The sequence below is a fragment of the Arvicola amphibius genome, chromosome 5 (assembly GCF_903992535.2).
Source record: "Arvicola amphibius chromosome 5, mArvAmp1.2, whole genome shotgun sequence".
Classification (NCBI taxonomy): domain Eukaryota; kingdom Metazoa; phylum Chordata; class Mammalia; order Rodentia; family Cricetidae; genus Arvicola; species Arvicola amphibius.
The window spans coordinates 44,131,506-44,195,968 of NC_052051.1; the positions used below are offsets into that span (position 1 = coordinate 44,131,506).

General features: G+C 47.2%; 1 protein-coding gene across 1 annotated transcript; it reads left to right on the forward strand.

Moving 5' to 3' along the window:
- Positions 1-34,857: 34,857 nt before the first annotated feature.
- Positions 34,858-53,167, forward strand: Adra1d (adrenoceptor alpha 1D). The gene is made up of 2 exons (XM_038330991.1): positions 34,858-36,260; positions 52,032-53,167. Exons 1-2 carry the CDS (start codon positions 35,168-35,170, stop codon positions 52,625-52,627), a joined length of 1,689 nt encoding a protein of 562 aa, XP_038186919.1. The 5' UTR covers positions 34,858-35,167; the 3' UTR covers positions 52,628-53,167.
- The last annotated feature ends 11,296 nt before the right edge of the window (positions 53,168-64,463 follow it).

Sequence of the window (64,463 nt, forward strand, 5' to 3'; positions counted from 1 at the left end):
TAGACAGAAAAGGGTAGATGATATGGGATATCCCTCTGTATGCTCTGAATCTGTTTTATTATCATTGGTAAATAAAGAAGCTACTTTGGCCTGTGGCAGGGCAAAAGATAGCTAGGTGAGAAAGCCAAACTGAATACAGAGAGAAAGAAGATAGAGTCGAGGGAGATGCCAGCAGACAACCAGAGAAGCAAGATGTGACATAAAAATCTATGAGCCTTGTGGTATAATATAAACTAACAGAAATGTGTTCATTTAAGTTGTAAGAGCTAGTTAATAATAAGCCTGAGCTAATAGGCCAAGCAGTACTTAATTAATATCAAGCCTCTGAGTGATTATTTTAAAAGTGGCTGCAGGACCAGGTGGGATGAGAAATCACTAGTTATGTGAAAAACTAAAAATACAGAAAATTCATTTAACACCTTAAGAACAAAGTAACAGTTTATCCCTTCTGCAACTAAAAACATGGGAGGCAACACTATTACCAAGTCCAGCTTATTCTCTTTTAAACTGAGTCATATTTCACTGTGTGGCTCTACCCACACTTATTCTTTCTCTTATTGGTAGACTTGTTTCCATTATTGCAAATACTGCTGCTCTCAACATCTCTAGGACATAACATTTTTAAGTGGCTTTTTTTTTTACTTTTCTCTTTATTTTGTTGATTGGTTGTTTGGTTGGTTGTTGGGGGAGGCATTAGATGACTTTGAAATAGGGTCTTGATATGTAGCCCAAACTACACTCAAACTTATTATGCAATTCTAGTTTCCTTTCAACTTGTGGTCCTCCTACCTCTGCTCCTGAGTTCTGAGATCCCAACCAGTACATCTAACACCACCCTCTCTGCTACATGTTTTCTGAAGGCACAAGGCTTTCTTCCCAGTCCAAGGAATATAGCTCTTGCACCCTAAGATATGGACCTTTGCACATTTATTTGGACTAACAAATCCTGCCAGCAGTTCTTCACTACACTTACTTGTACAAAGTAGCCATGTGGTCCCCACAAGGGTTGCCTAAGGTCTGATTGCTTCATACCTTTGCCGATGCTACTATCTGTCACTTTCGTTTATTTTAGGTTTTCTCAAAGAATCTAAACAATGAATCAGAGCACGTCCATCTGTGGAATCTGCATCCTGGGAATTGTGAAGAGTTTTGCATCTAGATCCAGGGAGCTCCAACTGAGAAGAGATCTACACCACTAAGATCCAATTCCCTGGGTGCCAAGAGCCCTGGTTTTACCTGGGCCCTATCCTGTCAGGAGGAAAATCTCTTGGGATTTTAATAGGAAGTTTCTTGGAGTGGGATTGGTCCAGCAAAGGGGCTTTGGGAAGCCTCGGGGCTATTGGATAACTTAGTACAGGACAGAGGAAGCAAAGGTAGGCTATGGCTGGCCACCTGTCACCTGATCCCAGAGAATCTGGACGAGCCCCTGGAGGTTGTCTGGTATTTTCTGATTAACAGCCCCAGCCTGGTGAGAAGGAAATCCTTAGGGATCTTATAATCTAGGCCCCACCAGGAGTCTCCTCAGAACAGAGCCATCAAAATAGATTCAGGACAGACCCTTCTTTCCCCGGTTTTCTCCCCCATCCCACCTGTACTGCACTAGAGTCTCCATGGTAACATTGCCCTGTTTCCACACTACCTAGTGTCTTCGCACTGAGTGCCGGAAATGGCAAGACAAGCATGACTTACCCAGGCCTCGCGGGAAAGGCCACTCCTGAACCAGCTCACAAAGGCCCATTGGGGAAAGTATGTTCTTATCTTATTCCTTATTCAAAATACTGAAAGTATTAGAAGAAAAAAATGGTAAATATGTAAGTAATTCTAGAGTATAAAGCCTTCTCTGGATAAATTAAAAACACAAAAGCCACAAAGGAAATGATTCATGCATACAGCTGCATCAAAATAAAAATCACTTTAAGAATGAACAAAGCACATTAAGAAAACCAAAAAATAAACTACAGACAACATAGTAAAAATGTATGTCAAAGTCTCCAAATACACACACACACACACACACACCACACACACACACACACACCTGCAAACCCCACAGAATAAAATGGAAAATGAATAGGAACATTTATTATAAAAAAAAAGAATTGCAAATGCCTAATAAACATAAGAAAAAGTACCACTTGGACAATAAACAATTAAATGCGAATTTGAATGCTAAGGTGTCTTTGGACATTGATTGCATCGTCAGGAGCATGGAGTCTCTGCTGAGGAAACAGGCATTTGCACATTGCTAGTAGGTATGTGTTGACAGACTCCTCCTAAGGATGGTTTGGCAACCCCACCATGTGGTACAATTCATACAGTATCATGACATGCAGCTCCATGGCTGCCAGTTTAACTTTCAGATGTATCTGATTTTAATATTTGAGTTTCTTGTTGAGTTTTTTCTGTGGCGTAGTAAAACAAAACATTATGGTGGGTTGAATGAGAATGGCCCCCATGGGCTCATATGTTTGTATGCTTGGTCCCCAGTGGGTGGAACTGTTTGGGAGGGATTGAGAGGTGTGGCCTTGTGGGAGGAGGTGTGTCATTGGAGTGGGCTTTGAGGTTCCAAAAGCCCATACCATTCCCAGTTAGCGCTCTCTGCCTGATGGTTGTGTCTCGGGATGGTAGCTCACAGCTACCTCTCCAGTACCATGCCTGCCTACCTGCTGCTGTGCTCCCTGCTGTGAACACACGGACTAATCCTTCGTAACTACGAGCCCCGAAGTAAATGTTTCCTAAGTTACCTTTGTGCTTTGGCATAGTAATAAAAAAAGTAACTAAGACAACCACTAAAAGAAACCTCATCTTCAACCAGTATGGAAGTAGGCAGCAAACTGTGCTATGTCTACCATCACATTGTAATGCAATATGCTAGGTAGCAGTGAAGAACGAGGTAGACATTAGTTCCAGGGTATAAATAACCTCTAACACATACGAATCTAAAGCAAAGTAGTCAGTTCACTAACCAGGGAGTGAGCCTTAATGGCCAAATAACAAAAACATTTCCACCTGTAAACGCTGTGATGCCCAGGTAACAGTGGCTGAAGTAGTAGGGACTTAATGATTACATACAGCAGGAAAGTCACTGAAGACCTGACTTTCCACTTCTCCATCCTTGGCAGACACTTCCTGCTCTGGGCACCACATCCACATTCAAGACAAGAAGAAGATAGAGCAGTTGATGCCTACGAGACCGCTTCACAAGCTTGTCTCTTACATCTCATTAGCCAGACCATGTCACATGACCATCCATCTACTTGCAAGGATTTCTACAAAAAGCAACATTAACTATAACGTCTGGCTTGGCCAATCAGGGTCTACACATTGCCATGCTTAACAAACTTCCCAGCTGGAATTTTCAGGGTGCTCGCCCATATTTTGTTAGAATATCAGTAAATTAACTTAAGCCTGATTATAACAATGTTTTAGATGAAAGGATAAATGAGCCACACAACACAATGGAGGTATGGCCATCTGGCAGCTTTACTGAGAGCTAAATGGGGAAGGCAAATCAGGTTGGTAACTCCAGACAGGACAATTTAGAGAATCTGTCATGAGAGAAGATGGGGACAGTGTCTGCTTCAAGCTCCTAGATCATTCCCAAAGTAGAACAAGTGGGTCCAGAAATAATCAATAATATGATTTGGGTTTTTTATTTGTTTGTTTTTGTTTTTCTTAAGTTGGAGCAGGTCTCTTCGATGAAGGAGTGTGGGGAACATTCTCTAGGGCCCAGAGACATGAGTGTCCATCAGAGCCATCTCTCTGATAGGCTCAGGGGAATTCTGTTATGCCCAAGCTACTGACTGGCACCCAGAAAAATGTCCTGCCACACAAGGCTGGGTAAGCATGCCCTGAGTTCTTAGGGTCTCACACTTTCTGACCAGTCTCTGTGTTAGTGAAGCTGTTACAGTTTGGATCTGGAAAATTCCTGAAAGACTCTGTGTTACAGGCTTGGTTCCCAGCCCGTGACACTACTAGAAAATGGTTGAACCTTTACAAGGTGAGGTCTCATTAAAGATCTCAGGCTACTGGAGCAGTAGGATGGGACCGCACCATCTACACCCTTTCTGTAGTTCCTTACCACAAGCCCAGAGGCAGGACAAGCTGTCATGAACTAACACATCAAAACTGCAAGCCAAAGTAGTAAGTCTTTCTTCTTTTTTAAGTCAATCGTCTCTGGTATTGTTATAGCAATGGAAAACTCAAAAACACAGGGACCCAGTTCCCTTATTTAAAAGCCAGACAAGTGAACCCACAAATTAAAAACCTCTTTTAGCCCCCAACCAATTGCTCTCCTCAGCCGCTACATCTGTAGGATTCACTGTAGAGATTTTAGGGAACTGAACAACCTGGCTTCAAACCCCAGCATCCCCCCAGAAGGTCCCTGAAGGAGTTACTTAACCCTTTGGATGTGCTATCCACCCAACAAACAAAGCCCCTCTGCAGGAAGGGCAGTCACCTGCTTTCTCCTCCATGGCATCTGGTAGCCTCCTTGTCACCAAAATCAAAAGCGCTCCTTTGTCCTTGCCAGCCCTTAGTGGCTCCTGTCACATCCCTCCCTGCCCCCTCTTTTCTGGAAAGTTCCTCCATCCTTTTCAGCCCCATCAGCTCTGATTCTACACCCTCCAGTCCCTGCTTCTAATTGTCCATTGCAGAGTGCCAACCCCTCACCCTTCAAACGCCTACCTATGTGGACACACAGCCTCACTCAGAGCAAACGTGCTGTGGATTTTAAAGGATAAATGGTTTTCACTCATGAGGTTAACAAAGCAAGACTCTGGACAGCAGTGGGGAAGCAGTGCTCTCGTGCATAACAGGAGTGTATGCGAGTAAAAACCCCGTGAGGGTAAGAATGTTGAGCACAACCAAAATTCTAGGGACTTGATGCAGCAATTCCATTTATAAAACTTATTTTAGAAACAGAACCAACTAGACAGCTATCCAATGGGGGAAAAAAAACAGATTTTTTTTCCGGAAGCAATAAAAAAGAAAAAAAACAAAAAACAACTAAAGTCTTAGGCTTTGATGATTTAAATGAGGACAACCCCCATTGGCTCATAGATTTGATTTGGTCACCAGAGAGTGGCACTATTTGAAAGGATTAAAAGCGGTGGCCTTATTAGAGGAAGCGTGTCGCTTGGGGTGGATTTGGGGGTTTCAAAAGCTCTAACCAGGCCCAGTGTCTCCCAAATGTAGACCTATCATGTACTTCTCCAGCACCCTGTCTGCCTGCATGCTCCACACGTCCCACCACAATGGTAATGGATTAAGCCTCTGAAACCCCAAACCAGCCCCAATTAAATGCTTTCATTTATAAGAGTTGCTGTGGCCGTGGTGTCTCTTCAAAGCAACAGAACACTGACTAAGACAGTCACTCTAAGAAAATTTGTTTTTACAGCTTCCAAGGAAGCTTAAAAAGAGAGCAGGTTGAGGTGGTGAGGTACCCTTCTCTTCCTTGCGGCCACCTGCCCAGAGGATGACATGGTGTCTAGCTCTGGAGCAGCTACTTTGTGACCACAGAAATGGCGTGGAGAACTCACCGGGATTTCATTGAGCCACTAAACAAATGCCATCAGTTACCTACTCCAGATTTCTTGTTACATGAGAAGAACAAATCTATTTATTTTTAAATCCCTGCTGTTGGTATTTTCAATCACACGTAGCCAAAATTAGCCCCTAACTAAATTTATGGATGCAAGGATATCTGAGCAATATTGCTTACATAGAAACATACCTGAATTCCTGGTTAGAGGGAACTATTTAATTAAATTATGAGTTATGCATATGGAATTCTATTATAAATGTATAAAGGAGACAGATATTTAGTGCTAAGATGGAATGGTATCTAAGATACTTAGATAAATTTTAAAGAAAAGATACAGAAAAGCAAGCACAGTGTGCTAACATTTATATAAAGTTAGTTTTTTTAAAGATGTGTGTACGTGTGTGTGTGTGTGTGTGTGTGTGTGTGTGTGTGTGTGTGTGTGTGTGTGTGCAGGTGCCCACACAGGGCCAGCCCATCTGGAACTGGAATTACAGCGGATTGTAAGCCGCCTGACTTGGGTGCTGGAATTGAACCCAGGGCCTTTACAAGTATTCCTAACTACTGAGCCATCTCTCTAGGCGCCATAAAACTATCAGACAGACACCGAGCATGTAAGGATAAATGTGGAAGAATCTAGCTCAACACTGGGGACTGGGCAGGGTCGCTTGGGATCAGGAGTGGAGGGAAATACGCTAGTCACTGCATTCTCTTGTGTTGTTTGAATATTATGTGCACACATTTTTTCCCCAAAGACCTGGTGATTAGAACTGTGCAGTGCTTTAGCTGCAGAGAAGAGTGGGGGAGAATAAAGAAGTGAGACAGAAGGAAATGGGGAGAGGAAGAGAGGAGAGCCAACCATTTTCATGATTCATGCCATGGCTTCAACTGCTGTAGACAGGCTAAGAGAACTGAACCTGAACTTGAAGTCCAGAGCCGTGGGGTAGGAGCCACATTTTATTTTCTGGTCATTCACTACGGACATCACACATGGAGTTTTCTTATGGACCCTAAGTATTTTTTGCTTTGCTTCTTAGTCAAACTCCTTAAACACAACTTAGATACTCTAACTGGCCACCATACTAACCACTATGTGGTCACTAGTGGTCATAGTAACACTATGGGTGAGCATGAGCACATCAATGATTACCACAATGAACAATATGACAGAAATTGTCATGGTCCACCAGTTAATTATAAATGTTTGGCTGATGACTCAGGCTTATTAGCTAGCTCTTGCTTTTGAATTAATCCATGTTTCTTACCTATGTTTTGCCACGTGGTTCGTGGCTTGTTACCTCATTTTCTTCTCTTTTTTGGTGGGGTTCTTTCTTTTTTTTGGTTTTTTTGAGACAGGTTTTCTCTGTGGCTTTGGAGCCTGTCCTGAAACTAGCTCTTGCAGCCCAGGCTGGCCTCCAACTCACAGAGATCCGCCTGCCTCTGCCTCCCGAGTGCTGGGATTAAAGGTGTGCGCCACCACTGCCCAGCTGTTACCTCATTTTCTATATGTCTTGTTTCCTCAGTGTCTGACTTGGAGTTCCCAGACTCTGCCTTTCTTCTGTATCTCTGCTTGGATTTTTCACCTAGCTCTGCCCTGCCTTGCCATAGGCCAAGGCAGCTTTATTTACCATACAATGAGAACAGCACATACTTACAGTCTACAGAAAGACCAGCCCACAGCAACTGTTAGCTGTGGTTTCCGCTGTCATAGAGGTCACTATTGTGGTCAGTTGTGTTTACTGTGATATCAGTAATAGTGGTCACTATGGTAGTAATTTATATGGTCAGTCATAGTAGTCATTCTAGTGGCCACTTGGTGGTCAGCTATGATGTCCACTGTGGCCAGTCATGGTAGTCACTTTTTAGTGTCCTCTGTGTGGTTACTGTGCTGGCCATTGATGTTGCAACCCATAGTAATCTCTGTCATATTTACCTAATGGTCATTTGTGGTCACTGTGGTGGTCAGCCAGTGATCACTGTGGTTAGCTTTAGTGTCTACTGTGTGATTAGTCACAGTGGTCGCTATGATGGTCAGTTGTAGTGTTCACTATGGTTAGCTGTAGTGGTCCCTGGGTCCCTGTCATGGTCACTTTGAAGGTTACTTGTAGTGTTCACTCTGGTGGTCACTTGTAGTGTCATGGTCAGTCATAATGGCCACTGTGGTGACCAGATGTAGTGTCTCCTCTGATGTTCCGTCATAGTGGTCACTGCGGCGGTCACTAATGTGGTCAGTCATAGAGGTCACTTTCATGGTTATTGTGATGGTCAGTTGTAATATCTACCATGATGGCCATTTATAGTGTCCACTGTGGTGGCCAGTCATAATAGTTATTGTTGTGGCTATTGATATGTTCAGCTATAGTGGGCACTGTCATGGTTACTTTGGTGGCCAGTTGTAGTGTTCACTGTGATGCCAGCTCTATTGGTCACTGTAGTGGTCATTGATGTGGTCCCCCATAGTGGTCACTCTAAAGGTCACTTAGTGTTCACTGTGGCATTCTGTCACAGTGGTCACTGTGGTTGTCATTGATATGATCAATTGTAGTGGTCACTTGTTGTCACTGTAGTGGTCAGTCATAATGGTCACTGTGAAAGTCAGTCACAGTGGTCACTGGTGGTCATTGATGTGGTCATCCATAATGGTCACCCTAGTGGTCACCCTAAAGGTCACTTAGTGTTCACTGTGGCATTCTGTCTGTCATAGTGGTCACTGTGGTTGTCAGTCACAGTGGTCACTGTGATGGTCACTCTGGTGGTCATTGATGTCAACTGTAGTAGTCACTGACATGTTCGCTCTACTGTCACTTGTGTTGACTGTGGTGGTCAGTCATAGTGGTCGCTGTGGTGGTCAGGTGTAGTGTCACTGTTGTGATCTTCATAGTGGTCCCTGTGGTGGTCATTGATGGGGTCCACCATAATGATCACTCTGGTGGGTACTTGTAGTTTCCACTTTGACTGACTATTAAAAATGATCACTGTGGTGGTCATTAATGGGGTCAGCAATAGTTTTCATTGTCGCGCGTGCGGGGGGGAGTATGTGTGTCTTACTTAGAGTTTCTATTGCTGTGATAAAACACCATGACCCAAAAAGCAAGTTGGGGAGGAAAGGGTTTGTTTGGGTTATCCTTCCTTATCACTGTACATCCACAAAGGAAGTCAGGACAGGCGCACAAACAGGGCAGGAACCTGGAGGCAGGAACTGATACAGAGGCCATGGAAGGGTGCTGCTAACTGATTTGCTTCCTATGGCTTGCTCAGTCTGCTTTCTTATAGAACCCAGGACCACTTACCTAGGGAGGGCACCACCCACAATAGGCGGCCCCTCTCCCATAGATCACTAATTAAGAAAATGCTCTACAAATTGGCCTACAGCTGAATCTTACAGAGTTATTTTCTTAATTGAGGTTCCCTCCCCTCAGATGGCTTTAGCTTGTGTCAAGTTGACATAAAACTACCCAACACAACTTGTGTGCTTGTGTGTGTGTGCCTCTGTGGGTTTCTTTCTGTGTATATTTGTGTTTGTGTGTGTGCTCTTGTGCATTTGTGTGGTTTTGTGGAGTGTGTGTGTGTGTTTCTGGATGAGAACTCCAGGCTTGATTGGGATCAGTAGTAAATCAATGCCCATCCCTGGGCCTCTCCACCATCCGTTAGAACAAATAGAACCACAGTGCCTTCACTGCCATGGGGCATGCTAGAATGAAGCAAGACAAATGTAGAAAAAGTCCTTTGGAATTTTAACGCTATGAAGGCTTACTGTGATTATTACTCATGTCTGATTTTGCCGCCTCTGTGGAGCCCCAGCTCGAGTTTGTGCCTACGCAATGCCAAAACAACCAGTCAAATCCATCAAAAAGTCACTCAATTGAATGGGAAAAATGCAGAAAGCACTGTTTTATATTATCAGAAAATAAAGCCAAAGGCAAATCGCTGGCGTTTTTTGAGAACATGCAATGGGTTGTTTCAGGCACTGTTTTGACTTTTCCAAGGGCTTTCACCTCCTGTGAACCAGAAAACAGTAACAATGGAAAAAGTCAAGGCCCTCTCTGTTTCCCAGGAGCAAGTACCACCTCAAGACACCAGACTTAGGAGCAGGAATACAAAACAGAAATTCTTACAGGATGGTCCATCTTTCCCACTTGATTCTCATTCACTGCTAGTTTAGGCCGGGGGCTGTCTTATGATGGGAAGTCCATCTGTCCAGCTAAGAAGCAACCTTGGGAAGCCCTGTATGAGTTAGAGGGAAACTAAGTCATCAAATGTTACAGGAGCCCTGCCCCCATCACTTGGGGCAGCATCCACAAGATGGGACCAACCACATGAGGCAGCATCCACAAGAAGGGGCCAATCACCTGGGGCAGCATCCACAAGATGGGACCAACCACATGAGGCAGCATCACATGGGGCAGCATCCACAAGATGGGACCAATCACATGGGGCAGCATCTACAAGATAGGGCCAATCACCTGGGGCAGCATCCACAAGATGGGACCAACCACATGAGGCAGCATCACATGGGGCAGCATCCACAAGATGGGACCAATCACATGGGGCAGCATCTACAAGATAGGGCCAATCACCTGGGGCAGCATCCACAAGAAGGGGCCAACCACATGGGGAAGCATCCACAAGGTGGAGCCATGATTAGAGCAGCTGGCATGAGGGGAGAAAGATTCTGGCAGAAAATGGCTGCTTGTAAAACCATACTGTCCCAAGAAGGTTGGTTTCCAGTTACAGGATGAATCTGGCTCTGAAACGATACTTATGGAGACATCTAAGAGAGGTAACCCGAGCCTCGGCCTGAATTTAATCCCTTCCCCAACATCTGTGTGTTCCTAGTCTGTTACTGGAACAGGCGGCAGGTAGAGAAGGGGAGCAGGAAGGGAAGGGTTGAGGACAGCAACCCAACCATACTGCACCCAGAGAGGAGGGTGGGCTGGAGCTGTCCTTGGAGACAGGAAGATCTTGAGATAGTGTCTAGAAAAGAGATTGTGATAAACATCGAAGCATCTCTATCCTGACATTAATTTTGAAGGCGTTTATTAAGGTGACTGTACTAAGCCTGGAAGGGTGAGTGTACAGGAATTATATCAACTTCTATGTACACACAGAACCAGCCTGTCATACTGCCAACATCCCCTTTCCCTGGGATCTCCCGACCAGGCTGCTGGAGCCTTCTGTGCATGAGTAGGAGTCAGACTAGCAAGGACAGGAAAGGAATACCCACCACAGCAGTGGTGTGTGGCTACCCTGTCACCCTCACGCTATAGGAAGGAAACAGATGTGTGCTCTCCACCAAATCCCAAAGTTCCTCAGGGGTCTGAACTGCAGTCTTCATAAGGCAAATGCCTCCACTCCTCATCGTCCTGTTCTTAAGCTGCGCAGGAACATGCAAATAAACCACTTGTATTTAAACCTTGGTCTCAAGGTCTACCTTTTAGAGAATGCAAGTTAGGGTAATGCACATATTTTTATTAACCCACTGAGATTCATTTTTTTATGGTTTGCTAAGAGGCTAAGTAGAAATTATTACCATTTTTCAAATGATGGAATCAAGACACTGAAAGTTGAGCAAGTGAAGACCAGATCACTATTAAAGGGTCCACCTGGAGTTGTTGAGTCCTAGTGTGGTGTTCTGCCTTGGCTCATTCCCTCTCTAGATAAACCCCACATCCTAATTTAGCGCTATGTTTATACTGTCAACATTCCTAAAGGAGCTAATACATTCTCTAAGATTCTGTATGTCAAGACTGTCACCTTTGCATTTGAACAACCTAGTGTTGGGTCATAAGTGTTGAGTGCTACTACTAATTCTCCAGTAGCTGGAGAGCCTGCTTATGAAAATGAATAGAGACAACCTCTGTTATTAAAAACGTAAGTAATGAAGTGTCTTAGCTGGGGCCACTGTTGCTGTGATGAAATACCATGGCCAAAGCCAGTTAATGAGGAAAGGATTTAGTTCACTCACAGTTCCATAAACCAGTTCATCATCAAGAGCAGTGAGGACAGGAACCTGGAGGCAGAGCCCATGGAGGAGTGCTGCTTACTGGCTTGCTCCTCATGGCTTGCTCAGCCTGATTTCTTTAGAACCCAGGACCACCAGTCCAGGGGTGGCACCACCCACAATGGACTCAACCCTCCCCCCATCAACCACTAATTAGAAAACGCTCTACAAGTTGGTCTACGACTGGATCTCATAGAAGTCATTTTCTTTTCTTTTCTTTTTTCTCATTTTTTTATTAAAAATTTCCATCTCCTCCCCTCCTCCCCTTTCCCTCCCCTCCCCTCCATCCATTCCCCCACTCCCTCCCTCTCCAGGCCAAAGAGCCATCAGGGTTCCCTACACTATGTTAAGTCCAAGGTCCTCCCAACTCCCCCCAGGTCCAGGAAGGTGAGCATCCAAACTGACAAGGCTCACACAGAGCCCGTCCATGCTGTAGAATTAAAGCCCATCGCCATTGTCCTTGACTTCTCAGTCAGCCTCCACCGTCAGCCACATTCAGAGAGTCCGGTTTGATCGCATGTTCCGTTCCATCAGTCCCATTCCAACTGATCAGAAGTCATTTTCTTTATTGAGGTTCCTTCCTCTCAGAGGACTTTAATTTGACAAGTTGACATAAACTAGCCAGCACATAAAGACAAACTTTAATAAAAAAAAAAAACTAATAGGCTTTCTAGATCCCCAAAGGAAGTCGGAGTCTGCAATGTGCGGCGCTTCCACATTTGATCAGGAGCTCTGCTTTGGAGACTCTGATTTAGCGTCTGCCTTTTACGTTCTCCCAAACCAATGGTGCGTGCTGGTCTGCCTAAAGACGCTGCGGCAGCATTGACCCTGCTTTCCTAATCAGGGGGTGAGCCAAGCCAACACCAACCCTTTTCATCTTTCAGACATGATCTCACTGTGTACCCCAGACTGGCCTTGAAACCGAGATCCTCCTGTCTCAGCCTTCCAAGTTCCAGGATCATAGGCCAACTTCTTTTCTTGTACTCAACTATGAAAGCTTCGTCAAGGTGCTGAGTTATGCACAGTGGTCATTGAAGCACTGTGCCCCTTTTGGTTATCTCCCATCTTAGGAAAGAATGATGCGCCTTCGGTTCTTGCTTCTGTCCCTTCCTTGTGATAAAGTGTCCTCTCTCTTCAGGAGTCCTTGCTCTCCACTGTAACCTACTGCACGGCATCAAGGAAACAGCTCTATCTTTGCTTCTCTATTAACATTTTTTTCTGTGATTCATGTAAGTCCTTTATCGCTCCCAACGTGTATTTAACTCTGCTATCCAGTTTATGTTTGAATAAATCATAATGTATATACAAAATGAAAGTTCAAGAGGGAAAAACTCAGACAAGGAAAATAATTCAAGCAGTTGTGTTTAGCAGCCCTGCCCCTGAGTCCACAGAGCAGGGCATTGTCACCTGTTTCTTGGACCCTTCCTAGAAGTTCAGGGTGCACAGTATCTATATTTGCCCGATCTCTCTCTCTCTCCCTTCCCCTCCCCCCCCCTCCCCCTCCCTCCCTCTCCCTCCCCCTCCCCCTCCCCCCCCCCCTCCCTCGCTCTCTCTCTCTCTCTCTCTCTCTCTCTCTCTTGCACACACACACACACACACACACACACACACACACGCATCCTTGTATCTATCCCTTTACATGTATGCTCTGGCTAGTTTTATGTCACCTTGACACAAGCTAGAGCCATCCGTGGGGTGAAGTTTCTGTAGCAGAGCAGGCTCATGTTGTAGTCGCTGGGTGAGGTCTCTGTGGCGGAGCAAGGCTGTAGCTCTGGGAGGAGGTCTCTGTGGCGGAGCAGGCTCAGGCTGTAGTCATCATGGAGGGCAAGCTGTCATTTATAGTTGTTTTTTCCCACACACTGTCAAAATCTACACATGGACCAGAAGGAAGCTTTGCTGGTTCCCTGAGCTTGACCCAGGTCCTTGGCATGGCTGTGCCCTCACCAACAATACACACTCATTCCAGATTTATCCACTCCCCACACTGCAGCCGTCATGGGGGACCTCCCAATGTGCAAAGCCATAGATTCGATCCACAGCACCATTTAAAAAAAGCAATTAAAACTAAAAATAACAGAAAGAGGTAACATTAGCAAAGCCACGGAGTACAGGCAGACCTCTGAAAATTCTCTCACATAAAAATAATGAGGAAATTGGCCAAAAATGTGGCCACTTTTTCAAGTCTCCGAAATATAGCCAGAGTTTGTGTATCATATAGCATTTGTTCCAAAACAGGGGTGAATCTCATCAAGAACTCTGGGTTCTGTGGCATTTTTCCCGCCCTCCTCTCAGCTGTCCTCTCCAGGCCATAGTGGTCTTTGTGGCCGTAGTCTAAAGCAGTGGTTCTCAACCTGTGGGTCTTGACCCCTTTAGGGTTAGAACGATCCTTTCCCAGGGATCACCTGAGACCATTGGAACACATAGATATTTACATTACAATTCATAACAGTAGCAAAATTATAGTTATGAAGTAGCAACGAAATAATTTTCTGGTTGGGGGTCACCACAACATAAGGAAATGTATTAAAGGGTTGCAGCACTAGGAAGGTTGAGAGCCCCTGGTCTAAAGGAGCTGCAGCCCCTTTCCCCCATAAGGAAAGGAAAAAGGCTGAGCACACCTAATCCTCAGGCCTAAGGAACTCCAGTTCTCGAACCTGTCTGGTAACTCCAGAGACAATCCTTCAGTAGCTCAACACAGGAAACATTAAAAACAACTATACAGCCAACATACTCTACCCCCCGCCCGACCCCTGCCCCTGCCACATTCTCTTTCGTCTCCTGCCTCAGTGGCATTTCTCCTCTCCCCTCTAGGTGCTGTCCTTACCCAGACTAGCGTCCTCACTCCCCACCTCGGGACTCCCAGCCGAATGTCAAAGTGCCTCCTGATGCCTCCTCCTGGACACCTCAGAGCATCTCGAGTGTGCTGCATCCCAGCTATAACTCCTGGCCCCACATCACTAAGCAGCACCCACCTCCACCCAGTCAGTTATGAAGCTCAGAAACATGTGCTCCATCTCTAACTCCTGAATCCCCCTTCACACTTAACTCATCAGGAGCCTCCTCCAGGTGCCTCCAAAACACCTTTCAACCCACGCACTTGTCAAAGCTGCTACCCACTCCTGCCTGGAGATGTGCAAAGCTCTGGTTGGTCATCCCGTCACATCTGGAATAAAACCCAGACCCTTGACCACGTTTTTTTGTCCCCCTCCAACAGCTCCGGCCTCGTGGCCTTTGCTTTTCTTGACTCCATGTCCCACCCTCTACCCATGAACCTTAAGAAGCTGCTTCCACATTACCTTGGCCTGTTGGGTTTTTCCTCTGACTCATTATTAGCTAAGCCATCTTGCTTATTTATTTACTCGGCTGTCCGTAAACACTGGAACCTTCTCAGCTGTGTTCACTCCCTCGCTGCCTATAACAACGGAACCTAAAAATTCAGAGAGAGAGAGAGAGAAAGTCACAAGTAAGAGAGACTATTTAGTGTTAATCTTTCTGAGTCTGGGTTACCTCACTCAGTGGAATACTTTACTGACCCATCACTTTACCTGCAAATTCCGTGATCTCATTTGCTTTTTGTTACAGCTGAACGGTAGGTATCCCATGGCGTACCTCTGCCACATTCTCATTATCCACTCACCAGCTGAGAGACAGTTTGCTTGTCTCCATTCCCTAGCTGTTGTGGATAGAGCAGCGATGGACATGGCTAAGCAGGTATTGACAAAAATAGGTGCTGAGTTGGGCATATACCAGGAAGGGATGTAACGGGGTCCTGTAGGAGGTTAATTTGTAGATCGTTGAGAATCCTCCACTCTGATTTCCAGGGCAGCTGCACCAGTCTGCAGTTCCACCGACCATGAGTGAAGGGTCTCCTTTCCTCACACACTCACCAGATGTTGTTGCCAGTTGTTTTCTTCATCTTAGCCAGTCCAGCTCGAGTAAGATGGAACCGCAAAGTAGTTTAATTTACATTTCCCTAATTGATAAGGATATTGAAGACTTTTCGAGATTTTTTTTTTTTTTTAGCTAGTTTCACTACTTCTTTTAACAACTCCCTATTCAGAACCATAGACCATCCTTTAGTTAGGTCATCTGTTTTCTTAATTCTGCCTTGAGTTCTGGATTTTAATTGTCTATCATATATATGTACAGCTGGCAAGGATTCGTTCCTGCTCTGCAGGCTTCCACCCACACAATTGATTGCTTCTTTTGCTGTACAGAAGCTTTCTCGTCTTTTGAGTCCCACTTGTCAATTTTTGGCCTAATTCCTGGGCAAAGAGAGTCCTACTACGATCTCTGTCTTACAGGGTTCTGCCTAAGTATTGAAGTAGCAATGCTTTCTTGGAAGGTGTTTGGAAGTGTTCTTCCTGTTTCTATTTCTAAATTATTGAAGAAGTATTGGTTGTAGTTTTTCTTTGAAAGTCTGGTAGCACTGTGATCGGAATCCATCTGGACCTGGGAAATTTCAGTCAGAAGGGGTTATTACTATGATTACTTCTGTTTCAATATCTTTGCTCATTATGGGTCTGTTTAATTTGTTGATCTCTTCTTGGTTTAACTTTGGTATTTTGTAGGAATCTAGAAATGTGTCCATTTCTTTTAAGTTTTCTAATAAAAATGTTTTAATAGAGCACAGGTCTTTAAAGTATTCTGTTACAATATTCTTAATTTATTTGGTATCTGTTGTAATATTTCCATGTTCGTCTCTAACATTGATAATTTAGGTCATCTCTTTTTGTTAATTGAAACAAAGTTATGCTGACCTTGTTTATTTTTTCAAAGGACCAGTTCTTAGATTCATTAATTTTTTGTATTGTTTTCTTTGATTCTATTTCGTTGGTTTCTGCTCTGATTTTTGTTATTTCCTCCTATTTATTAGGCTCGGTTTGTTCTTGTTTTTCCAAATTCTTGAATTGCACCAGTAAGTCACTTATTTGTGCTTTATAACTTTCTCATAACTTTCCTTTTATTTATTCTTTGTGTCTTTCAGGCCAGGCCGTGGTGGTGCACGCCTTTAATCCCAGCAATTGTGAAGCAGAGGCAGGTGGATCTCAGTAAGTTTGAGGCCGCTTAGTCTACAAAGTCAGTTCCAGGGTAGCCAAGACTGTTACACGAAGAAACCCTGTCTCAAAAACAAAACAAAACAAACAAACAAAAAAACTAGGTGCTCTTTGCGTTTTTCACATCATGCATCTCTGTTCCCTTCATCTCTCCATCTCTTTGTATCTGCCCTCTGCCCTTGCACCTTCTTCACCAAAATAAAATGAAATAAAATTTAAGAAAAGAAAAAAGAAAAGAAAAGGAAAATCTTGTCTTGGAAGTTGCAGTGTGGCCCAGCTGTGGTGTCACACCATATGTCCTTTGGTCATACATCTTTACCTGCAAGTGCTCATTGCAAAGAGTCATTGGTCTGGTTCAAGACCCTTGGTTTCTGCTACACCATCAATACCGGACCCTCACTGGGACTCCTCTTGGATATTCGGTTGTTGCCCTGTACCGTGGAGATCCTGCAGCTCTGGGTTTGCAGGACCAGACCCTTCGTGCGTTCCAGCAGATCATAGAGGGGGTGGATGTTGAGGTGGGCCAACTCATAGCCCTGGTTCTGGGCCTGGGTAGTTCCAGGGTTGGTCAGCCTGCCAGCTCTCTCCTTGTCCTCACAACCAGGGCTAGCTCTCCAGCATTGCCCAGGCTAGCTCACCCTATGCAGCAATGAGCAAGGTGCAAGATGGGACTGGTTCTCCTGTTTTCCTGCCCTCAGGGTCAACTCACCCACATCTACACCATCAGGGCCCGCTCCACTGTGTTGCCCAGGCGAGGTGCTTCCATAGCAAAGATAAACAAATAATGATGATGATGATGATTAAATTCACACTTCTGATCCTCACCCACACCCTGAACAGTACCTATCCTGTCCACCAGACTGGACACTAAATAGAATTCTTGAACTGACCTTGGGTTAGTAATCTGGCAAAATTAGCCTTCGACAAGCATTTCACTAGTCCTAGCTAACAAAGCAGAGGTAACAAAATATAACAAAACAAGACCAAAACGATCAAACTATTTCCACATAGTTTTACTGAATCTCAGGACAAAGTTTAAACTACCTATTATTGTAAAAAAAAATCTTGCATTTTAAAAAGTGAAATGTATAATGTCTGCTATCTAAATATGATGCTTCATGCATTCCAAGAAGTAGAAAAATATAACCATTAACAAGAGAGAAAACCAATGCTTCAAAGTTGATCCAGATGTTGAGCATATGAAGATCAAAACGGTTATTATCACTGGGTCTCATACATTCAAAAGCTAAAGAGACACATGAGAAATATTTGAAAGTCTTAGTCAGACTTAAATATACTTACAGAAAGGAAAGCTAAAATATCCAAGTTTTTTTTTTCTTTATAACACCAGCTAGAGAGGAATAACCGCAGACTGGGAATGATGGGAAGAGAGATGGTGACAGAAATACATAGCAATGGGAACTGTCCAAAATGAAACAGAAACAAGGTAATTCAGAATGGAAAGAAAGAAAAAAGAGGAAAGAGGGAGAAGAGAAGGAAGAGAAGAGAACACAGCACCAGTGAGGTCCAAACAATTTCTAATAGCGTAGTGAGTGATCAGAATGCCTGAGTCTGGTAGGAAAAGACTAGAAAAAGACAATAAACTTATCCAGTGAAGACCATAATCAGCCTGGGGATAAAACAGCAGCCTGCGTCGGGGGAAAGGGATTTGCAGCACAGAAGGACGAGAAGGATGACAGTATACTGACTGCTGACTTGTTACCGAGGGTTGGGAAACGGCCTGGTAAGTAAAATGTGCATGTATAAGGACCAGAAGTTGAGTCCCAGAACCCACAAAAAAGCCAGGTAGGCACAGTAGTGTGTGTGTGTGTGTGTGTGTGTGTGTGTGTGTGTGTGTGTGTGTGTGTGTGTGTGTGTAAAATCCCGGCTACAAGAGAGAAATAACAAAATATCCTGCCTCAAAAAAAATGGAAATGGAGACTAAAACTTGAGATTGTCCTGTCATCCACACCACCACACACATGCTGTGGCACCCGATCCCACATATACATACCTATACATACACACACATTCATACACATGCTGTGGCACCAGTCCCATATATACATACCTATACACACACATTCACACATATGCTGTGGTGCCCAATCCCACACATACACACCTACACATACACACACACATTTATACACATGCTGTGGCACCCAATCCCACACATACACACCTACACATACACACATTCACAAGTGTGTACCCACACACCAACTTTTTAAAGCACAGGCTAGAGAAAAATGACATAAAAAGATACAATGATACCTAATCCATAAGCATGGACTGGGAGAACTATTTGTAAATCCCATTGTCTGATAAAAATAAGAACAAGTTCTGATAAGAATAAATAATTCACTGGGTATGGTGGCACACACCTTTACTCCCAGCACTTGGGAGGAAGAGTCAGGCAGATCTCTGTGAGTTCAAGGCCAGCCTGATCTACAGAGACAATTCCAGGACAGTCAGGGCTGCTGCATAGAAAAACCATGTCTTGAAAAACAAACAAACAAACAAATAAACAAACAAATAAAACTTACATTCTGGAATAAAAGCACTATTTTTAAAAGGAAAGCTCTAAATTAGTACATGAATGGCAAATAAGCTCCCTAAAAGCAGCTCCTCGTGAGAAAATACAAGTTCAAAGCACGGTGAGATACAAATCTCTTCTGAAGCCCTACTTAAAGATGACTGACAGCAAAGATGGGAAGCAGCTGCATCTCTCGAGCACTCTTCCCAATCTCGTGCTTGAGTGCTGAATTGGCATCCTTTCCACCCTCCTAGTCCCCTCCTACTCCTTCCTTCCCCTTCCACTCCCTCTCAAATTCTTGGCTGCTTCTTTAATTATTATTTACACATAGACATATATTCTGCCCAGTCTATTTAGTGTTGCTTGTGTGAGTATGTGTTTAGGACCAATCACTTGAGACTGAATAACCTACCAAGGAGCTCTTCCCTGTAGAAGACTGAGTGTCCCTCTCTCTGCAGACATGAATTGCCCATAGCTCTTAATCTACTGACAGGGCCTTGAGATATTTTCCCCGTTCATGTTGGTACGTTAGCCAGTGTTATCATTGGGCAGATTTTGTTTAGGTAGCCATATTGTGAGATTCCACAGGTGCAGCATCCCCATCATACATAGAAGACACAATATTTCTTTGCCCCCTTTCTCCTTGATGTTGCCTGAGCCTTCGGTATAGGATTCTGCTGTAGATGTCAGCTGGGACTGAACATCACACAGTCAGTTCCTCGCTGTATTTTGACCAGTTATGATTTTCTGTAATGATCTCTGTCTAGCTTTTTTTTTCATGCAGAATGAGAACTACCCTAATCTGTGGATATAAGGATAAGCATTTAGAACGCAGTAAGAAATTATACTGGTCTAGGGAAGTGGAGTACTAGACTAGCCTCAGGATCCATGACCTCACCAGCCACAGGTACTTGGCCAGGGTTACAGTACCAGGCACGAATTCCCTTCTGTTGAGCAGGTCTTAAGTCGAAATTTTAAATGATAAAAAAAAAACCACATTTGGAAGCCAGCATGACATGTTCCTCAGATGTTAAGCAAGCACCACTTATGACCCATTCATTCCAGTCCTAGATATTTACCCAATGAAAAGATACACGTGAGAGCGTATGTTCATACTTATGTGTAAATTCTTTGTGAAGACAAAAGGATTGACACATGTGTACGTATTGTAGTCTGCACACACACAATACACTCCACAACACAAGACTAATTACCAATGCATGGAAGAACACTGACGCTGTAAATTAAAGGAAAACACACTATGCAATCTCATTTGTACAAAATTTCCTTTAAAAATACAAATTTGTTCATAGTAATAAAAAGCAGATGGATGAACGATTACAAAGAAGAACGGCGGGAGATTTGGAGAGTAATGTATAAGCTGGTTATCCTAAGTATGGTGATGACTTCATGGGTATATACATAAAAAAATGTGCTTGACAAATTGAAACTAATCAAATTGCTCAATTTAAATTAGTGTGAGAATTATTTTTTCCAATGAACTGGTTTGGGGGGAAGATAAATCCATTTTACCACAAAGATAATAGCTGAGCCATTCTGCTGGGGCAAAGCAGGGGTGACCTTCATGGCCTCACCTACTTTCCTTAGATGGAATCTTGAACCCTCCAAAATGGGTCCAACCTTCTGCAACATGGTTTTCTCATCTGACAAGCTTACATTCAAGAACCATGTGATTGAGTTACAAAATAATCACACAAAAGATCATGTGTCTTAAGTAAGTTCATGGTTTTATGTTGGATCACATTCATTTATTATCCTAAACTGAATCTGGGCTATAAGCAACCCACAAGATTCTACAGTATCCACATCCTTATAGTGTTGTGGGAATCTGGCTTTTGAGAAACACAAAGTTGAGAGTTGGAGGAGTCGGTTTTATTCATGCATCATTAGCAGGCCATGGACTGAGCTGAGGCTATGAAGAGCCCAGCCCCTTCCTGGAGTTTTTTTTTTACAGCTTTTCTAGTCTGAACAAGTGTTGAACTCTTCCACCACCTGAGGGTGCTCTCTGGGTCCCGTGACCACTGACAGGAAGTGTCTACTACGGTCTGGGCATATTTGCCAGTGGCATGGGCACTGCTGGGAGCCCTTGGGACATTCTTGCTTCAGGAAATGGAATTTTGATGTTTACGGGACAACTGTGTCAATCATTTCTTAAGGTAGATTTACAGGTGTTTGCTTTTCCCAACATAAGAAGAAAGAGATTAAACCTAAGCAGACAGGAGCACAAAGAAAAGAACTCAAGAAAATTTGTCTCAGTCTGCCTCTGCTGAGCCCTATAACTCTCAGGCTGAAGCTATTAAGGTGTAGATAATTGGTTACCTAACCTCACGGCAGCAGGTGGAGTTTGTTAGGGGCACAGAATACTGGCTGTGTAGCACATATTCCCCTTTTCCTCTACTATTGCACAGAAAGGGTAGACACAGACACCCAGCTGTGCATCTCTCCCACAGAATCCCCAGCTCCTTGATCTTCCCTACACCAGAAAGCCCAAGCCACACAACAGGCCAATCTTTACATCTCTTGAACCCCATATGAAAGCTTCTAGATCTTAGAATGCAATGCAGTATCCCCAGTTTCTCTTCTCAGATGACTGAGCAGTCATATTCGTCCTTGGGCAATCTTTCCCACCTTTTTCAACAGTTATTGCAAATCTTCATTAATATTTTCAAATCTCCCCACCCCACCACCTCCTTCAGGCAGTGTGCTCCAGATTTCCTCCACCCGGAATCCACAAACACCATTGTCCTTTCGGTTCCTTCACATCTGACTTTTGGTGCTCTGAGCTATCCCCCCAGCAGAACGACCTCCATCTTCATAAAAACAGCTGTGTCTGCTCACAGAGGGAAGATCATCACACTGCACTTGTTGACTGGTCACACTCCTCAGAGGAGGAGGCAGGAAAGGCATTAGACCCTCAGCTGACTGTCTAATCACTCCCCTCCCAGCCAGTTGTATGCAGTTCTGCCCTGAAAGCTCACGGTCTGGGGGCCTTGGGAGGAGCTAGAGCATAAAGGCTGGAGAAGCCTGGGATAAGGGCCTCCACCTGCACAGCCAAGGGGAAATCCACCATCCACACTGGGTCCGGACTAGTGTGGCTGCTTTAGGATCACCCACACATCTGCCACAACCCATGATTGGCAAGTGAGCCTAATGAACTCATCAATGCCCCAAGGTAGACTTTGGTGGAATGGAATTTTAGTTTAGCACTGGAACCTTATGAGAAGAGATAGACATTGCTTAGTCCCCTCGCCCTTTCCCAGGGAGAAAATTCTCACAACTTTGAATTCCTGTTTCTGCTACTTATTGAGAAACTGGCTCCATTTTTGCTGGCATGTTGCTCCTGAACTTCCAGGTACAATCTCCTGCCGCTCTCTTTATTTGGGCTTATAACACTCAACTGTTATGAAATAGAATATTTGTTTAACTATGTAAGATGTGTTGGATTTGTTTATGCTACATAACAAATGTTATGCATTTGTTTAACTATATAAAGATATGTTGCTTGCCTGCCCAAGGCACCTTATTGGTCTAATAATAGCTGAATGGTCAATAACTAGGCAGAAAAGGGATAGGCAGGATTGGCAGACAGAGAAAAAAAGGAAGCCAGCCAGCTGGGACCTAGCCAGCCAGACAAAGAAGAAACAGAAAAGTAGGCTGGACAATTATATAGATGAGGTAAATGAGCCTCTGGGTAGCACATAGATTAATATAAATGGGTTAATTTAAGTTTTTAAAAGAACTAGCTAGAGCCGGGTGGTGGTGGTGCACACCTTTAATCCCAGCACTCGGGAGGCAGAGGCAGGCAGATCTCTGTGAGTTGAGGCCAGCCTGGTCTACAAGAGCTAGTTCCAGGACAGGCTCCAAAGCCACAGAGAAACCCTGTCTTGAAAAAACAAAACAAAACAATAACAACAACAAAAAGCTAGCTAGAGACAAGCCTAAGTTAAGACTGAGTATCCATAATCAATAATAAATAAGCCTTTGTGTCATAATTTGGGAGCTAGTGGTCCAAGAAAGATTGCTACACTTAGTGCCCAATGCAGGACACATATTTCTACATAGGGCCTGAAAGAGCTGGGGTGGAGGGAGAAAGGAATAAAAGAAAAAAAAAGCCGACATGACGTCTTTACTAAGAAGTAGCCTGGTGCTCCCAGCATACAGAAGGGCAGCTCTCCCATATGGCTAGCACTTGAGCAGCCAATTCATGTAAAGGAGAATTAATAAGCTAAGTTAAAATGCCTGCCACATTGTGGACAACAACTTCCTAGAGCTGGGGTGATTTAAATGCAGCTCCCAGTTAATCACAGCTCTCAGCCAAATCCACAGGGCATAAAGCTTGGCTCTCACAACCCAAGTGGCAGAACCAGCTGCCAGCGGAAAACCACGCAATGAGTTTAAGGTTTAACTCACACAGTTAGAGAATAGGCACTATAGGTATAGTGCTATACTGTGCTATAGGTACACAGTAAAGCAGGTCCAGACTGAAAAACCTCTAAACAGGTTAGAGTGTGTTTAAAATATGTGTGTAAGTGCTTAAGAAAGAAAAGGAAATGGGTATAGTCATAGGAAAAACAGTTTCAAAAGAATAAAATCTTTAAAGAGAGAGTAAAATGATATAAAGGCAAAAAGTCACATAAAGATGAGAAATACACATGGATCCTGCATGGTGTTGTATTTTGAATTTTTTAATGTTGATGGGTGAACAACAGCTGCTGAGAGACACTGGACTGTAAAAGAGGACTGCCAAATTAAACCAGTCTAGACACTTTAAGGCTGTCTTAACTTTAAAATGGAATTCAGAAAATGTATTGCATTGGGGAGAGGTTATCCTTTTGTTTCCACAAAAACAAAAAGCTGTGAATGCCTTCAAGGTTAATAAAGATCAGGTTTGATCAGGGGAGACCTCCTGAAAATCACGTCTATAGACATAAAGAGATAAACCAGGAAAAACTACAAGACAGGTGACGTATATGCTGATCCCTCTGCATGGGAACAGCTCTGAGATTGAACAACAAATGTTATTAGTTTTCCCAGGACTTGACCATTCTCTCAATTTTCTCAGGATCTCCCTGAGATGTCATCATCCCCAGACAACAGGAAGCAGTCTAGAGAATACAATACCCACATTCCCAAAAGGTGGAATGGGTAGTTTTGGTCATTCATTAGGTTATGAATGTTTGCCATCATATAGGAGGGATGTAGGAATATAGGATAAAAAGATGTATTAACCTCAAATATTTTACAGTGGTATGGATTTTGATATATTGATACAAATTTTAAATTAATTTTGTTATATTGTATATGTTTTTACTCTGGTTTGGGGTATTGGGCTTATGTATTACAAATTTTAATGTACATTAAAAATGTAATGTATAATTTTAAAATGTAGGTTAGTAATTAGTCATCAATAATAATTAAACTTATCATATTAGGCTTTTTTTCAAGGTTAAACAGATATATTTTAGATAGATAGGTGATCTTCAAATGCTTCAGAATCCTACTAAATATAGCATTTAAGATGTTTAATAACCTAAGGCTTTTCATGACAGCAAGGCACATCTGCTCCTAGCAGCACCAATCTACTTCATAAGAGGATGATAGGCATCAATTAACATCCATATGGAGTTTGATTTCTATGTGGAAAAGTTAGCCATTGTGGCCAAAAACTATTCTTGCCTCAACTGCTGACAATATACCGTCCAAACTAGATATGCAGAACACAAAGGAAGGAGACTGCTGAACTTTCCCAAGAAAAGGTGGGGCAGTCCTTCAAAATTCCTGCTTCACGGAAAAGTCTGCCATATATTCTAAGCCTGTAGGTAGAAGATGGATGCCCCAATGTTGCAAAGGAAACTTGGGTGACTGTCCAGGCAGCCAGCCGTCTCTGTCACTTCTATAGTTTTGGAAGTGGCTTGCACTGCACTTCCTTTTTATTCAAGTAATATAGCCTTCTGGTGTCTTTGATAGAATTAAAGACTAGATAGTTATAATTACAGTTTTCCTCAGCTATGATAAAAGGTAAATTATATACAAAACTTTGAACTCACCAAGATAGAATAAGTGATGAAATAGTTTCTCCGAATTTGTCAAATATAAGTGGACTAGATATTGTAAATGTAATTCTTACTTGATAATTGTTCTTATTGTATATAGTTTTACTATGTTGAAGTTAAGACATTTCCTTTTTATTTATATAAAAAGAGAGAAGGGGCTGGAGAGATGGCTCAGAGGTTAAGAGCATTGCCTGCTCTTCCAAAGGTCCTGAGTCCAATTCTCAGCAACCACATGGTGGCTCACAACCATCTGTAATGAGGTCTGGTGCCCTCTTCTGGCATGTAGGCATACTCACAGACAGAATACTGTATACATAATAAATAAATAAATAAATATTTTTTTAAAAGAGAGAGAAATATTGTGGAGCAGAATATTTGTGTAACTATGTAAAGATGTGTTGCATTTGTTTGTGTTGTAGACATGGAAGAAGAAGGTAAGCAGGATGGACAGTGTATAGATGGGGTGAATGGGCCTTGAGGCAGCATGAATAGAAATGGTTAGTTTAAGTTCTTTTTAAAAAGCTAGCTAGAAACAAGCCTGAGCTAAGGCTGAGTATAATAAGTCTCTGTGTCATGATTTGGGGGTCGGTGATCCAAGAAAACCTGCTACACTCAACTGTTGTCAAGCTGTAAAAGGTCCACTGTCACCCCCCCGCCATTGCCTCCAGCTGCTGCTCTTTCCCTCTTTGTCATCCCCAACAAATCCCGGTCTCTATTTTTCTCACTCTCAAGTCATTATCAACCTCCTTCAGCATGGTAAAGATCACACAAACTATTTTCAGCTTTATCACAAATGAAGCACTACGAACATCTGATGTGTGTGTGTTGGGAAACAAACCTGCACGTCTAGGTCACAGGCTACATATATATTAAGTGTTAACATGGGTTGCTTTGCAGAGAATAATTTCCCCCAACTGCTGATATCAACAAGCCTGAAATCAGAATGGCCTGTTTCACCTCGTATCAGTCAAAAAAAATAAATAAAATCTCAGTGGTATGTTGCAAGAAGCGTTTATTTCGCACATTAATATCTACTGATTGGTCAATATAGTTTCGCTCCAGGTGTCTCCTTCTGGTGCCATCTCAAATGTGCCATTTCTCAAATGTGCCATTTCTCATGGCGACTTTTCTCATGCCGTTTCTCGTGCAAAAGCACAAGAGCACATCTCAGCCCTCTTTCTTCACCCCGCTAGCACCCCACGAGCCGAAACAGTGGCAAGAAGTGGGGGCATTTACTCTTTCTGCTCGAGCCCAGTGAAATCTGGTGACCAATAACCCAGTCTTCACAGGCTTACAGACAAATCTTTCCCCCCGCCACAACTGCTTACATAAGCTACCATGTCTTTGAAGCAGACACGCCGTTTGCCACATAGAATCCAGCCTATGGGATGTGTCTAGCACCCCTCGTGAGGCCTGAGTGAGCCTGTTAACAGAGCTCCATGGCTTCTTCCAGTGCTATGTGACATTACTATACCCAAACAGACCAACCTACATAGAGGTGGGGGCTTTCCCCCAGAGATGGCTTCCCAGAGAAGGGACTGTTTGGGTGGAAGCATCACCCCAGCTTCTGACATCCATATACCCAAAGAGTCTGGAATGTTTGAGTTAAGACCTCACCCCAGCCCCTGACATCCTTATACCCAAAGAGTCTGGAATGTTTGGGTTAAGACCTCACCCCAGCCCCTGACATCCTTATACCCAAAGAGTCTAGAATGTTCGAGTTAAGGCTTCACCCCAACCCCTGGCATCCATATACTCAAAGAGTCTGGAATGTTTGGTTTAAGGCTTCACTCCAGCCCTTGACATCCATATACCCAAAGAGTCTGGAATGTTTGGGTAGACATTCCATCCCAAGCCTCCTCTCCTGGGAGTTGCCTCAGTCCCGACTCCACCCCCAAGAAAGCCTGTCAAATGATGACCCCTCCTCAGAGATGCTCAAGTCCACTCCCACAGGGAATTTAAACAGCATCCCCATCTCCTCTCTGGGGGGCGCTGGAAAGCTACTCAGGGGCACTAGTATCCATTAAACCTGGGCTTTTTCTAATTTGGTTTGATTTTGTCTGATTTGGATTATTGTGTCAGCAGAGAGGTTTATTGGGGTGAAGAAACTTTTCAGATACATGACATATAGAACTAAGTTCCACCCTATGAGCAGGTCATTCCCAGCTAGAATCAGGGACATAAAACATCTCCTACTCTAACTCCCTGTCGGCACCTATCCAAAGCTCCTACTAGGAAGAGTGTCTTCTCTGCCACAGAGAAACCAGGCTCCTGATTCACAGGTCCTCCTTAAGCATCTCTTGCAGAAGATGACCCCTGGGACAGAGATATACAGTTGCTCTCTGGGACACCTAGAGGTACTAAGCCCTTCCCACCTTCAGGCATTCATTCCCTCGTAGGCTTACGTTTTCAATGGGTTTAGCTGCTGTTTACAAAGCACCTCCAAGAGCATTAAAAAGATAAATGTGCTGGGCGGGGCGGTGGTAGCACATGCCTTTAATCCCAGCACTCCGGAGGCAGAGGCAGGTGGATCTCTGTGAGTTAGAGGCCAGCCTGGTCTACAAGAGCTAGTTCCAGAAAAGGCTCCAAAGCTACAGAAAAACCCTGTCTCAAAAAATTTTTTTAAAAAAAAGTAAATGTGTCACAATCACTGAAAAACCCAGAAGTCCTCTGTCTCTGGATAGGACAAGTCACAAGTCAACGATTAAAGGGCAAGGCATTACTCTACAGGTAAATAAAAATAGTGAAAACTCAAGAGGGTAAGGGGTAAGTGGGATTTGCAAACTCCCAAGGCCACTGTTGGACAGGATTTATCACCATTTGACATCAAAGCAATTACTAGACTAACCCACAGAGAAGGAGCCAGGGAGAGCTCATATAGAGAACACTGAAGGAGCGCCAGCCAGTGTCTTTCCCTTTTCTTTTTCCTGAGGAGTTCAGATTATTTTTTTCTCTTTGTCCTTCCTTTTCTCCAAGGAATAATTACTAAGGGAAGTCCTCCTTCCTCCGCTGGCTTCTCCAGAGACTGAATCTTGGCTCAGGGAAAAAGGAAATGGAAAATGGTTTCAGGCCATCTCGTTCCTAAACTGGAGTGTTTACATCCCAGCTGAAGCTGTCTCCTCCTTCATAATTAGGAATGGAGTTGGCCTGGCCTGCCTGGTCACCCCAGTCACTTCCTCTACGTGGATTAGCCATTTTCATTTGTGTGGGGAAATCTCTTCCATTAGCATCTGCTGCTCCTTTTAGGAGGTAGAGAACTTGTCAGGCTGAACTTCCCCTCACCACAGAATTTATCGTGAGGTGAAGTATATGTTCCTCTGCTCTCCCAACCCCATCTCACAATGGGGAGACAGATCAGAGCCACCCTGTATGTCACATTTATTAGGAGTTATGAGGAATCCATGATGTGATGAGAAACACTTTGAAGCATGGAATGAAGAAACACTATCAGCAGACCAAGATAATCAGGGTAGGGATTCCCCCTGGCATGGGGTAGACCCCATAAGGAGGAATTTCACCATGAAGATTAAAACAAGCAGAGCTGATCACTCAATGCCTTCTAAGCCTTTAACACATTTACAAGGTGAAAGGGCAGAACTATCTCTGTCACCAGCGCATTCCCAAATGATATTTCCAATTCTAAATCTTTTTTTTTTTTTTTTTTTTTTTTTTAGCAAGCCATGCTGGCTATATGTGCATGGAGCCTATTCCAGAAAGAATGGCCTCTTGTAATGTCACAAAAGCATCCCTTAGCCTAGGCAGAACGTACACTGGTGATCAAAGCCGTCAATATCACCGCTTTTTTTTCACAATGTGACCCTCTGGCATTGCACAGCTACTGCCCAAATCTACTCTGCCTGCAGCTCCTGCATCATGGACAGGCTAGATTGTTACCAAATTCATTCTCTATTCCTGGGCACTAAGCTAAACTACTATTCTTCCTCGTATGTATGTGGGTATGTGGAACTGAAGGGCTTAAACCAAAGTCCTCGGCTCCAAAGACATTCATATCATTTTCCACACTCTGTCTTTGGACATCAGTGCAGACAATCTATAAGAGACCTCCACGGTTCCAGAGAATTCTGTGTCTCTAGTAAATAAGAGAGTCGCATATAGAGCAAATAAGAGAAGCAGTGGATCTTAAGGTCTCAATCAGGTAAGAGATTGGCCAAGAACTGCTCAGCTGGGCTCAGTCCCACCAGTCTTTGACTACATGAGAGTCCTGTTGCATGAAGGCCCAGAAATTGAGGGGTTACCTATTCCAGATTGTTTCCCCTGTCCTTTCAGACTCTACTGAATCTTTCAACTTTATCCCATATCCTGTTTCCTAGCCTACTTGCTCTCCTGAAGACAGTAAAAGGAAACAAGAGAATGTTTCTTAAAAGCAGAGGAAAAAACACACATAGCTGCAAAGCAGACTCCCAAGGGCCCCCAGAACAGTGGACTGCCTGCCAGGCTTTGAGCATCAATCCACTACCTCCTCTACTGTTTTTACTGTAATGGAGATATAGCCACTTATTTCCAACTCCATTGAATTTAATCCAATGATATCGTAAACAACAAAATTACAGCTGGAGTCGAGTGCCCTGCCGCTCCTGTTGATGTAACTGGAAATGAAGAACCAACTCAGTATCTCCTTTCCTACAGAAACAATAGTTTTCTTCCAACCCACCACTGAGGGGCAGCCAGCCCAGAGCACTACAGTCTGCTGTCCTCAAGGTGGGAGAAGGTGGCATTAGACCCTTACTTCTTCATCCAGGGTCCCAGCCCAGAGCACTACAGTCTGCTGTCCTCAAGGTGGGAGAAGGTGGCACTAAACCCTTACCTCTTCATCCAGGACCCCTACTATCCAAAGTATGCATCATGAGAAGCATGGAACAATTAAGAGGATCATAAAGGGTATATCAATCAAGGTTATGGGTCAGGTTAGAATTAGGTCATGGTAGAACCAGGGATGGAAATAAATTTGCAGCTGATAAGTAGAATGGAGATCCACATTCTTCACAGGAGCCCAGTCTCCATAAGCGGCAGCTTTAGCAAGTACCCTAGTGACTTGCATACAGTTGCATCCTTTCGGAATCCATGCTCAACTCCCCACAGCTATCCCAGGGTGGAGAGGTGGTGGGAAAAACTCCACTGGAACTGAACCGTCTTTGAAGATTGCACTGAAAATCTTCGAGGTTCAGCTATCAAACTCAGAGAAAGCTTTTGTTCATGATAAAGGCAAAACTCCTCCTAAATCTCCTGGGAGCACGTTCTGTTATTAGCGTGCAAGCTCCAGGAATGCAGGGATTTGACTCTTGTCACGGGTTCTCTAAAGGAACAGAACTGTGTGTGTGTGTGTGTTTGTGTGTGTGTGTGTGTGTGTGTGTGTGTGTGTGTTATTAGATTGACTTACAGGATGTGGTCCAGATAGTCCAACGATGGTTGTCTAGAGAAGCAAAAATCCAGCAATTACACTCTCCACAGGGCTGGACAGTCCCAATCTGGTGCTCAAGGCCTAGAGGAGTCTAGAGAAGAGCTAGAATTCTGTCCTTGTGGAAATCCCAAAGGAAGCGACCTCACAGCAACATGGTAGATGAATTTGCTGGTGAAGGGGAGAGCAAGCAGGCAAGAAGCAGAGTTTCCGTTTTCCATGTGCTTTTATCTGGGCTGCCACCAAGAAGGTACCACCCACATCCCACATAGGTCTTTCAGATTCAAATAATCTATAAGAAAATCCCTCACAGGGCTGAGTGTACAGGGGCTTATGTTTTAGTTGATCCCAGACGCAGTCGAGTTGATAACCAAGATGAGCCATGACCAATGTGTTCATCTTTGTAGCCCCTGTCCCCAGAACAGATCTTAGCACGTTACTGCTGCTTAGTCAACTTGTCTTGAACAAATAAATAAATGAACTAATGGTGCTCAGAGAACTGGTAACATTTCAGTGAGGGTTGACCAGATGGTGCCAAAAAATGAGATGCTTTCTCCATCCACACTTGCCATCTGGCATCATTACTCTGGCACAGAACCAACCATCACCACAGTAGAGGCATGGGACCATAAACCCTCATTCTCCGTGTAACTTCCTATAGAGCTCCTTCATGTCTGTCTGCTCACTGAGGGCTAGAGTCCAGAGCTTGCCATCCTAACTACAGGAGAGGCACTGGTCCATAATACCTCGTCCTCTACATGACCTTTTATAGAATTCCTTCAAGTCTTCTCACTGTGACTGTGTGATTTTGCCCCTAATCCAGCCAACATTCACCCATGAACTTACTTGTGCTAGTCTCCCGGAAAGGCTTGCCTTGAAGCCAGAATTCCGCTGCTTTAGTCTGCTCTAGTCCATTTCCATTTGTCCATTTACCCTCCGCTATAAAGGGGGCTACTGGTCCCAGAGAATTGCTGAAGATCATACAGTAAGAAAATAACTGTATTTGCTTCCCAGGTAGGAGCTCCTATCAAAATCACTGCCCTAGGAAGTCTGTGCATATATAAATCACACTTTGCCTTCGAAGGGCTCAACTCTAACTGGTAGAGTTTAACGAATGGTTGGCAGGATGGGAGAATCCGAGTAAAGTTCACATCACACCACGACTGGAGGCCATCATTGGTCCTGCCCACTCTCATTCCACCACCTGAAATGAGGAATAAACTAGGTGCTAAGGTCACACACATGGCACTTTCAGAGAACCTTCCAGCATTTCCGTGGCTTCACTTCCACAGGCCAAGTCAAAATAAGGAAGAAGTGATGAATAAAATTTTTTTTAAAGATTTGTGCCTGCATTAGTGTATGCCTACCAGGCATATGCCTGCATAAGTGTATGTGTACCGTGTGTGTACAGTTGCCCGAGGAGTCCAGAGGAGACATCAGATTCCCTGGAAGTGATATTATAGGTGACCAGGTGCCACTCAGCGTGGGTGCTGGGAACTGAACCTGGGTTCTCTGGAAGAGCAGAAATCAGAGCACTAGGGGTGACAGGAAGTGAGACTGCTAGAAATAGAAGCCACTCGTAGGTGGAGGATAAGGATGGCTTGAGTCATTGCGGGGGGAGGGGGAGGGATAGAGAGCCTACGGTGGTTTGAAAGAAAATGACCCCACAAAGAGTGGCACTATTAGGAGGTGTAGCTTTGTTGGAGTAGGTGTGACCTTGTTGGAGTACTGTGTCGCTGTAGGGGTGGTTTTGAAGTGTCTTCTCCTCAAGCTACTCCCAGTGTTGCACAGTTACTCCTGCTGCTTGCAGGTCAAGATGCAGAACTCTCAGCTCCGTCTCCAGAACCTTGTCTTCCTGTATGCTGTCATGAAGATAACAGACTAACCCTCTGGAACTGTAAGCCGGCCCCAATTAAATGTGTTCTTTTACACGAGTTGCCATGGTCACTCACGGTCTCCTCGCAGCAACAGAAACCCTAAGAGCCGCTGGCCTTTGTCTGGTAAGCAGTGAGGAGCTTCACTCTTAGTCTGCAAAAAGTCTGCAGGAAGAACTCCAGAGGTTCTAGGGCGGGAAGGTCACAGCCGTGAAGGGACCCATGCCACTCACATCCACATCTCTGCTTGGATGACTCATGGGCATTTCAAAGTAAGAGTTCCAAACTAAACTCATCGCCAACCCTAAAGTCCTCAGCTTGCTGGGTTCCTTGTGGATACAGAAACATCATCCATGCAGCTCCTATAACTAGAAACACAAATTCCTCCCCTAGTTTACTCCCTACTGCAAATCCAGCTGGCTCTTCAGATGGTTTTTGTTTACTTGAGTTTGTCAATATACCCCTTCTCTACGTAATTTTTACCTGAGATCAGGCCCTGATCATTCCTCTCTCCAGTTTCCACCATATTAATGCCTCCTGCAGGTCTAAAGTGTTAGCCGCTCTAAATATGATCTTTCTGCTTTGGGTTAAGTCCCTAGTACGCTTGATCCTGTGACACTGGGCTTTTATTCCTTCTTTTTGCAGTGGTGATGATAGTGGGACTCCAAGTAGGTAGTTTGGGAGCATGATGAGGGGCTTGTTTTGGTTTGTTGTTGTTTAGGGTTTTTTTTAAAGATTTATTATGTATAGTGTTCTGCCTTCATGTATGCCTGCACAACAGAAGAGGGCATCAGAACCCATTATAGATGGTTTTGAACCGCCACATGGTTGCTGGGAATTGAACTCAAGACCTCTGGAAGAGCGGCCAGTGTTTTTAAAAGGGGGATGCTCCCCTGAGATTGGGCGACATGGGCGCTGAGGTTTACCTGGGTTACAAGCAAATGGCAGAGGATTTTGTACCCAAAATGATTGTCACATAAAATTTGTGTTTGTCTTGCACATGAGCAGACACTCTCCAGAAGAACTTGCTCTCCCCTGGTTGAGGAAGCCAGACTTGAGACAGACACATCCCACGTAGATTTCTGATTGTCCCAATATAATCATCTTTAGAGGCTTACAGCAGGGAGCATTAACATGCTTGGCGGAGGATGTAACTCAATGCTAACGTGCTTGCCTAGTATGTGCAAGGTCTTCGGTCCTCCAGAAACATGCGTGCATGAGTGCACGTGCGCGCGTGCACAGCTACCCATCCCCACATTCCCACAAAAATGTTCCTGTGTCTCTCCCTCCTAGCCCTGTTAGTCAATGGGAGTCTCCTAGTCCCCTCCCCTCTCCTTCCCCTGTGTCCCTGATTCCTAACAGCGCCACATCCCCTCTGCCCTCTGCTCTACACGTTCAGATCTTGCTCTGCTATCCTCCACTCATCTGAGAAGTGCAAGCACCGTTTAAGCAGCCCTAACACAGGTTCCCGTAAGAGATTTTTTTACTCTTATTTCACGCGTGAGGAAAAGCTCAAGGAGGTCCAATGGCCAACAAGGGCGGAGCCTGGAAAGTGGAGGCAGACTACTCTGCTCCCTCCCCTTAACCACCCTAGGTAACCTTTCCCACCCTCCAGCACTTGACCTTTTCTGCCCAGAGGGACGTCTGAGTTCTTTGAGTAGCTACAGGGAGATTTGCTCCTACCTCTGTTGCAGAGTAAAATAACAGGGCCAAAGTTGGTCTTATTCAGAGTGTGGGCAAGGTCCTGGAGCTATAGCCACACCATCAGGTCCCACGCCAGTCACACACAACTTCAGCCCAAACGCAAGCTTTCTAAGGGTGTCTCAACGCAACCATCGCACCACAGCGGGTATTGAGACCCTGGGCTTGCCTGCCGCCCCAGAGAAAAGAGGAGGGGCATCAGACGACACATCCAGGCGGTGTGGCCGCGTTTAACCATTCAGCCCTGAACCCACAGATCCCAGGCTCTTGCTGCTCTCTGGCGGCAGGAACCGGCAGCCGGAGACCCGGGGATCGCACCTCGTTTGCTGCGCTAGGGCAAGGGCAAGCAGAGAGTGACCGCAAGTCTAGAGGAAGGGAAACAGCGAGACGCAGCTGGAGCAAAGAGGACTGGGGTCCGGCAGAGCCGAGGAAAGGAGGACAAGGGGACAGTTAGGGCAGAGGGCGGTAGTGGGCACCGGCGGGGACCCCAGGAGCCACTGGCCGCGCAAAGCCCCTTCACCAGCCTGCAACCTTCGCGCGCACCGGCTGACCCTCCTCCCTCCCGGCCGCCCCTCCTCCGTCCCGCCCCCGCGCAGAGTCCCAAGCGCTGCATAGGCCTGCTGCCTGCACTGCCGCTCCCGGAGCTGCTGCTCGCCTGGACACGCTTGGAGAAGGACTCAGGTCGACCGCCCCAGCCCTTCCCTCCCTGTGACTCCGCAGCCACCGCTAGACCGGTTCCCTCGCTCCACAGTTCCCGCTGGGACCTACACGGTCCCGTGACCTCCCCTCCGCTCCCCCTGAACCACAGCTCCCCTGCGGCCCCCTCCGCTGCGGAAACTTGGGCAGGACCGACGGGACCCGCGCGGGGGGCTGGCTCCGGCGCTGCGGCGATGCCCACGGGCCCTCTCCCCGCCACTTGCTCGCCCAGTGCCGGGGCTCGGGCCCCGACGGCTACGCCGTGAGATGACTTTCCGAGACCTCCTGAGCGTCACTTTCGAAGGACCCCGCTCGAACAGTAGCACTGGGGGCTCCGGCGCGGGCGGTGGAGCTGGCACGGCTGGACCCGAGGGCCCTGCGGTGGGCGGCGTGCCAGGGACCACTGGCGGCGGCGCTGTGGTGGGAACCGGCAGCGGCGAGGACAACCAAAGCTCCACGGGAGAACCGGGGGCTGCGGCCAGCGGTGAGGTGAATGGCTCAGCGGCCGTCGGGGGACTGGTGGTGAGTGCACAGGGCGTGGGAGTGGGAGTCTTCCTAGCAGCCTTCATCCTCACCGCTGTTGCCGGCAACCTGCTCGTCATCCTCTCGGTGGCCTGCAACCGCCACCTGCAGACGGTCACCAATTATTTCATCGTGAACCTGGCGGTGGCTGACCTACTGCTAAGTGCAGCTGTGCTGCCCTTCTCTGCCACTATGGAGGTTCTCGGCTTCTGGGCCTTCGGCAGGACCTTCTGCGACGTATGGGCCGCGGTGGACGTGCTGTGCTGCACCGCCTCCATCCTTAGCCTCTGCACCATCTCTGTGGACCGGTACGTGGGCGTGCGCCACTCGCTCAAGTACCCAGCCATTATGACAGAGCGCAAGGCTGCTGCCATCCTGGCTCTGCTCTGGGCAGTGGCCCTGGTGGTGTCTGTGGGACCACTACTGGGCTGGAAGGAGCCAGTGCCCCCGGATGAGCGTTTCTGCGGCATCACCGAGGAAGTGGGCTATGCTGTCTTCTCATCGGTGTGCTCCTTTTACCTGCCCATGGCGGTGATCGTGGTCATGTACTGCCGCGTGTACGTGGTCGCGCGCAGTACCACGCGCAGCCTCGAAGCAGGCATCAAGCGGGAGCCTGGCAAGGCCTCTGAGGTGGTACTGAGGATCCACTGTCGCGGTGCAACTGCTAGCACCAAAGGAGCTCAAGGGACACAGAGTAGCAAGGGCCACACCTTGCGCAGCTCGCTTTCTGTAAGATTGCTCAAGTTTTCCCGCGAGAAGAAGGCTGCCAAGACGCTGGCCATAGTCGTGGGTGTCTTCGTCCTGTGCTGGTTCCCCTTCTTCTTCGTCCTGCCACTGGGTGAGTGATTCCCCTCATATTAGACCCCTCTTCTCTTCTGGGAAGTCCCTTCCTGGAAGGCTTAGATGACCCACAACCTGACAATGGACGCTTATGAACTTCCGGTCTCTTACTGTTTTAGAGGGAGAGCAAAGGGCTCTTGGTACTTCTGGGTTGTCTTTTACAGGTTGCTCATTCTTACCCTTTGTAGCCATTACAAATGCTGGCCTTGCTTTAGTTCCTTGGAAATCTGCAAACCTTTCCCTGTAACATGTGGTCAGCAGTTCATGCGACCCCCAGTTTACGTGATGGGTATGTGATGCCCATCTCTGGAAACAGATACATAGGGGGCGAGCCCCCATGCACTCACTCATTCACCGGCAGCAGACCCAGGCCAATCACCTTGTGTATCTCAACAGACACCAGAGACCCTGCTTTCTCTAGTAGGCATTCATCCAGTGGCCCCACTGTGGGAACCCTGTGGACTTTCCCTTCTGAAATCTCCTCTTGTGAGTGGGTTGAAGGAGGGGACCTGGGAAGGTGGAAAGGACAGGATGAGAAAACTGTCAAGAGGACAGTTACTATTGTTTATAATCATTTACAGGGTAAACTAGTTCCCCATACAAGGGCCCTGCAGTCCTGAAGGAGGCACACCAGTTCTCAGAGGACTCCTCCCACCCCTTGAGCCTGAAAGCCCTGGAGCCGGCCCAGGGCCTGGACCAGCACAGAGGAGAAAGGGGCAGCATTTTTACATCTGCCACAGTGACTTTTATTTATCATAGTTGAGTGTGTCACTCTCCTACAAGTCCCTTGGTGTTTTCACACTACTTGGAAATAAACCTGCCTTCCACAGCCTACAGAGGGTAGCCTTCAGATTTATTATTGTCTAAACCGAAACAGGTTGCGGTCAATATTTACAGGAAGAAGACCACAGGCTTAAAGTGCAGGACGCCTCAGCAGATCCCCTTCCCATCTGAAAGGGGCTATTCAGGGAAGGGTTTCCTCCCTCTGCCCTGGCCCTGACCCTCAGTGAGTTAGTTCCTTGCCTGTACCAATTTCTGATCTTCTCACTTGATCTTCCCTCTGTCTGGATGACCCCCAAACCTCTTAGTGCTTAAATGCCCCACTGGCTCGGTGTTTCCCTCCGTCACTGGCTCTCTAGCTTTTCCTTTCAACTGTATCATCACTGAATCCATAGCACCCAGAATGGTGCCTGGCATATGAGGAGCAATACTGTTCTCCATTGAGGACACAGGCGCTGGTGTCAGGCAGCTTGAGTTCAAATCCCAGCTCTGCCTCTTACTAGCTATGTGGCCTCAGGCCTCCGTTTCTTCATCTTTAAAAGACAGTGGTGATGATAATGCTGACCTTGACAAATTTTGTGAGAGCCAATGAATGGCTGTATATGAGAGTGATTGAGGTGTATGTGAATCGAGAGAGAGAGAGAGAGAGAGAGAGAGAGAGAGAGAGAGAGAGAGATCAGGATAAGGAATAAAACCCCCACTTAAGAATCATCCAGCCAAGGTCTGCTTTGCGGTTGGGTTGGGGAATGTGGAAGCAACACAGTTGAAGAGAGAGACAGAGAGCCAGGATAAAGATAGTGTGCTCCCCCGACACACACACCCTCTCCAAGGCCCAGCCCCATGGCCCTGCTCTGGCCTTGCCTTGTGGAACCTGTTCAAGGGCACCTCACTCTTCTGTGTGTCTAGCTCACACCAGTCCCCACAGGGAATGCTCAGCCTGGGTAGGAAATGCCACCTCCATTTTTACATTTCCCTTTACTTTTAAACTATTTTGTTAGAGAATAAATGCACAAATGAAAAGAAACTAATGTAATAATATAATACTGTTGTATATTATACATAATTTAATACTCTAATAAACACTCATGGGCCTCTGATCACCCACACTGAGCATATGCCGAGTTTACCATATCTACCTGATATCCTTCCTCTGGCTGCTTGCACAGAATAGATCACAGTTGATTTCACTGCCCCGCTTCCTCCCTCACCTCCCCAGAGGTAATGCTGGCATTTATTACTCCCACATATTTATTGATACCCTTACCACAGACATCCGCGTTCATTTCAAAGCACAGCTTTGCTTGTGTGTCTTCAGAGTTTGTATCAGTGGCATTCACTGTGCATATCATTCTTCAGTCTGCCTTTTTTTCCATCCCTTGTTATGTCCTTGAGATTCATGCAGTGTGGGGCCATTATTAGTGCATTTGAGACTGCTGTGTGGTGTGTGATCCACTCTTCTGCTGAATATTAGTTTTTTCTCATTCTTTTTTATGGTTAAAAACATGGCAGAACACTAGAACTGGTTTTTGAGGTCCAGATCACACATCTTCCAGGAAATCATCTCCAGATCTCCATGACCCCTTCCCCTTGTTGGCATACACTGCTCTTTCTCTGTCCCTTTATCTCTGCTGCTCCTTCCACATGGTATAGGATCCCTAAGATGTCTATATCTGGCTCCAAGAAGGGATCACATGGATGTATGAATATGCAAAGCTATCAAGTCGTGTGTTTTTGGATGTGCATGCCAGCTCAAACTCCTGGCAGTGCTTAATCCTGAGGAGATGGCAATAATGAACAAACAGGACAGGTGCCAAGCAAATAAAAACAGAATATTCCACTCTGCCCTGTATAGACTGGAGGGCACAGAGGAGGGCAGAGACTGCTGTAGAAGCAAGAGAGTGGGCAGGAGGCTGTTGAGGAGGGAAGGGGGCCAGGAGGCCCTGACACTCCCCTTGTGAGGGCTTGTGAGAAGAGGTGCCCTTGAGCGAACATTCCGAGCTGCAACACTTTGTGGGGAATGTGGCCTTCAAGGGACCAACATGTTTTAGCTGGAGGTATTAGGATAAAGCCTATAGGAGATTTGGCACAGAGGTTGAAGATGAGGGTGCTGGCAGGAGTGTGGGGGTATAGTCTCCCAGGAAGTAGCAGGAGAAGGGTAGAAGCCAGGGGGGGTACCTGTTTAGAAAGAACCAAACAGAAGTCAGGAAAGGCAGCTGGGAGAGGTGTGGTACAGCCGAGGAACAGCTGAGGAACAGTCGCGGTACAGCTGTGTAGGTAAGAAACCTTCAGGCCCACGTGAGTGTGCCAGCTGTGTGTGGCAAGCACAAGCAGCAGACACAGAGGAACTGGGGAAGAGAGGCAGGTCCACAAAGTCCGTGGTTATAGAACTGAAAACAACTATCCAGCCACACTCTGGGCTAAACTGTCCACCGTGCCCTCATCCACACCTCTCATCTTCAGGAGACCCAGCTGCAATGGAGAGGTAGCTGGTGAGCAGAAACAGCAGTCATGGGGTAGCAAGGAACAGTCTGGAATCCCAGAGGAATGCTGGCACAGAGCCATAGACTGCTACCTTTCAGCCCCAACATGTAACCCAAGCGCTGCGGAGGCTGAAGCAGTCTGTTTAATGAGACCCTGCCACCCCCCCAGCCTAAAAAGAGGAATATGCTATTGGTCAAGCCAAATATACTACCAAGGAGGACCAACAACAGGTGTACTAAATTGTGAGGCCCCCGAGGACAGATGCCAGGCACACAAAATCTTAAAGGACCCAGATATGCTATAGATCATCTCATGTATGTCTGCCTCACTTTCCCAGAGCACATATTTCCTAGAGGGAGGCAGAGGTTACTTAACAGAAACCTCAGACATTGCCTGGCTGGTACTACATACAACTCCAGGCAGCACGGGGAGCTGCTGATGCCAGGGCTGTTTGTGGACACTTGCAGCCCTTGCCCCAGTGCATGGTCACGGGCCTGTCCCTCCTTCCATGACAGCACACTTCCAGGACAGGCCAGAACGGTGCCTCCTGTTCAGTCTCGGAGACATTCCAGGTCAGACTGGAAAGAATAAACACATACCCTGTGGGGCCTATGGAGAAAAGCGCTCTTGACATTCCTCCCAGGACAGGCATTTCCCCTGGTCTCAAACAAGTTCGCACAAGGAGAGATGCCGTGAAAAAAAAAGTGATAAGAAATTATATAAATATAGTTTTATATAGTCACAAGCAGCCCAAACTTCAGTGTGTATGGGCAAGGGCAGCTGCCATAGAGATGAACACACTGTCTAGGACTTGTCTGGAAAATGTCAAGGTGGAAGATGGCCAGCATAGGTACACTGCTGGAAGTGCATATGATTGGAGCTTCTGCCCCGGGACACGTGGTGCATGGGTCTGCTCACCCCAAGATCTAGGCTGAGTGTTTGGTAACCTTTCCTGTATACCCTGCATGCCAAAGGGAGGGCCCCGGGCCCTCCTTAGTGTCTGCAAGGCTGTATTATCTTGCATTTGGCATTGGTGTACATAAGTAGGTGCCTCTCGGTGAGGCGCAGGAGTAGGGCTGCCTTTGAAAGCTCACTTGCAGGACCCAGCCTCGCCCCTTGCCACTCTGATGACACTGACAGACCCTAAGCTGTTCATTTCCAGCTCTCTGGTTTTGGGGGGAGGTGTGTGTGTGTGTGTGTGTGTGTGTGTGTGTGTGTGTGTGTTTAAGCAGGTCACCAAATGTCACTGGCTTCTGTGGCTGTTTTATTTTTTGCAGTGATGAGGAACTGATCCCAAGCCATAAAAATCCACCCGTGAATTACACCCCAGGCGCTGTCACTGGCCTCTGAATGTCACTACCCAGGGCAACTTCAGAGGCTCTGACTGAAGTCCACACAGTCCATCCAAGCCCCACAACCCCATTCCAGCCATCTGGGAGCCATAACTGGACCTGTCTTTCATAGTTAGTCCGTCTCTATGATACAGAACATATCTCTGACCCCCCAGACTTAGTCCATTGCTTTGTTCCATGCACTACGATGTCAACATTCAAGTGTGTATCACAGGGTGAGGGCCGAGGAAACTGACCACGTAGGCACAGTAGAGTAGCCGTGTTGGTGGGGTACGCATGCTTGGCAGACATGTAATGGGGAGTTAGCGAGTTAAACAGGCCAATGGATGAACCCCGAGCAGGAGAATGGAGAAATAAACCATTTGTTCATAGACTGTACAGCAAGGAAAAACAACAAGTGAATTTTATGGACTTCCTACTGGGTGGAGTAAGCCAGATTGGAAGCATAAAGTGTGTTTACCATATGATTCTGTGTGTATGACATTCAAAAACAGGCAAAAAAAAAATCTAGCCGATGATAAAAGTTAAAATAGTGGTTGCCTTTGCGTGTGAGAGAGGGTGGGGACAACGAGTACCAACTGGAAGCAAGTGCTAGAACCTTTCGTGACGCTGGGAATGTTCCGTCTCCTGCTTGGGAACAGATGCGAGTATTGTCACCGTGTTATACACTTAAAGCATACGCACTTGCATTGGTGTGTGCAAATCCGAAAACCTGGTCCGTGTCTGTAAGCCGAGCAGGTGCTCAGGGAACTTGCGCAGGCTGGGGAAGTGAAGAAATCCGTACCTCTCCATTATTCCGCATGCCAGGGTCTGAGTGGCACAGACCAGCCCTGTGTTTAACTTCACTTCGCTTTATTTTATCGGAGTATTTATGGCAGTTTATAATAAAATCTTCAGTGTGCACACAATAGTGTTAACTTATAGGGACAATGCTGCACAGCTGGTCCCTCTCACTTGATCGTCTATTCTCTGGCATGGTTTCTAGGCATCTGTGCTTTTGTGTGGTATCTTACAGGTTTTGTACTTAGCCACAGATTTCATTCAGGAACCTTTGACAAGCCTTCAGGATCTGAGTGTGCTCTTGCTCTCCAGTCTTACTGGGAATTTCAGGTCCAGCTTGTACTCCCCGGCCCCAGGCCTGGCACTTGCTGTTTCTCTAATGACAATTAGGGTACCACAATGTGAGCTCTCAGCTGCTGACACTGCTGTCTTATCTGCCATCGGTTCTGGTTCAGGTTCAGGATGGAGCTAAGAAACACAATACTTTTAGAAAACCCAAAAACACATATGATGCCTTAGTGTTAGGGTCACAAGCTGTCTCCTCCACTTTCACCCTTAGTCATTGGTGTGGCTCCATTGTACCGAGACTGGTCTATGATGGCACTTCATACTCCAGACTAGACTGACATTCCCTCTCCTCTGTCCTTTTAGAGCCATGTTGAGCCCTTGTGCTCACCTGCATCCTCCCCCTTCATCCTCAGTGGATCTCTGTCTGAATCCATCTTCTCTGTCCTCCTTGGCTCCCATTATGTTGAGCTCAGCCTCAGTATGGCTCTCACCTCCCTGTCTCTTCTTTTGCCTCCCATTTCTGAGAGGCAGCCAGTCCCATGACTAAGCACTTCATTTGCTCCGAGCACTTTTAACTCCCTCCCATCTCTTACTCCTGTGCGTCTCAAATCCAGAATTGGGCCCACCATTCTCCCATGTGGTACAATGGTGCGCTGATAAACACATTCTCATTGGCCCTGGGATGGGACTGGTTTGTAGCATCTGCCCATTCCTGTGGTGCAAATGGTCTCATCGTGGTCAGTGTCAGGTTATGAAAAACACAACCACCCAGTTTGCAAAGTTCCTGAGAATGGAACAGTCAGCTCTCAACAGCCAGTACAAACCATTGACTCTACACAGTCGGTGCTCTGCCCAGGGACAGCCTCAGGGTGCCCTTGGGAGCCCTTGTAAGTTCCCTTTAGCTCTAATCCTCCTAAGTTCTTTCCTTCCTAACAGGTCTGCTTCCACCACTTCCTTCCTTCCAGCTTTCTCTATCGTCCGCCAGCCCTCCTATGCACAGCACATAGCCCTATCTAGAGCTGTCTTAAGATGCTCCCCGCTAGCATGGTGGCCTCCTTTGCCCTCCTCCCTCCCATGCCATCTCATTGGTACCTTTCCTCACTTATGGCTACTTGTGAGACATCCTTGCCACTGTTCTGAGACCGGTCCTCCTCTTCCAGCCAGCAATGCCTCCGCCCGCTCTTGCCATACCAGCCCCTCTTCCCCTTGGCACTGTCGCCAACAGCAACCCAATAGTCACTCTCCAGGGTGCCTTCAAGCCTCTCCTATCCTGTCAGCTTCTCTCCTGGACTCTCACCATCCCTCAGGTCTTACCCTGCACACCTCTCTGGTGGTACCCTCAGCCTCCTTGGGGGGGGGGGTCTTCTTCCCCTCTGAGCCCCATTTAATTTTAACTCCACCTTCTGGACCCTCAGACCATATTAATTTCCTTTCTTAGCTTAACAAATGACCATTGATTTAATGGCTTCAAACAATGAATTATCTTCTGGGGAGGAAGGTCCTAAGTCCTCAAATCAAACTCCTGGCAAGGCTGTCTCCCTAGAAGATCTAAGGGAAAGATATTCCCTGACCTTCTGCAGCCCCCGAGGCAGCCCTGGGCCCTGCTCTGTGCACAAGTGTCCACCATCACATCACCATCTGACTCGTACCCTCTGCTGGGACCCTTGTGAGGCTACCTTGTGCCAATCCGACTTAACCGTATCCGCCATGGAAGGTCTGGACAACCTCATTCCATCTGCTGAACTCCCACCCTGACATACTAGCTCCTCTTCCTGGGCTTGCCTTTCCACTCCCCTGAGCCTGCTACTTACCCTCTTCCCACATGGAGAGTGGCATCTCCGTACTCTCTGTGGTGCCCACAGCCAGAGCATCAGCCTCCTCCACACCCCAACCAGGCATTCTGCCCAATGAGCAGAATGGTCTCTTCAGCCGGTCTCATTTTCCCATTCCCTCTACCCTGCCTAAGCCAATCAGCTCCCCTCACCTTCCTGGCAGGAGATCACCTCCCCCCACCCCGCCACCGCAGTGCCACGACATCAGTGCTGTCCGCTGTTGTGTTGGACGTGAGAGAAAATTGACACAGGGAGGCTGAGTAACGTGGTCAAAGTTCCCTGCTCGCTTGGTGTAAGGTCTAACATTGGAACCCAGGCACTCGGCCCCCACATCCTTGTTATCGCTTGCCTGGATGAGAGACTGGGCTGAGCCAGGGTAAGATATCAGTCTGTAGCCACGTTTTCAGTCTTAAACATCACCCAGACCCTCGGCCCCTGCACAAATCCCCCAGGCTCTCTGCCAGATGTCCTTCTCCACTGGCTGCTTGTCATGAGGAAGACCTCAGCATGGTCATAAGACATGGCTTCTTCCTGAGTGGTCTGGGCTCTGCGAGACAGAAACTAAAAGCCCATGGCCCCTGAGTTAAGCCCCGAGTAAGTGGAAGATTTGCCTTCCTGGCTTTGCAATGATGACACAGAACAGATGTTGGCCCTGTGATTGGCGATGTACAGGACGCTCAGTGCTGGGACTCCCTCCCATGGTGCCCACTGCCAGGGGGACCTTCTGTTCTGGGCAGAAGCTTCTACCCTGCACATAACCAGGAGCATAGTCAGTGTAGTCCACAGGGGCTCCTGCTTGGAGTAAGTCCAGCGTGACTAAGCGCAGGAGTTCCTGGACACAAGTGCCACCCCAGTCACCCAACTAGTCTGAGGCCACAGACCGGAGCAGGGGAGATCAGGAAGGAAGTGATATAGAGGGGGGAAGAAAGGGAGTAGACTAGGAAAGTGAAGAGCTAGCAAAAACAGATGAAAAGAGTTGGTGGTAGATGGGAGGACCCACCACAGGCCTAGAGGAGGCCAGAGGATGTGAGCCTGGAGTTTATGTCCATAGTGAACTCTGAAAGCTGCCCTACCATCCCAGGTCCCTCAGCCTGTAATGAAGGCCAAGGTTCTCTGCCAACTCCAGGGGACCCAACAGTCCTGAGGCAGGCAATGCTGGGGCCCGGAAGAACATCTGACCCATTCCTGATCTATCTCAAGTGAGGAGACTCTGCCAGTGACCCTTCACCATAGGAAACTGGCAGTGCCCTCAATGTGCCCTTCCATGTCCTCTTAATGTATATGGGGTCCAGATCTTATCCAGGTCACCTCTTCCTCACAGCCCGCCATGATTACTCCCAATCCAAAGTCACCTTGTTTCTTTTCATTCCTCCCCCACTCAGCCTCCTCTGCAGCCATCTGAACTTCCTGGATTTCTGCCCAAACCCTGGGGGCTTCTTGCTGCTTCAGGACCTTTGCTCATGCTTCTGCCTCTACCCAGGATTTACTTCCCCAAAATGAACATCTAGTACACACACACACACACACACACACACACACACACACACACACACAAAGAGAGAGAGAGAGAGAGAGAGAGAGAGAGAGAGAGAGAGAGAGAGAGAGAGAGAGAGAGAGAGAGTGTTCTCCTTACAGGTCCTCAGTTCAAGTTGCTTATCAAAGAGGTTTTCTGGCTCTGCAGGGGACAAAGGTCCCTTGGGGAGGGGATGCTGTGAGCACTGGTGTAAGAGCCTCTAAGTGGCCAGCTGGAGAGCTGGGAGATAGGAGTTATCTGGGGCTTGCATTCCTTCTGTCCAGACCCTGAGGTGAGAGGAGGCATGAGCATCAGAAGATGACGAATCTTTAACTCCTAGTAGCTCTCAACTAGAGAAATAGCATGCATGCTCTTGACAGAGGTCACTAGTAGAGGAAGGACAAAAAGCAGAGAGTGGGGGACACAGTCTGATACTTCATGGCCAGCTACAACTTATGCTCAGGGCTGGCTGTGAATTCTGACAAGTTGCCAAGGACATGCTCCTTTCTGGGGATGCCAGAAGAGGCTCTTAATCACAAAGCCTCTGGGCCTCGGAGCTGCCCAGCCTCTCAGGGCTTGGCCTATTTGCTCGTGTCCCTCTCTTGACTTCCCCCAAATCCCGGCAGCTCCTCCTCAGCCTACCCTTCTGCTCCTTGGGAAATAGCGCTGTCCTGTATAAACCAAGCTGCAAAGAGCCCCTGTCTCCTTTGCCACAGTATGTACCCTGCTGAAGCAGCCAACAACATTTACCTGCTGACCAGACAGGCCCTTTTCTGATCAGCAGTGCCTACACTGAAGGACACTAAGCTAGACCTCGTATACCACATGGGTGTTAGTGGGTGTTGTCAGTCTCTGTGACAGATCTGAGGTAGCTAAGTAAAAAGGAGAAAGCTTTCTTTTGGGTCACTGCTGGGAAGGCTGCAGTCTGATTGGTTGGCCCATTGTTTGGGGCATGTGGTGAGGCAGCATGTCATGGAAGCAGTGAGTGGCTGGGAAACAGGAGAGGAGCCATACTCCCGGTGACCTGAAATCCTCTAGCCAGTCCCCGGTTAGATGTCACCACCTCCCAGTAGCTGCGTGGACTGGGGAATCACACCTTCAACACATGGGCCTTCCGGGGAGCTAACAACCCTCCTGTAAGACCTTCAGGAAGGCAAGTGGGTACAGCCAAGCCAGATGGATGGAAACTGAGCAGGGGTGAGAGATGAGTAGCTAGAGAGAGGCCCAAGTAGGAGGACCTGCTTGGGGCTAAATGTGAAATCAGAGGAAGGCAGACAAAGGTCGTTCGTTCTATGTCTCCCTGTGATATAGGAGTTTTAGCATATTCTTAATTCTATGAGATGCCACTAAGAAAGGATAGAGGAAAGAAAGAGAAACCATTTTTAAGAAAAAGCCTCCCTGCCGCTGTGCGCAGACTGGAGGACACAGGTGGACAGGTGGACAGGTAGAGGCTGCCAGGGATGCTGCAGCCATGTCAGCAAAATCGGAGTAAAGAGGTTCCAGGCTCCAGGAGCCAGGCTGAGGGCCTGCCTGGAGGAGGAGCTAGGCATAGGCGGAGGGGTGGGATAGACTCCTTCAGCAGGGCCAAGCAAAGTAGACAGAAGTCCTGTCCTGGAGGCGCCTGCCCAGGGTGGATGGAGGACAAAGAAGATGAATAGTGACTCCAGCAGGACGGGAGAAGGTGGTCAGCACAGTAGGTCTAAGTGAGAAGTAAGCAGACTGGACGCATCCAGTTATGTGGAACCTGTGATGGAAGAAAACTCAGGGGTGGAGGGAAGGCTGCGGTCCAGCGTAGGTGAGAAGCAGCAAGGAAGATGGTGGCTGCAGCAGAGTAGAAGACGGGGGAGGGAGGAGGTATGTGGAATTGTGTACATAATACATCTGTGCCCCCACCCCGTCACCTTGAGGAAACAGAAGCTGCTGGAGGGGTTTGAGCAGGGAACAAGCATGATCAGTTTAACTTTTTTAAGGTCATCTGAAGGGCAGAACTGCTCGCAGGACTCACCATGCAAGCACAGGGGCCGATTTGGATCCCAGCACCTGTGTAAAGGGCTAGACACACAGGGCTGTGAGCATGACATCCCAGAGCTGGGAGGGGAAGGAGGACCTTAGGACAGAGCTGGGGGAAAGAAAGAGCTGGTGCTGTGGGAACTCCTTCTGCTCCTTCAACCAATAGCCTTAAAGACTCAAGTGGGCTGGTATCTTAAAGGCTATTGGCCGAAGGAGAGGAAGGAGTTCTCACAGCAGGTGCCTAGCACACAACCAAGGTCAGAGACCTACAAGTATTCAGGACGTGACTCTGTGGCTCACGGGTCAAATTCCGGCTGGGTGAGGAATGTGGATACGGGATGGTGGTGAAGGAAATGGCAGTGATGCTGGCAACATGAGTGCCTACTAAGCAGAGAAGGAGGCAGACGCCAGGAACAAACCCAAGGCATTGGCAAATGGTTACACTATAGCTAAGGATAAAGAGAGGGAGGGTGTGGGGCTGCCTTGGGCTGTGTGCAGCACCTGTAAGTAAAGAATAGAACAGCTCTGGCTTGTGCTTGCCAAGGACCTCCCCCCCCCATGCGTGTGCGCACGCGTGCTCACTGCTGTGTGGAGATACCCCTTTGGCAGGTCCTGCCCTTAGACAAGGGTGGTAGGCTGGGCCACAGCAGTCACAAGGAAACAGAGACAGACTGTTGATGACGGGTATAGTGTGGGGTGCAATAGAGAAGAGTCTACAGGTATCGGTACCCACTGCACTTCAAAGTGAGTATGATGTGTTGTGAGGGGAGGGCTTTGTAAGTCACTTCTGCTGGTCAGAAGTGGATGGATGATATCACACAGGACGTTGTCACTGCCCAATGTGTAGGAAAAGCATCCTGGACAGCCATGCAAAACAGCCCAAAAGCAAGAATGGGGATCCCATCACAAGCAGAGCACAGCCAGAGGGTAGAGTGGTCACATAGCTCCTACAAGGACATACATTAGACAGAGAATGCTAGAGCAGGGCTGTGACACTGGGGACCTATGGAAAGGTAGAGGCTAGAGCACACAGGGAGGTAGAGGGCAACACACAGTAGCCTCCTTCTTAAAAGAAAGACAAAAAGAACTTCTAAGGTTTGCCCAGCTGGACTTTGTGTCTACAAGAAACCGGAGGACAATGTTCAGGATGGGAGAGTAAACCCACTAGAGCCAAGGAGGAGGGTACCCTAGTGCTGAAAGTAGCTCTGGCTCCAAGACTCCCACATACCCTTTGAGTCTTTCATAGTTTTAGTGTACTATGTTATCATAGCAAAACAACTGAGGTTAATTACCTTGTAAAGAAATGAAGCGTATTTGCATCACAGTTCTGGTAGCTGGGAAACCCAAACAACATCAGCATCAATATCTGGGACGATCACTTGGAAGCATCACAGCATGGAAGAGAAGCAAGAAGGGGAATGGCTTAGGTACAAGAGGAACAGGTGTCTGAGATGGCCTTGCTTTATACCTCGCTGTCGTGAGAACTAGTCCAGCCTCACAAGACCTGGCCCACTCCCACCAGACAGCACTAATCCATCCATGAGAGTGGAGCCACACAACCCACCTGCCTCCCACAAGGCCCCACCTGTAACACACTGCCCTATCTCAATACGCACTGAGACTCAAGTTTCCAGGGCACCTGTGACAGAGCTGATGCCCTGAGGGATAAGAAGACAAAGCATGGTGGGCCCAACAGCTGTCTCAGGCAGACTAGAAGGGGGTGGCAATGGCAAAGAAGGATTTGTCCACTGATGCCTCTGCAGCATCATCCCTGACGAGGGCCCATTTTCAGGGGTCTTTAGACAGTTCTCCATCCCACACATATTGTGCAACAGGGAAGGGCATGCCTACAACCCCTTCAGACCCCAGAGATCCTTGCAAGGTGTGTGAGCTGCAGAGAAAGTATGGAGAGGAGGGATATTACAACAAGAGGGAGAAGTGGAGGTGGCGGCTGGAGCACCATTCCAGTAGGGAGAGGCGTGCTCCTCGCTGGCCTCTGTGGTCCTCATCTGGGACCATAATTAGGAAAAAGTCTCCCAAGACCTGCTGCCCCTGGAATCTGCAACCTGCAGCACAGGTGCCTGACTTTTCTAAGCACACAGTCGTCAGAGAGTAAGAACCGGTTGTGGTGGAGGCTGAGGGGCCACCCATCTCCCTCGGACTTTCAGTTTACCTGCTCCTGAGTGTCTGCCTGCATCGCTTCCCCGGGGGCTTCCATGGCCCATCCATCGTTACAGTCCATCCGTAAAGTAGGCAGAAAGTGGGGGAAATGAATAGCTGGAGAAAGCAGCTGGCAACTGGTGGGAGTGAGTGGTAGGTACCCACATCCCTCCACATCCCTCCCCATTAGTGGGGAAAGCCCCTTTGGAGTTAAGCCTCCGTTCTCCACATTAGCAACTGACTTCCTAGCATCCCCTCCCCCTGTGTTAGCACCTACTCAAGGTGTTTGCTCCCAGGCTAAAGACTTGCTCTTGAACCCTGTCCCAGAGCTTGCCTCTGGAGGAACTCAAAGTCAGACCTCCAGTCAGACCTCCAGGGAGGCAGAGGGCAGCTGCCAGGGCTGGAAGGCTGCCTTCAAATCCTAGCCCCTTCGTGTGTGAGGAATTCCCGTTCCAGAAAGACTCTGGACAAGTCAGTTGTGCATAAATTAAAGCACCAATGTTTGCAGTACAGACTGGGGCAGTACTAAAACATGTCATGTTGTCCACACATCTGAATAAAAGCCAGGCTGGCAACAACCGCTGGAAAGCATAGCCCACTGATGTATCATCCACGGCTAAATAGAGAAGACTGTCTGAGTCAGAATGTTATTGCCAGCGTTTGCCCTGGCTTTGCAGCCGCTGAGGGATCCTGTTCTTGAGGGCCATCTTCCTGCAGTGTAAGGTCCTTCTGGCATTTTCTAGGGACTGCCTGACCCCTCTTCCAGGGGAAATCAACCTTACTAAGCCCCAGTACCCACAAACCCACAGTATTCAGTTACTATTTCTGATTGCTCTCTAGATATAGTTGGTAGGTTCCCCTCCCCAGGCTGTGGGACCCGCTCTGAAAAGTCAGAGGAAAATACTGGAGGAATGAGCAGATACCAGGGGTGGGTGGGTGGGAGGGCTGGCTGGTTGATTTGCTTGCAGACCTAGGGATTGAGTGCAGGGGCTCTCCAGTGTTGCCTGAGTTCTCTAGCACTTACCTATACTCCCAGCCCAACACGTTTAAGTTAAAATTCTGCTAAGCACTGAGCCCTGAAATCTATGAATCGGCATGAGATCCCATCCAGGGGAACATTATTGTCTCCAGTTCACAGAGAAAGAAAGGGAGACCTTGGGTGGCTGATCAGGTCAGCTGCTGGGGACCACGTGAGCAAGTGTAAGAGGCTGCTCTGTGTGCTGGGTGCTGCCCTCCCTCCTTCCACTGTGTCTCAGCATCAGGACCTGTTTCTCCACGTGGTTAGTAGATGACCTGCAAGCGGTTAGCGAGGGGGGCAGAGTGCCTCTACCCCTGGGGAGGGGACACGTTATCCCTTTTTGGAGGAATCAAGGGCAGAGGAAAAAACGTAATTTGTCAAGGAACGCCACTCCTAACCTTCTGTGTCTGAAATGAAGCACCTGGCCCCAGCTGCTGCTGAGGAGGCTGGGGAGACAGTAGCCTCTGGATTGCATTTACGCTCAGTCCCCTTTCCCTGAGAGTGGCTTCCTTAGGATCCTAGGGGACATGGGGGTTTTAGCACCCATCCTACCTGCCTGGGGTTCTGTGCCCTCAACCAAAACGATGCGAGAAGCATTTCCTAGCCAATTGCCCCGCAACAGCTCCACAACCCCGCAATTTTACAGCCATGGGGAGTGCACTCTTGAAGCTTAATTCTGAGCTCTCTCTCTCTCTCTCTCTCTCTCTCTCTCTCTCTCTCTCTCTCTCTCTCTCTCTCTCTCTCTCTCTCTCTCTCTCTCTCTCTCTCTGGCTTCCGACTACCCACAGAGTGAAAGCTGAGCCTTCATCCAAGGCCCTCCATTATGGAGCCCCGGTGAGGTGTCCTGAGTTCATTCTGCAGCCACTGACTCCATGCTTGTCTGGTCTTGGTTGAGTCTGCGATGGTTGGGCGGTGTCCCTGAGCCTGCACTCAGCCCCGCGCTTCAATCACACTGTCACCTAGAGCGAGCACCATGTTTCCTGACTCCTCCACAGTATCCAGCACTGGGCAAACTTTGCTTGCCCCTTAATTCTGGGCTTCTTTCTCTTTGTGCTTAGGCAGTAGGGAACACAGACAGAGTGCCATAAAACACCATACGAAAGATGGCAAATGAACTCATTTTGTATATAAAAAATAAGTCAAAATATTTTTACATGAAACTTGTAGCCGAATTATGCTTCCACATCAACGCCTTAAAGAACAAGACGTGCTGGGGTCTTTTAGAGAGTGCCCTTTGCGGAAACCGGGGGAGGGGTGCACAAGGAGACCTCCACATCGGTCCCAGTAACTGGGCTCCATAGGGAAGACTGCCGATTGAGAAACTGCAGCCGCGCGCGCGTAGTTTGGTCTCACTCTGGTCTGGATTGGTTGCCTGTGCTCAAACAGCTATCAGGTCGGACTCAGAAGACAGGAAGATGATTCTTTTTTCGCCCCCTTTTTCACAGAGAAAGACCCCCTTGAGAGCTCCTGCCGATGACTCAGCTTCAGTGGTAGGCAGCTGTCAACCTCCCCGCTACCGACATCCGTTAACTACCCGGGTCTCTGTCCCCTGCAGGTTCTCTGTTCCCGCAGCTGAAACCATCAGAGGGCGTCTTCAAGGTCATCTTCTGGCTGGGCTACTTCAACAGCTGTGTGAACCCGCTCATCTATCCCTGCTCTAGTCGCGAGTTCAAGCGCGCCTTCCTTCGCCTCTTGCGCTGCCAATGTCGCCGCCGCCGCCGCCGCCTCTGGCGCGTCTACGGTCACCACTGGCGAGCCTCGATAGGCGACCAGCGTCCCGACTATGTCCCCAGCCCACGAGTCGCGCCCCCGGGAGCTCCCCTAGCCCTCACTGCACACCCAGGCCCAGGCTCCGCAGACACGTCCGAGGCGCAGGCTCCGGTCTCCGGGCGTCGAAAGCCAGCCTCCGCCCTCCGGGAGTGGAAGCTGCTCGGGCCGCTGCAGAGACCCACCACCCAGCTGCGCGCGAAGGTGTCCAGCCTGTCCCACAAGATCCGCTCTGGAGGCACTCGGCGCGCGGAGGCTCCGTGCACCCTGCGCTCGGAGGTAGAGGCAGTGTCTCTAAGCGTTCCCCAAGATGGGGCAGAGGCTGTCATCTGCCCTGCCTATGAACCAGTCGACTACAGCAATCTCCGGGAAACTGACATTTAAGGACCGAGACCTAGGCTGGGAGATGTGCTGAAGCCAGGGGTGAGGTGCGTTGAGGGATGCTGCTGCCTTTGGATCCAGGACCTGGAACCTGATCACTTTGTAGGTGGTGAGTTATGGCGCCCCCTGCTGGACATAGGTGCCCAGAGCTCTTCTGGAAGTGCGGGATTCACTTTTCTCATCCAGATTGAGAAACTGCTTAGTCAGCTGCTCCTGAAGTCTAGGCAGAAGACTTTAGGTGTGGCCACTCGCCTTGGGGAGGAAGAGGTACAGATTCGTACTCTGCTGCTCCCAGGAAGAAGATCAGTGGACACCGATCTGCCACCCGGAGGAAGTCAGTAGGACCTGCCATACTGCAAGCTTTGGTGGCATATTGGATGCCGGCCGTACAAATCTGTTGTTTGTCGCCCTAGGCCCAGGGCCTCCTCCCCACGTTCCTAACCTGTATGCACCCTTCACCTGGCTGAGCCCTCACTATTTCCCCCAGGGGCCTTTACTGTTTACACTCTGTACATAATTCATTGTGCCTGTCTGTGCCGATCACTTCTCACTGGGATTCCAGGCTGCCGACAGGGGAGAGCCAGCCTTATTTATCATTTTGAAACCTATTTATTGGTAAGAGTACTTATATTTTGTTCAGACTGTGCAAACTGTCCATCTTTGGCCTGTGATTCATATAGAGCCTCCCTCTTCTGAAACCCTTAGACCACCTCAGGATAGTCTATGCTTACCTTGCTAGTTTTATCATAGCTGCCTCTCTGATAGTTGTGGCCCTTTGGGGCTTGCGGGGAGGGTAGAGGTCAGAAACATATTTTGGGAGTTCTCTCCTTCGTCCATGGGGGTCACGTCCTTTGGACACTGTCCTTTGGATCTTTTAGCAAGGCTAAAGGACTTTGGGGCTTTGTTGGCTTTTAAAAGTCACATAAGCACAAACTTTCTTTTTGTCAGCCTCCCTAAATATATCCGTGATGCTCCAAGGGCCTCGAGAAACCTATTGGCTACCAGTGCAACTGGTAAGACAATGCATGAAAGGATGTACACCCAAGCAGACAAGTCTGTGGAGAAAGCCCACACCTAGGAGTCATATTCCTTAGCTCTGAATAAGGCATACATCCCATGATCATAAGCAATTCAGTCTCTCAAAAGAAAATACCAACCACATTTATACAGCCTGCGTGGGTGTGATAACTGTGACCAATGGGCCCATAGAGGACAGCTATCAAAACAAAGCCCCAAACTGGAAGAGCCGGTTACTGGTGCCAACATGTACAGGAAGACGGCTGTCCTCTGCTAAGGGGACAGCCTGCCTGAAGCATCACCGCACACTAAGCCTTTCATGATACTCTGACAAGGTTAGAAAGGAAATGGTAGCAGGGCTTAGAAGGAAGTAGTTTACAAAGTGAGCTGGGGTCTGGGTTTTGAGAACCGGCCTCCCCTACGCACCCAGATACAGAGGAGCAGTTATAGCAGGTACTGGGATATGCTACATCCCCCCCTCAAAAAAGGCCCCCTTTGTACCTACTGACCTCCTTAAAGCTAGGGAACAGGCTTTGCTATCGTCTCACAGAAGTGGGATCCATGGGTCAAGTCAGAAATGAGTGAGTAGGCAGCCCCCAGTGTCAAGTACTTGAGCATCGACCTCTTAGGTAGGGGTGAGCCAGATTTGCTTCAAAAACTAGCTTAGGTTTTGGGGGACCCAATCGGTGGGAGTGGAGGTAATAGGACTGACAACCCACTCAGTGTTTGCACCAAGCATGATAATCAGCTTATGACCAGACCCTATCCCCTGGGCACACTGCTGCTCCCTACATCAGGAATGGGGTGTGAATGGCTGTGGAAGGTTGCAGAGTCCAGAGAGACATCTCTTCATCAGAGGCCTCCAGGATCTTGTTCACAAAGCCAGTACAGCATGGCCGCTGACCTCACTCCTGGGACAAGACAGGATCATAGCCTAGAGGGATGGACGGAATAGTGATGGGCTGGGGAAGGGTGGGGGGGGGCAGGTAGACAGTTCCTTGGGTCCTTGGATGCTTCTGTCCCTCAGCCCATCCTACACATCTGACTATAAACGGTCTCTGAAGTGCAAGCAAGACATGAGGCCCATATCTTCCCGTGACTTTAGAGGATAAGACCTGAAGGCATCTAAGGTGGGGAAGGGATGATCCTATGAGAGGTGACAAAGACCAAAGCAAGCTTTAAAGAACACTGCTGTTTGTCCAGGTCCTCACGCCCATCCTTAGCCTCCTTCCTGCTTCCTACCCCGGGGTCCTAGCTGCCATCTAACCTTACTTCCTACACCCATGCTCAGCCCCATGTTAATGGCATCTGCTGTGGTGCCAGGCTTCCCTGATGTGCAGTCTGCTGGAACTAACTCCTGTTCGTTCCTGCTTCCCTTCTCCTTTTCTCCTTCCTCCAAAGACTCCCCCTCCGCCCTTAAACATTCCCCAGGGTTGTATTCCTCTTCTCAGCTCTCCACAAAATCTCATCCACTCCACATCTCAATGACCACTTACATAGAAATGGCCCCCAGGGACTGCCTTGAGCTCCAGATGTGTGGTCAACCTCCCAAGCACCCCCCACAAGGCCGTTTGCTTCCTGCAGATCCCCTGAGCATGCCACGCCCCATCCGCTCTCCAACTTCTCGGCTTTGCATCTTTCCAAGATCTCCTTCACAGATTCCCAGCTCTGAGCAAGCCCAAGCCCCCTACAGCCTCCCAGCTCACTCACACCCAGCCCCTGTCCAGTGCACGGCGAGTCCTTATGTGCCCAAGAGCAGATTGCCCTGCACGTCTATGGTAACACATGCTCCACCTGCCGTCCAGCTGGCTAACCCCTCCCCCTTCAGGACCCTATCATCAACCAGTCCCTGGGTTCCTCCTGTCCAGTTGTTGACAGGTCATGGGGAAGTGTCTGAGACCTTCATCAGCCTTCCTTGTATCACAGTTTCAACTCCTCAGAGCCCTCCTGACCTTGATTCTATTCCCATCCCTTTATATCCCCAGGGGATTGACTACATGGTCACCGGCTGTCCACTTGGAAGAAATTTTTGTAGTTGCCCCCCTCCCCCGCCTCGCTTCTTGCGGCTCCCGAGAAGCACAAATCCAGATGCTCAAAAAGGCTAAATCAGTTCTCGGCCTTGCTGCTTGGAATAGCTCACAGAGAGCCACATGGGCGCAGGTGGCGCTGGGAGAGGGTAGGAGGCGCTTAGTGCTGTTCTCCAGTAGTCTGGGCTTCCTGTCTTCCCTTCACCCATCCAGACCTGCACCTCAAGAGCAAAGAAACTAAGAGAATGCTGACCAGAGCAGAGACCTCCACTCTAAAATGACTCTGACTTGCAGGACCCACAGGAAAACCGCAGGGTGCGTGTGAAATAGAGACGTGGACCTTCACGCAGTGAATGGCGGCATTGGCAGAATGCCTGCCTCTCGTGCACAAGGCCCTAGCTCCAATCCCCAATATCAGGGGGTAGCGTGTATCAATAGGGAGTCCAGAAAACAGAGCCAGGCAAACTGGGCTTTCAAAGAAAGGGGCCGGAAGTAAACACACTGGAAGCATCGCCAGCACTTGGGCTGCCCTTTGCACAGCTTTCTTTCACCATGAAATGGCCCCATCATGGTGTTTATGTTCACTCCTTTCTACCCTGCCTGGATCCAGGGAAAGAGTCCTAGTTTCTTTCCTGTTCTTTTCATAGCATACCTCTACCAAATGAATTTTTGGTGTGTGTGTGTGTGTGTGTGTGTGTGTGTGTGTGTGTGTGTGTGTGTGGTATGTGTAGTGTGTGTGGTGTGTATATATGTCTGGTATGTGTGTGTGTGTGTGGTATGTGTAGAGTGTGCTGTGAGGGGCTGTATATGATATATGTATGTGATGTGTGTGTGCTATGTATATGTGTGTGGTGTGTGTGATGTGTGTGTGGTATGTGTAGAGTATGTGTGTGTGGTATGTGTAGTATGTGGTGTGTATATGTGTGTGGTATGTGTAGTGTGTGTGCATGTGGTGTGTTTATATGTGTGTGGTGTGTGTAGAGTGTGTGGTGTGTGTGTGGTATGTGTAGAGTATGTGTGTGTGGTGTGTATATGTGTGTGATGTGTGTGTGGTGTGTGTGGTGTGTGTGATGTGTGTGTGGTGTGTATATGTTTGAGATGTGTGTGTGGTGTGTGTGTAGAGTATGTGTGTGTGCTGTGTGTGCTGTGTGTGGTATGTATATGTGTGATGTGTGTATGTGGTACGTGTAGAGTGTGTGTGTGTGCTGTGTGTATGTGTGTGATATGTGTGTGATGTGTATATATGTGTGTGGTGTATGTGTGTGTGGTATGTGTGTGTGCTGTGTGTGGTATGTATATGTGTGATGTGTGTGTGGTATGTGTAGAGTGTGTGTGTGTGCTGTGTGATGTGTGTGTGTGTGTGTGTGTGTGTGTGTGTGTGTGTGTTCAGAGGATAACTTTACGGAGTTAGTTCTCTCCTTCCATCTCTCACATGGGCTTCAGGAATCAAACTCAGGTCCCGAGGCTTGTGCAGCACATTTTCCCATGGAACCACTGTGATATCCATTAGTTCCTGCGAATGAATCAGATCAGTCATCTCATCTTTTGAGCCAAACCAAAGAGATCATGGGTCACTGGCCAGCTCACAGATTGGCTAATTTGGGGTCAAATCTAACAGCAAGTGAGGCAGATGGGAGAAGAATGGTCACAGAGAACAAATACCTTCTGCGCCCCAATGTGGGAGAAGGGCAGTGCTCAAAAAGTAGGAGGAGAGGGTGGATAATATTGATAATATTGACATCTCTTAGCACACTGGATCACCTAAGGAGATGGTAAGCATTTAAGACACTGGTCTCTACCTGTGTAATACAAGGCATTATCTTTCTCACCTGACAAGTGTAGACAGATGTTTCCTGACCTGATCGCCCAGTCCCAGAGAGTGAATATGAATTGTAAATGCTCAGCCGATGACTCAGGCTTATTACTAGCAAACTCTTACACTTAGCCCATATATCTATTTATGCTTTGCCATGTGGCTCATGGCTTGCTACCTCATTTTTTACACATCTTGCTTGCTCAGTGGCTGGCTGATGTCTCCTCTGACTCTGCCCTTCTTCCCATCATTCCAGTTTGGTTGTCCCTCTTATAATTTCTGCCTGGTTACTAGCCAATCAGTGTTTCAGTAAAGCAATTTGAGTGACAAATCTTTACAGTGTACAGCACATAGAGGGTAAATGGGTTGCTAGAGCCCCCAAGCTTGTACTGTCTACTTCATGGTCTTCGCTGAGGGCTTATCCTCTTTGCTGCCCTGTGACTGACAATATCTTGTTCAAGGTTGAGAACAAGAAGCTCTGAACTGCAGCTGCAGCAAGCTCCTGCCTCCAGTCTTCCAGCATTAACTGGCCCAGAACCACACCACCCCTGTGATCTCACACATGCCCTTAGTGACCAGACTCTTGCATGAAAGACTGCAAAAGTACATGGGATGAGTTTAGGAAGGGAGCCCCAAAATTCTGCCAGCCAAATTCAGCCTTCCACCTGATTTAGTACTGCCATCTTAGGGTTTCTATTGTTGAGAAATCATGACCACAGCAACTCTTAGAAAGGAAAATATTTAAATGGGGCTGGCTTACAGATCAAAGGTTTAGTCCACTATCATCATGGTGAGAACCATGGTGGCACACAGGTAGACATGGTGCTGGAGAGGTAGCTGAGAGTTCTACATCTGGATCCGCAGGCAGCAGGAAGAGAGTGGGAGCCACTGAGTCTAGCTAGAGCTTCTGAAACCTCAAGGCCCATTCCTAGTGACACACTTCCTCCAAAGAGACCATGCTCCAACAAGGCCACACCTCCTAATAGTGCTACTCCCTGTGAGCCTACGGGGGTCACTTTCACTGAAGCCACCACACACCCACAAACTAAAAAGGGGGAAAGTCAAAAGAATAATATTTTATGGAAATGTGTGAACATTACCATCTAATATCTTCAGCTTTGCCTCTTGATTCACAAAACCTAAATTTATTCCCTTGACCTTTACAGGAAAAGCCTACTGATTTAGCCTGAGGATAGCATAAGGGAACCATTGATCGTTTCCTGGTAGAACAACGTGGACCAGAACAGGGTCTGGCAAGCAGGTCTGCTGACCTGGGCTGTCACAGTTCACCACGCTCACTGGGAAGTGACATTTGTAAGCTCCAATCTTTAGAGACTATCTCACAACCCAGTGTCCTAACGACTGTCAATGGACTTGATAGGAAGAAGCCTAAACGTTGCCTGAAAGCAACTTAGTAAACCTGATGACAGAGACGAAGGTTCTGGACCTGGACCAGTGAGCTACCTCCTAGTATATCCTGCCTGCTTCCATGCTACATTCCTCTCCATCTTCCTTGATGCATCCCTATCTGTCTTCCATAATGTGTCCTCCATCCCTCCCCAGCCTGAAGATGATGTTAAGTCCTTTCTAAGACTGATTTGTGTTTTCTTCTAACTCTTTCCTCTTGTTCTGTGTCTTTAAGCTCAATGTGTTGATGTCCATTTCAGAGTGGAATGCCCCAAAGACAAGACATTTTATTTCTAAGATCTCAGGGAATATCTCATGGTCACCCTGGTGGGCAAGATGCTGTTTTTTGTGAATTCCACCCCCACAGGGGGGATCTAGGTGCCCCCTGACACCCTAACTGGCCAGCATTTTCTAACAAGTAGCAAACACCTAGGTGAGGTCACCGAATAATTCACACATTTGATATTTACCAAGCGCCTACCATGTAGGTGAGAATAAAACAGTTTACAAATCGCTGGAGAGTGGCTCAGCTCAGCAGTTAAGAGCACTGGCTGCTCTTCCAGAGGTCTTGAGTTCAACTCCCAGGCACCACACAGTGGCTCACAACCATCTACAATGGGATCTGCTGCCCTCTTCTAGCATGCAGATACAGTATTCATCCATAAAATAAATCCAAAAAAATTTTAAAGCAATTTACAAGAAGAAAATAAAAGCAAAAACTTCAGCCTTCATGGAATTCTTGCTCTACAACATATAGGGGATATGTAATAAACTAAACTAAACCTATGGTGGGTTGCATAGAAATAAGCAAAGAGAACATAACAGGAAGTGGTAGGGATGGGGACTTACACCCTAGAACATGGGGAAGTTCTCAGCAGATGGCGATGTGCAAGAAAAGGCCTAGAGACATTCAGGAAGTGAACCAAGGGAGTCACTGAAAAGAGGCACTAGCAGGCAGAGGAGACAGATGGTGGCAAAAGTCATCACTTGCTAGGATGCCTGGCGTGTCCAGAGATCACCAAGGATGCCATATCCTGTGGCATTTGTAACAGTCAAGAAATGAGGATGGCTCTGCATGGCAGATCAGGCACAAGGCATGAAGGGGTGGCTCTGAGGGTGTTCCAGAGATGAGGCCCACTCTCCAGGGGCCACACATGCCCACAGGTCTCTCCCCAGCCACCTCCCCAGCCCTGCCAGAAGCCCTTTATCCCTTGGGGAAGTTTTTTTGTTTGATTTAGTTTTCATCAAAGACAACATTTCCAACTTAAAGTAGCATCCTGTGAAGTGCTTTCTAAGACCCTTCCCTCTGAACTGGGCTGAACCTCTGACCTGTAGGCGAGTCACCCCAATTAAATAATGTCTTCCTTTATAAGAGTTGTTGTGGTCATGCTGTCTCTTCACAGCAAAAGAAACCCTAACTAAGACAGAAATTGTTGCCAGGGATTGGGTATTGCTGTGACAGAATGGACTATTTTGGGGGGGGGGGGATATTTGAACTTTGGTACTTTGGGTTAGGAAAGCAGTGGATGCTTTAAGCACTGCTCAATTGACCAGACTAATAGGAGCATGGAAGACAGTGGTGCTGAGTGTGATCTGATGAACAGTGGGGGCCTAGCTCAGTAAATTTCAGAGGAGAAAAATGTTAGTATTGTCTAGAGGTCATTCTTGTGAGTTTTTGGTGAAGAATGTGGCTGTTTTTGCTCTTTTCTGAAGAGTCTATCTGAGCTTAAAGTGAAGAGTTTTAGATTAGTTCCATTGGCAGAGGAAATCTCAAAACAGCCTAGTATAGACTCTGTCCTGTGGTTATTAGTGGCCACTCTTACAAAGATTTATAATGAAAAGGAGCAAGCTGAGCAATGAAAAATACAAAATGTACAATTGAGGAGTAAAGGGGGCACCAGGAAGTGGAATGGAGCTGTGCCCTGTGTTAGGGAGATAAACAGATTAAGAAATGGAATAAAGCAAGTGGTGAGTTCAGGGCAAGATCCCACCCAGCTAAGTTTCCAACTTGTGAAAAGGAATTTTAAAAAATTAAAAGCAGGGTGTGATGATGCACACCTTTAATCCCAGCACTGGGAGGGCAGAGGCAGGTGGATCTCTGAGTCTGAGGCCAGCCTGGTCTACAGATTCAATTTCAGGACAGCCAAGCTTAGGCAGTGAAGGAAACCATCAAAAATAGAAAGTTGGTTAAGATGCAATTGAACAAGGGGGCCATGTTCCAGTTCCAGCAAGCAGCAGAACTTGTCAGCTTTGGCCACATGGTTCTGGAGTTAAGGACTGAAGTAAGGAGCTATGGAATTTGCATCCATGACTAAGGAAAGCTGCTGAGGCCACGCATGTATGTGTCTGGGGTGTCCCTGAATGGAAGCCTAGAGAAGCCATCGTGTGAAGCTGTGAAGGTGAAGCCTGGATTGCTTTGGAGACCCCAAGATGTTGGAGATGCCAGAGCCGTGGAATACCTGCCAAGGAGAGCTGCTAGCAGGGAGTAGAATCAGCCCAAGAGAAAGAAGTGTGTTGCAGTCAACAAAGCTGAAAAGAGTTGGAGATCTGAAGAGCGTTTTGCCATCAGACATAGAGGTGCAAGTTTGGAGTTTGCCCAACTGGTTTTCAGTCTTGCTTCCAAAATGTATGGAAGGGAGCATAGTGAATAAATACTGTACATGTGTATGTGACAGTATATGTTGGAGGCATGTGATATGGTCTTTTATTTTAATTTTATAGGGGATTACAGTTAAGAGATTTCATAAATCTCAGAAGAGACTTTGAACTTAGGACTTTAACACATGGTTGAGACTGTAATAGACTATGGGGATTTTGAAATTGGACTAGATGCATTTTGAATTATGATATTGTTACAAGCTTATGGGGGCCAAAGAGTGGAATGTGGTAGCCTGAATGCAACTGGCCCCCACAAGCTCAAAGGGAATGGCATTATTAGGAGGTTTGCTTTGTTGGAATAGGTATGACCTTGTTGGAGGAAGTGTGTCACTATGAGAGTGGTCTCATGTGTGCCCAACTCACACCCATTCTTTCAGACCACTTCCTGTTTCCCAAGGGTCAAGATAGAAGAACCCTCAGCTTCTTCTCCAGCACCATGTCTGCCTGCATGCTGTCATGTCCCACCATGATGATAACGGACTCTGAACTGTAAGTGAGCCATTTAAATGTTTTCCTTTCTAAGAGTTGCTGTGGTCATGACATCACCTAAGGAAAACGAGTGCATGCCAACGTGTATGGACGAGAGCTGGGGGAAAGGTGACTCGGGAGGTAAAGAGCACTGGCTACTCTTTCAAAGGACTGAGCTTCTGTCCCCAGCACCCGTATGACAGCTTACAACCATCTGTACATTCCAGTTCCAGGGAATCTGACACTCTCTTCTGGTCTCTGCAGGTAGCAGACTTGGTGTACACACGTACATGCAAGCAAAACACCCACACAGCTGAAACAATCTTTTCAGTATACAAACTACAGGCACACACAGTACAGCTGACTATAATAATCTCCTAATTTACTTATCCTTAATGAAAGAAGCCAAGCTCAAAAAAAAAAATACATACTGTTGTTCCAAATATGGAAATTTCAAGACCAGCAAACAAATAAAAAAAAATCACAGTCCAGTCCTTTGGGGAAGATAGAGACACTGTGGTTGAGAAGTCTAGTGAGTGTTTACAACACTCGCAAGCTGGAGCCTCATGTCCTTAAAACTGAGGTACTGGGATGTTGTTCCCTTTCCCTGGGAAGATGTAAATAACGTTCTCCATCTAAGGTCCCCAAGACAAATCAGTTCTACTCTGAGGAACCACCGAGTTCATTAGGTTTACAGAGCAATGGTAATGGTCTGGTGTGTGGGTGACCTGAAAACTGTCACCCTGAAGGGCTGCATCCAGAGTGGGTGATGACTTCCTCATGACTGCATAGACCAAGTCCCCTCCTTCTCCATCTATTTCCATTTACTTCCTGAGAGCTCCCCCTGACTCCAGCCACAAGGCTGTGTGTGATTAGGGCAGAATTTCCTACCATTGGTTGGGAGGAGCAGCAGGATGCTTAGGGTGGGCAGTTTGGCTCAACAGAAAGTCCTGTACATTAGAGGTAGAATCTAGTGGGCCAGGGGGGGTGGACCATTTCTTATGTGAGTCCAGCTCTCATGATAAGTGGTTGTTATAAAGCAAGGCCACCTCTCATGAGCTTCTTCTCTCACACACCTGCCTCCCCTTCAAACTTCTACCATAAGCTGAAATGACACAAGGTGGCACCAGAGCCTGAACAGATCCTGGCACCTGGTCTGTCTTCTCATCCTTGAGAACTGTGCACCAAAATACACTCCTATCCTTATAAACGACCCAGTTTATGGGATTCCATTATGGAAGTTCATGAAATGGGCTTTGGCAGTTGTCTAGGTAAAATTAACTGTCAACTTGACACATCCCCCGGGGTGGGACAGGGGGAGTCTCATTGAATTGTCTAACAGACTGATCGTGGGGGTGTCTGTAGAGGACTGTCTTGATAGACTTTAATTAACCGATGGATATACTGATGCACTGTGGGCAGCACCATCCCTAGGCAGATGGTCCTTGGTTACATAAGCAGATCCGCATAAGCCTGTGAGGAAGCCGCAAGAGAGCCAGAAAGCAACTTTCCTCCATCCTTTCTGCTTTGGGTTCCCGCCCTGACTTCTTTTTAATGAGGAACTGGGATCTGAGAGTGTGAGTCAAACGAGCCTCCACCAGCCCCGCCCGGCGAAGCTGCTGTGCCGGAGCCACAGAGTGGAACTAGAGCCGTGCTGGGTCAGTTTCAGCTCCTTACCTGAATGGCGGTCCAGCACTGTGCACCCCATAGTCTGTTCATCACATTTGTATTCTGAGTGATTTCTATAAAACATGTATACTTTGGACTGGCTCCTAACTTGAGTCCAGTGGTGTAGAACACCCTAAAGGCAAAAGGATGCACCAAGTGGGTCTCCTACTTACAGACAGGCACCAAGGGACAAATAAAACTAAAAATCTTTTTTAATGGACTTTTTTAAAGAAATGAGCAAAATTAAAACTAAGATGTCATGTGTCTTAAGAATGGCAGCCCTTTGGTCTGATTAGGATATAAAATGATCCCCAAAGGTGCAAGATCTCTCTGCTCTGTCTCTCTGTCTCTGACTCTCTCTCTCTCTCTTTTCCTTTCTCCCCTCCTCCCTCCCTCTCTTTTTCAGATACTTCCTGCCATAATGCTTCACCACAGGCCCCAAGCAATGTGTCCACGGGGCCCTGAACGGAAGCATTCTAGACTTGGACCCAAGATAAACCTTTCCTGTTTATGAGCTAACCAGATATTTTGTCACAGTCGTGGAGAGTTGACTAACACATCCTTGGGAGGGTTAATGGCTGGGAGAGACACAAAAAACACTTTTGTTTCTTGATGTTACACAATGAGGTTCAAATTTTTAGAGCACAGCACTCATGATCTGTGTATTGGAGTGCAGTCTGCAGAAGTAGAATAAGGTAGAAAAAACCACTGATTAGATTGGCTTATCTGGTCATTTACTTAAAGCACTGTTTGTATTGCCTAAGCCAAGCATGACTTCACT

Bases quoted from the DNA above. Each gene is read 5' to 3' on its own strand.
- Adra1d (XM_038330991.1), top strand. From the start codon at position 35,168: ATGACTTTCCGAGACCTCCTGAGCGTCACTTTCGAAGGACCCCGCTCG. The intron at 36,261-52,031 runs GTGAGTGATTCC...TGTCCCCTGCAG, and splicing joins CTTCTTCGTCCTGCCACTGG to GTTCTCTGTTCCCGCAGCTG.